This window comes from Anomaloglossus baeobatrachus, chromosome 7 (assembly GCF_048569485.1).
Source record: "Anomaloglossus baeobatrachus isolate aAnoBae1 chromosome 7, aAnoBae1.hap1, whole genome shotgun sequence".
In the NCBI taxonomy this organism is placed as follows: domain Eukaryota; kingdom Metazoa; phylum Chordata; class Amphibia; order Anura; family Aromobatidae; genus Anomaloglossus; species Anomaloglossus baeobatrachus.
Window position 1 is genome coordinate 295,449,705 of NC_134359.1, and position 68,871 is coordinate 295,518,575.

Here is a 68,871-nt window from a genome sequence, read left to right on the forward strand (position 1 = left end):
ACACAGTGACTGCACCAGCAGAATAGTGAGTGCAGCTCTGGGGTATAACTCAGGATCAGTAATGTAATGTATATACACAGTGACTGCACCAGCAGAATAGTGAGTGCAGCTCTGGAGGATAATACAGGATGTAACTCAGGATCAGTAATGTAATGTATGTACACAGTGACTGCACCAGCAGAATAGTGAGTGCAGCTCTGGAGTATAATACAGGAGGTAACTCAGGATCAGTAATGTAATGTATGTACACAGTGACTGCACCAGCAGAATAGCGAGTGCAGCTCTGGAGTATAATACAGGCTGTAGCTCTGGATCAGTGGTGTATGTGCGCATTGACAATAGATGGCGGCGGTTCTGTCCCCCATGCGATCTGTAGCGGGTGAGTGACAGCTCCGGGCTGCATTGTGCTGCCTGTGACTGGCCACATTCTGGTTCTGGCTGATCTCTGCTTGGATATAACAGTACCGCAGCCGTTCTATATAACGTGTCCTTTATTTGCCTATTGTCACCATAACAAACCCTCAGCTGTGACGAGTTTTTCCAGTCTTGTCTTTCCCAGGCCGCTGTGTCCCTCCATCCCGGGGTCCGGAGCCTTCACACCCCCCCCCCCCCCCCCCCTCTCCTCTTCCAGGGCTCGGCCCCTTCTCTGACCTCTAAGAAAGGGGCTGAAGGTTTATTACTGCAGGTCACATTCATTGCCTGGGCTGCATTGCATTGTGGGAGATGTAGTTTTTGGCTTTGAGAATAAGTCGCTGCAGACCGGTCGCTGTTAACCGTCTGTTTGCTGGAGGGATGTTCTGTATTTCTAATTTCAGGCTCGGTGTTGTCTGGGGCTTTGTAGGTCTTGTATCCAGTCCAGACAGCAGCGTTATACCTGCACTGACACACTGTAACAGAATATGCTACTCCGTGTTCTAGGTAGAAGAGCAGCTCCGGAGAACATACTGCGCCTCCGTCCAGTAAGAATCTGAGCCGGACCGTTTGTGACATCACTCATCTTATTATTTTTTTCTTCTTTTCATCACCAGATACATCCGTTTAGCGATGGCGAGTGACCCTCCCCCTCCGTACCCCGGGGGCCCCACCGCTCCGCTGCTGGAGGACAAGCACGCGTCACCCAGCAATGAAGGTACACGCTTCTCTCAGCTGAGGGTTTGTTACAGTTGCATCCTCTCCCCGCAGACTGATACAAACCAGATCAGGAAAGGAGAGAGATCGTCCGGATCCAATTGTACCAAACCCTCAGCTGTGGCGTTAATCAGATCAGATGGTTTCTTTCACTGACAGCAAGCAGAGGAAGTTGCAAATTTCATTAATCATCTGCTGCTTCCTGCACCCGTCACATGGTATGATTTTCTTATTTAGTAGATAACAGACAACCTCCGGGGGCCTACCCTCCCAGCATGCCGTTTGTACCCCCGGATTCAGGACCCCCGCCGTATGATGCCAATCCAGGTTACGTCGCCCCCAATCCAGGTGAGCGGGAGAAGTGACACAGAGGACGGGATGTTGTTAGATCGGTGGGGATCTGGTGATTGTAGCGCCAAACAGTGGCCGTTCTCGGTACTGCAGCTGGGTTTCTATGATCTGAGCTGCAATACCAAGAGCGGCCACTACATGGAGCTGTGGCAGATATTATGTGGTGGCCCCCATCGATCCTGAGGGTGAAGGGGACGCAGCACTGCAAAAAGTGGAGGTCTATTCTTAGGAATTTCCAATGTAACACTGCAGGGGAGGGGGACGCGTTAATCCGAGACCCTTCGTTGTTTGAAAAGGGTTAAAAGAGACCCCCATGGGGCTGCATGCAGGGTTGGCACAGATGCAATTGTTTTCGACCCTGCAAAGGGCATTGACTTTCTCCTCCCCCCAGGTTACTACCCTCCGCCTGGACCGTACGGCCCTATGGGCTACTACCCGCCTAGCACTTGCCAGTATTCTCAGCCGTTCCCGTCACCGGGCGCACACGGCACCACCGTCATTGTGCCTCCCGGCCCCGGCTCAGCCTCCACCACCACCACCACAACGGTCACCGTCCTGCAGGGAGAAATATTTCAGGGATCCCCGGTGCAGACGGTGTGTCCACATTGCCAGCAGCCCATCATCACCAAAATCTCCCACGAGATCGGGCTCATGAACTGTCTGCTGTGCTGCTTCTGCTGCTTCGTGGGGTAAGTGCAGGGGCTAGCCATTGTGTCGGGGGGGGGGGGGGCTAGCCATTGTGTCGGGGGGGGGGGGCTAGCCATTGTGTCGGGGGGGTGGGGGGGTAGCCATTGTGTTGAGGGGGTGGCTAGCCATTGTGTTGGGGGGGGGGGCTAGCCATTGTGTTGGGGGTAGCCATTGTGTCGGGGGGGGGGGGGGCTAGCCATTGTGGGGGGGTAGCCAGCCGTTGTGGGGGGGTAGCCATTGTGTCGGGGGGGGGGGCTAGCCATTGTTGGGGGGGTAGCCATTGTGTCGGGGGGGGGGGGGTAGGTAGCCATTGTGTCGGGGGGGGGGGTAGCCATTGTGTCGGGGGGGGGGGGGGTAGGTAGCCATTGTGTCGGGGGGGGGGGGGTAGCCATTGTGTCGGGGGGGGGGGGGTAGCCATTGTGTCGGGGGGGGGTGGGTAGCCATTGTGTCGGGGGGGTAGCGGGTAGCCATTGTGTCGGGGGGGGGGGGTAGCCATTGTGTCGGGGGGGGTCAGCCATTGTGTCGGGGGGGGATAGCCATTGTGTCGGGGGGGGTAGCGGGTAGCCATTGTGTCGGGGGGGCAGCCATTGTGTTGGGGGTGGGGGGGTAGCCATTGTGTCGGGGGAGAGTTTGCATAACAGCGTCCTCCGTTTCTGTTTCAGGTGTGACCTGGGCTGTTGTCTCATCCCCTTTATGATCAACGACCTTAAAGACGTGACCCACACCTGCCCCAACTGCAAGGCGTACATCTACACGTACAGGAGGATGGGCTAAGGAAGACCCCCGTCCCCGGTGCCACGTCTCCGTCCGTCTCATCTCATCCTCCGTCCGCACATCCACACGAGGAAGCTGTGAACTCTAGGACTGGCCACAATAAAGGAAGGAATCATGACTGACTGCTGCTCTGAGAGTGTCTCCCCCTGGTGGCCGATACGGAAGACCACATGGAAAATGTGTCATGATGTTTCCTGGACCTCCTACGTGTCGCGCCCCGTGGCCTCTCTACCCACGTGTGCCAGGCTTTGCCACGCTCGATAATGAAGTTGTAGATTTTTTTAGTTTATGAATCCGTTAACTCTTTAGGCCCCGTTCTGGCTACCTCAGATATGAAGGAATTCCGGCCTGTGAAGGATGGAAGGGAAGTGCCATAATTTACCCAGTGCCGATCCTCTCAATGCAGTGGTCTTAGGGTTGATTTAGCTGCTATGAATGGATGCTGTCTCTTTAAAAGTTTCATTTTACGCATAAGCGGCCCTGGTTATGCAAAGAGCCAATCAGAGGCTCCATTCTAAAAGGCTCCGCCCTCTGGACTCTTTATGAATAGTGATGGAGTCCGCGCATGCTATGATCAGTCTTGGACTCATGGCTTTGTTCTGGCCTCTCATTGACTTCTTGCAGGGCTGTAAAGTGTAGTCTTGGTCACATTTAAAGGGATTCTCCACTTAAAGGGCTTGTCTCATCTAGACAGACCGCTTTCTTTAAATCAAAACAGGACCAGCAATGAACTGATCGCGGTCTGCTTAGAAAGCGTTACTTGTCCTTAGCGGCTCTCCCTGCTCCGATCAGTAGGAGGAGCCATTTCTCTGATTTTCACGCGATAAGCCCTTTACATCTGCAAAAAGCTGATTAATACAGCAGTAAATGAAGAAAAGGCGGGTTTGATTGTCGCCCCTTGAGCCGCAGACCTGAGTCAGACTGGTTGTTATGCAATCTACTCATAGCAACCAGTGCGGCTTCCAGACGGCCACCTATAGCGACCAGTCTGTTACCAGTAATCCACCCTATTGCTTTATTAATCAGATTTTTTTTCTCTTAAAGTGGATGAAGAACCCCTTTTTTAAAGGGATCCGTCCTGGTGACATCTTACCCTTAAAGGTTGTCATTATCCTAACTGTAAACACTAATATTTATTTTATTTCTTCTTGATAAGACTTTTATAAAAACTAAATCCCCCCCCGTTAACCGCGGTGCATGGTACTTTCCGAATGAGCCACCATTCATCTCCTGCCTTGGTCCGTCCTTCCCTCTTTGGAATGTTCCATTTCGTTGCATCGTACGGGGGTGACATGTGAACCTCATCATGTAGTGTAATCATTGTATATATAATGACCTGTATATTACACCTCGCTTCAGTGGCCTGTTATCCTGTCCGGAGTCTGGTTATGTTTCTCGGGGGTGGGTGGGACTCCGCGTCAGATTCCCCTCATCTCGTCTTTGTGAATTTGTAAGAGCGGACGTCCGGTGTTACGGATCGAATTGTAATTTTCTCAGGTTTGCCGATTTATAGCCGCGTGTAAGGTGTCTGCATACTGATGCTTTCTTTTTTTGCATCCCGAGTTGTAATTTTTGCTGAACGACTCAGAAGACAGAAGTGATAGTGTTTGGTATGGCCTTAAAAGGGATGTCCACTATTTGGAGAACCCACTTGTTGGCCCCCGTAAAAATAAATAAGCCTATACTCCTCTGCAGTGTGGTTGCTGTTCCAGCAATGTCTGAAGTCATGGTCCCGAGACCCACGTGACCAAACAGCACCCAGCGTCTGTCTCCCCTGCCTTTGGGCATTTGAGCAGGATGTGAGTGCAGCGCTGACTTCCTGCTGCAATGTCCGAAGGCAGGGTGAAGGAAGCTGGCGCTGATTGGTCACGTGGGCCCAGAGAACATGAATTCAGACATTGCTGAAATGAATAAATTTAAAGTGTTTTTCTTTAGAATCCTGGCATCAGCGGTGGCCGGTGGCTTTTTCTTCCCCTGGCTGTATTAAGATGCAGCCCCAGGATGGCTACCACATGTACAGGGCTCCTGTGCCTGTTAATGGCTGCCAGTTGGTGCCGTGGGTCTGATATAAAGGGTGGTCCAAAAGTAGGTGGGCAGTATGTGTAAGGGTACTTACACACTTGCGGTTTTTTCCTTCCGCCACAATCCGCCCTTTTGGAAAACAGCGGAATCCGTTAACTGATTCCGCTGTTTCCCATAGACTTGTATGGATGACGGATTGTGCCAAAAGTACCTACGTTGCTTCCGCCGGGCGGAAGGAACGCAGCATGTAACGTTTTTTTGAGCGGCAGAATCCTCTATTTTTCACTGCGCATGCTAATTTTTTTTTATCACAAACTTTATTTTGTCTCTCGGTGGCTGAACGTTCAGATGAGCGCCCGGCCGCCGGCTTTTGAGAGCGATCAGCTGAGCGCCCGGCCGCCAGCATGTGAGAGCGCTCAGCCGCCGGCTTTTGAGAGCGCTCAGCTGCCGGCTATTGAGAGCGATCAGCTGAGTGCCCGGCCGCCGGCATGTGAGAGCTCTCAGCTGAGCGCCCGGCTGCCGGCTATTGAGAGTGATCAGCTGAGTGCCCGGCCGCCGGCATGTGAGAGCTCTCAGCTGAGCGCCCGGCCGCCGGCTATTGAGAGTGATCAGCTAAGCGCCCGGCCGCCGGCATGTGAGAGCTCTCAGCTGAGCGCCCGGCCGCCGGCATGTGAGAGCTCTCAGCTGAGCGCCCGGCCGCCGGCCTGTGAGAGCTCTCAGCTGAGCGCCCGGCCGCCGGCATGTGAGAGCTCTCAGCTGAGCGCCCGGCCGCCGGCATGTGAGAGCTCTCAGCTGAGCGCCCGGCCGCCGGCATGTGAGAGCTCTCAGCTGAGCGCCGGGCCGCCGGCCTGTGAGAGCTCTCAGCTGAGCGCCCGGCCGCCGGCCTGTGAGAGCTCTCAGCTGAGCGCCCGGCCGCCGGCATGTGAGAGCGATCAGCTGAGCGCCCGGCCGCCGGCATGTGAGAGCTCTCAGGTGAGCGCCCGGCCGCTGGCCTGTGAGAGCTCTCAGCTGATCATTCACAATAGTCTGCTGCCGGTAAAACTGTAAAGAAGAAAAAAAAAAAACAACTTTCCGTTGTTTTGTACGATCCGTTGCGCCATTATATGTAATGGATGCCGTTCAACGCAAGTGTGAAACTAGCCTTATAGGGTTATGAAGGGGGAGATTTATCAAACATGGTGTAAAGTGAAACTGACCCAGTCGCCCCTAGCAACCAATCAGATTTCACCTTTCATTCTCCAAAGAGTCTGTGAAGAATAACAAATGGAATCTGATTGGTTGCTAAGGGCAACGGAGTCAGTTTCGCTTTACACCATGTCTGATAACCCTATTACACACACTCTCCACCTACTTTTGGACCACCCTTTATTTCACTTTTTTCCCCCCTTTAAAGTCTGGCATCTGACTTTCCAAGCATTGTATATAAGCACCAGCGTAAAAAAAAACCCCAACTAATTATATTTATATATAAACCCTGAAATGGGATTATAAATATAACACCATTGGTTCCTGCTGCTTCTTGTTTACATTTCTCCAGCGATGACATCACATGTCTCCACATGACCGCTGCAGCCAGTCATGAGTGTCAGCAGTCACATGATGTCATTGTTGCAGGGCAGTAAATAATATCAGTAGGGGATAATGGATGACATTTTGTTTCCCTTTTATTGGGTTACTCATTTTTTAGCTCCTGCTCTTTCCTTTCTAATTTTGCCAACTTAACCCTTGTGTGACTTGCTCAGGCCACGTGCCAGTTGTGGCCACGGATCCTTGTAACTGTGAACTCGATTTATTTAATAGGAGGATAAAGCATTAAACCAGTAATGACCTGAGCCCCCGCACGTTGTGTTTTTTAATGTACGTAATAATTTTTATTTCCATAGCGCCAACATATTCCGCATCGCTGTACAATTCAGGAGGGGACATGGACAGACAATACAAAATAATAAGATACCAAGAGGAGTGAGGGCCTGCTCATAAGCTTACAGTCTGAGGAAATAGGGGGGCACAAAAGGGGGGGGGGTAGAGAATCTTGTTATATATGGTTCAGCCATCGATTTATTAGGGGATTCAAAACCAGCTCCGTGGACCGGTCACCAGCCAGAATTTATACACAGAGTGGAGAGGAAGGACCCAGAAGATGCAGGGGACAGGAATTGGAAGTACATTTTATGAAGGGCAGAAAGGGTCTAGATTAGATCAGGGCAGTGGGGTGATAGGCCGGTCTAAAGAAATGCAGTTTTAGGGCCCGCTTAAAAAGGTGTGGATGTTGGGAATTATTCGTATTGTTCTTGGTTCCGGAGCAAAGGCGCAGCTCATGAGAAATCGAGGACAGGAGTGGGAGTTTCGAATTGTTGAGGATGTCAGTCTTGGGTCATTAGCAGAGCGGAGGGCACGGGTGGGGTGATAGACAGATGAGGGAGGACATGTAGGGGGGTGCAGAACCGTGGAGAGCTTTGTGAGTGAGAGTGATAAGTTTATGTTGGATTCTGTAGTGCAGGGGTGGGCAATTAATTTTCCCATGGGGCCGCATGAGAAGTTGGGATGGTTTTAGAGGGCCGGACTAATATAATTAATTCAGTTCTACTAATTTATACATATATACACACGCATATACACTGTATGTGTATATAATATATACACACACACACACAATACCATATACTACACCTGTATTATACTACACCCCTATATACACCTGTATTATACAGGTGTATATAGGGGTGTAGTATAATACAGGTGTATATAGACCCCTATAAAACTACATTCCCATATACTACACCCCAAATACTTGTCAAGTTAACCCCCGCCCCCCATTGTCCCCGCAGGTTACTAGTAACCACTCACCTCCTATTGTCCCTTCCTCAGGCACCTCCGTACGAGCCCCCCACTGAGCGGCTTCTCTTTCACATGCCCAGGCTGTGCCGATGCTGTATTACTAGGAGCCGCTGCCTCTCCGTAGGGGCCCCGCCGCTGCAGCGTCTTCTGCTGCCAGGCGGGAACTTTTCAATGACACGTGCGCCGTACTGACGATATCAGGGCACACGTGTGTCACAGAAAAAGGTGCCGGACAGGGAACAGAGGAGAGATTTCTGCGTTTCACTGACTGTGCAGAGCTGCAGGATCCGTCCTCTGTTTCCTACCCGGCACGCAGCATGTGATGAGGGCAATCTGACCATGGGCCTCCCGGAGCTTCGGCCAACAGGTCAGATTGCCCTCATCACTGACCGGCCAGCAAGGATGCCCTGAGCCAGGCGGGCCGGTCACAGAGAGTAGGCGGGCCTGATGTGGCCCGCGGGCCGCCCCTTTCCCAGGTCTGCTGTAGTGGATAGGCAACCAGTGCAATGACTGGCCCAGAGCAGAGGCATCAGTGAAGCGGTTGGAAAGGAAGATGATCCTGGCTGCGGCATTAAGAATAGATTGGAGAGGGGAGAGTTTAGTAACAGGGAAACCAATTAGTAAAGAATTACAATAATCCAGGCGAGAATGAATGAGCGACAGTTTTTGCAGAGTCAACGGTAAGAAAAGGTTGAATTCTAGAGATGTTTTTGAGGTGGAATTGACAAGAATGAGCAAATGGGTGTGGGGAGTGAAGGAAAGATCGGAGTCAAATATAACCCCAAGACAGTGGGCGTGCTGCTGGGGAGTGATAATAGAACCACACCCAGAAATGCCAATATTGGGTTTTTGAAGGGGGAGGGGGGGGGGGGGAATGAGTTCAGTTTGACAGGTTCAGCTTTAGATAGATAGAGGGAGGACATGATGTTGGAGACAGCGGACAGACAATCTGTAGTAATGCAGGGGTGATGTTAGGAGAAATGTGTACAGTTGGGTGTCATCAGCATAGAAGGGTCTGAGAACTGAACCCTGAGGAACCTCAACCATAAGGGGAAGAGGAGCCGTCAAGATAGGAGGAGAACCAAGAGAGAACGGTGTCCTTGAGCCCGATAGAGCGGAGCATAGTGAGGAGAAGCTGGTGAGCCACAGTATCGAATGCAGCAGAGATCCAGGAGGATCATCAGGGAGTAGTGACCATTAGATTTAGCTGTTAGATCATTAGAGACTTTAGTAATAGCAGCTTCAGTAGAATGTAAGGAGCAGAAACCGGATTGTAGAGGGTTGAGGAGAGAGTTATCTGACAGATAGCGGATTAGACGGGAGTGGACCAGACGTTCCAGGAGTTTGGAGATGAAGGGGAGATTAGAGACAGGTCTGTAGTTAGCGGCACAGTTTTGTTCCAGGGATGTTAATGTGGATTGTTCCACTGACAATACAGGATGTGGGAGGAGGAGGACATATCACACGTGTGTGAATGGAGTCTTCCTGCACATTAGTGACCACTCCAGTCATTGAGTTGTAGCGCGGCCCTTTATTTCCCGGGCTTTAGTTGGTTTCCCCACCTTCTGTGACGTCCATCAGTGGCTTGTAGAAGAAAAAAAAAAAAAAAAAAAAACCCATCATGAATTGGCCACCATAATTGGCTTTGTTACCCATAGCAACCATTCCTCTCATTTCTAACATTGCTATAGGCAACAGTTGTAGATACGCGGCCTTGTAATTCCCAGTAACCCGTGTTGGTCGTTAGACAAATCCACCACTGTCACCCATAGCAACCAGTTAGATTCAGCTTTCATTTTCCAGCAGTTATTGGATGCTATGGACAACGCTGCCTCAGATGGGATTCTGGGCCTTAGTTATAATTCAGTCAGATTTTAGGAAATTATATATTTTATTGAACACAATATAGAAATAGTCGCCCCCCCACAGGCTCCGGAGCATTTCACAGTAATGGTCCCAAGAACCGGCAGAACCAGAGGAACAGACGGTCTATAGCAGCCAATGAGATTACAGCTTTCATTTTCCATAGGCCAGCTCAAAAATGAGAACTAAATTCTGATTGGTTGCTATGGTAATACTTTTCTGGTCTCCACGCACTAGTTATGCTAAAGCAGCCCCCTATATTCCAGTCTTTTCTCCACCACATGTCATAAATTACTTCACAAGTCTTTAAACTCCTCCTTGTTCTCCTCCATCCATGGCTCAAAGCTCTTGGCCTTGGGGTTGAGCTTCAGGGTCATCGCCACGTCCCTGTCGGGCTTCATGGTGTAAAAGCGGAACATGTTGGCCAGTTCTACCGCTCCGAGGAAGTTAAACTTCTCATAGGCTTCAGGGGTGATCTGTAGGTAAAAATGCACAATTAATGGACATTGCTTCACAGGCCTCAATATAATCTATTGCTCTCTGGTATCAACCATGTTAGGCAGAGGAGTCAGTTGGTTGTCGGGCTGCAGAAGTATAAATGCAGCTCTGGTTACATGACACTCCATGTCCGAGTCAGGTATGAGATGGCTGCCTTGGTAATGGACCTCCAGTCTGCACTATGGCAGCCAGTGTGGAGGTTTCAAATTTGAGGGCAGAGCTTAAATTAAAATATATATTACCCTACTTACCAGTAATGCGTTTTTCAAAACCCACGACAGCACCACGGAGAGCATTACTGAGAAAAAGAAATGTTAGGGAGGGACCGTGGCCTGTATAACCCTTCTACAAAACGTGAAATCAGAGGTGGAAGACCAATCCATTCCGTAGTGTCCATCAAAGGTAGAGGAATGAGACCATGTCGCTGCCTTACAAATCTGTTTGATGATAAATCAGACTTCTCCATCCTGGAGGTGGCCATGGCTCTTGTGGAGCTTTAAAACCTATCTGGAACAGTCTCACCAGATACAGAATAGGCTAAACTAATGGCCTCCCTAATCAGGCAAGTGTACATTTAGAAGCCCTAAGCCCCCTCTGACCATGAAAGTTGACATATGGATTTATCTATTCTCCAAGATCTTAGTACTTTATAAAACACCTCCGAACATCTAGAGTAGGTCATTGCTCCTCCTGATTCCTAGGATTCAAGAAAAATCACCTCCCGAGATCTACAAAGGTTAGATGCTACCTCAGGCCTCAAGAACAGTCTTATCTAGAATGAGTGAAAGAAGGAAGGGTCTACTGATGGGGCCTGAAGATCACTCACCCTACAGCTTAGTTATAGTATCAATGGGTTTGAAAGGAGGCTCAATCAGCGCCGCCAATACAAGTCCAACGAAGGCAACCTTGGTCTAGAAATAGGTGTTGATCTAGAGCAAGGACTGAGACACCCAATGGTTACCTGCCAGGCTATATAGTTATAATGCTGAAACCTGGACTTCTAGAGAGACCTAAATCCAACCAAAATAGAGTGGACTGGAACCTCCCCATACAGCTTAGCTCATGAGGTGGCTAAGAATTTTTTCCAAGTCCTGCCATAAAATATCTGTGGTGACCAATTTCCTACTCTTGAGCAAGGTAGCAATTAGATTAGGAGAAAATCCCTTCTCTAATTCCACTCCATTAAGTGTATGCTGGCTACTCGAGTATGCTGGATTGGTCTGTAAACGAGCAGGTTAGGGATCTCTGGAAGCATTCTTGGGTCAGTGATGGTCATTCACCATGGAAGATAGGGGACCCCCTTACAACATGCTCCAACCCCCTCTTCCCAATCTCTTACCAACCAACCCTGGTCAGGTAAAGGAGCTCCTCAGCCCTTGGGACTTGCATCTGTTCTTGATGGTAACCAGTTTACTCCTCTCCTTAGATTCTCTATTCTTTGCAACCAAAGCAGGGACTGAGTTGTTAATGGAGTTAAGATTAATCTTCCTTCCAAATGACCGACTCCATTTCTTAGGATACCCCACTGCAATTTTCTAGTATTTATCTGGGCCCAGAGCATAGGTGAAGTGGAAGAGGTCAAGGAACCAACTGATGCGTGAGAGGCCCTCTAAATCAGTAGGATTTTTGTCCTTGAAGAGTGGATCCCCTCTCAGTGGTGCTGTCATGGGCGGAAAAAAAAAACAAGAAAAAAAAAACCCCACCAAACATTTCCATCTAAGTTTCTCACGGTGAGATAAGCGTGATCCATCCCCGGAGAGGCCTCTGATCTCACCTTGGCGTCTTTGATGTCCTTGCCGGTGACTCTGGACATTATGGCCGCATACTGCTCCACCGTCAGCTTCTCCGTGCTGAGACCGATGTTCTTTCCTATGTATTCTGATGGAGACTTCAGGATGCTGAGCACCACGCCGCCCAAGTCTCTGACGGACATCCCATCCAGGAGCACGTCACCCATCGGGATGGCTGGAAAGAGAGAAAGTCGTGAAACTGGAGCCAAGACTGTAGACTAGATGCAACTGTAACAATGCCTCAACTGTGGGACATTACAGAGTCAATCATATGCCCACCTAGACAGATCTTGAAAAATATTTAATTATACGCCAATCATTCAGAGCTGCATTCATAATTCTTATGATTTTCAGTTGGAATTTTGTCTAAAATATATCACAGTAGCATTTACTGGGCATTGGGCTATTCCCTTTTGTTCCCGTGTCTCTCCATTCCCAAGGTATAGCCTCTTCTTCCCTGTGTATAAAAATCTAGTCTTGTTATCCAAGTGGGTGTGGTCATGAACTGACCATGCCCACGTGGTTAACAACTAGGGGCCCAATGCATCAAAGCTTCGAAGAGTCACGAAAGTTAAACATCCAGGCATTTTCACACCAGCTCTCACAAATTGTGTGGAGCACCTCAGCCGATCCAATTCGTGACGGACTGCGGTATGCCCCAAGACAGAAATTTCACTATGACTGGAGTAAGACTTGTGGCATAGCACTCACCACTGATTCATTAGTCAGGAGTGTCTGACTGGCATGAAAACCACAGATCTTCGTAAATCAGGCCTTCAACTTATACACATGTAACTGGGGAGGGTATAGCTCAGGACCAAAGACAAAAAACACCCAACACTGGATACGGGAGGACAGTGGACCTTACACTATGAGAGGAACCCACGACCCATTTATGACAATGGCAGGTAATGTAATAGACCCCGCGTCTTCTACCTAGTGAGTAGCCATCACCGTCCTTGTTCTTCTGGGGCTTGAAGAAAGTCAGCAGGTTCTCGTAGTAGCTGGGAAGCCGCACGCTGGTCATGGGGACCCCGATCTCACGGAAATATTCCTCAATTTCTCCTTTCCCATCAATATGAAGCACCTCCAGCTTTCCCTCCGTCAGTTTCTTCACATTCTCCAGGCCGCTGAAGACCACAATCTTCAGGGCGAGACGCTTGGAGATATCTGCGACCAGTTTACCCTGGACAAGAAAATATAAAAAGGAATGAAACCTATAAAACAAACACATTACAGCGCTCCTTACATTAAATACATGAACCAGGAGGCTCAGGATGAGCACCACATCATTCTACATCTCCATGGGGTCGTTACCCGTTGGACCTCTTTGTCCTTGCTGAAATGCTCCCAGAAGTTGGTGACCAGGAACGCCCCATACGCCTTGCTCAGTGCGGCCTCCACGCTCTTCGCATCATCCAGATCCGCGGACACGACCTCCGCTCCGGCCTCCTTTAGCTTCGCAGCTGCTGATTTGTTGGAGTCTCGAGTCACTGCCCTGACCACAAAGGTGCCATCATCCAGGAGAGCGTCAGCGACCGATCTTCCCTGATCTCCTGGGGGGGAGAAAGGACAAGACATGGTGGACATCAGCACCACAGCCAAACTCACCACCCAGGAGTCCAAGAGAGCCGAGTGACAACCTGCAAATATTCACCAGCGGTCCCAATCAAGAGGGGACAACTCTGATCATCAAAACGGGCACCAGAGGGCGCTCCGAGGCCTTTATTTTCTTGGTTCCAACAGTGACTGTAGTATTTGAGCCTCATGTCATTTTTTGCTCTAATTACAGATGTGGTCTACACTAGACGGATTTTTTTGATTTTTTTTTGGGGGGAGGGCATACACATACATAGGTTATACCACTTAAGAGACAAACTGCTTTGAGGATGTTTGATAACCAATCAAGTGCTTCGCAGGAATTAAAGGTTATCTGTCACTAGGTTTTCACCACCTAATCTGAGAGGAGCAAAACATTGGGCAAGAGATTCTGATTTCAGCGGTGTCACTTATTGGGCTGCTTAGTGTAGCTTTGATTAACCAGTGAGTTTATCAGCAGGACATGGTTACAGGACTACTTGGCATGCTGCAGGTAGTCCAGCATATTCATGAGCTCTGTATAACTGCAGCAGAGAAAACATGGATTTTATCAAAATGACAGCAAGCAGCTCAGTAAGTGACATCGCTGGAATCAGGGTCTGTGTCTCTACATTATGCTGCTCTCAGATGGGGGAAGCAAAAACCTGGTGACAGATTCCCTTTAAAACACAATATGGAATAGGGGGGAGAAAAAACAGGGAAAAAAAAAATGTATAAAAATATATATATATATATATATATATATATATATTATATATATATATATATATATATATATATATATATATATATATATATATATATATATATATATATATACACACACACACACACACACATTTTTTTCCCTGTTTTTCTCCCCCTATTCCATATTGTGTTTTAAAGGGAATCTGTCATACATACATACATGCACACAAAATGTCACCATCTTCCAAAAAAAAAAAAAAACCCACACACAAAACACACCACAAAAGAAAGCTCATGACCACTGATTGCATTAAAGAAGGTGCTCCATACCTTTCATGACCATTTAGATGCACCGGTCATTAATGGCTGCAACATCTAAGGGGGTTAGTCACTCACAAGCAATGCTACTATGACTGATCAGCTGTAATCAGCACCTGCTGCATCTTCACCAGTCAGGGGCAGCCACCATTTTCCAAATACACAGGTCAGGACATCTTGAAGGTCATGAATGGGTTAGAGAGCGGGGTTCCCCCACATTACCCTCAGCATCAAACCATGGGGTAGACATCATATTAGAGACAAACCCGGATATGGAGGGAAAGGTTAAGAAAAGTAATGAAATGGCTTTTGGGTTTTCACATCACAGAGGTATATGATGGGGGTTGTAGTCCAGGAGAGCCTTACTGCAGGTATATAGGGGATATATGAGGGAGTATACAGCAGGTGAGGAGACCTCTACAGTCAGATGAGTGGGCCGGGCACAGAATCCCGTCCACATCCAGACACCCCCAAACTTCAGCCCTTCCCCCTCCCTGCACTCACCTGTGGCTCCAAACACTACAATCACTTTCTTGTCAGCCATGGCCACTGCTGTAGACTGGAGGGTTCCTGCAGGTATACAGCCCGGCCCAGTGTAGAGAGGGTTATATACTGAAGCCCCGGACCCTCCCCGCCCCTGGGCTGCGGCCAAGTGGCATTATGACTGGGCATCCTGATTCACAAATGCAATGCAAGAGGGCAGTAAGGACTGACACCGTCATAGGCCTCCTTCACAAGTCCGTGTCTCTGGTACGTGTTTGGTCCGTTTCCTCACGTGTCGGAGACACGGGAACACGTAGACCCATTAAAATCAATGGGTCTGCGTACACGTGTGTGTTTTGCCATGGACCGTGTGTACGTGTGGAGCATACGCGTGCTCTATCCGTAGACATGTTCGTTTTTCTTCGGCATCACGGGCTCTACCCTCACCTACTGTATCCTCACCTATCACTTGTAGACTGTGAACCCACGCGGGCAGTGTCCTCTCTCCTCCTGTATCTGTCTGTGCCTTGTATTGTTTATGATTATTGTACTTGTCCCTATTATGTGTACCCCTTTCACATGTAAAGCGCCATGGAATAAATGACGCAATAATAATAAATAATAATAATGTGATCCATGTGACACACACCGGAGGAAACACACGTGTCTTTGAAATGAAAAGAATGGCTATACTCACCTTCCCCAGCGCTGCTGTCTCTGCCGCTGCTGTCACTTGCTTTTGACCCCCGCTCATTATGCTCATTGCATATTCACTCCACTGCGGGCCAGAAGCAGCAGCAGCGGGGAGTCGCAGGGCCGGAGACTGAAGATCAGCACGACCGGACAGCAACACCAGGGACAGGTGAGAAGAAAGTTCCCGTTCTCCGTGTGTTATCACAGATAACACACGGAGAACACACGTGTGCCATAAACACGGCACACGGAGGACAATACGCACCTTTGACACGTCCGTGATTTTGACGGACGTGTGAAAGAGGCCATAGGAATAGAAGAGACGACCATGAGGGAGCAGAGCAGATTTCTATCATTTATTTCTATTTCTTGGTCCATGAAAAAACCCTTTTAATTCACCTTTTTCAATCCTTTTTAGAATTACAGCAGAAAATACGATGACAGCATAAGAGATCATCCACGTCTCCTCCTAAACGTCCTGTGTCCGGCTGCAAGAGGACTGTCTGCAGCAGGAGCCTCTCCCCTCTGCCCGATCTACAGTAGGAGAATGTGTTATGGCGACTATTGGTGGATTTCACCCAATGTAATTAAGAAATTACAGACTAGGGGATTAAATTTGGGAATCTCTGTGCTACTAAATTGTAAGCTGGTGGATATATATATATATATATATATATATATATAGAACCTTGGAATCGCAATAATGGATTCTTTATTCACTGACAGCAAGCAGAGATCTTGAAATGATGAGAGGCTCTTTTTTCTAGGATTCTCGCCGGTCCATGCTGATTGGCTGCCATAATCATTCAACCAATCAGAGCTCTGCTAGCACACGGCTACTGTGAAGCTCAAAGGACTCCTCTTTCTATGGATAATCCTTGCCCTGAAGGTGCAGAGAATGAGATCACATGACCCGGGTGGCGGTGTAATCCGAGTATTGATGTGCGGTTTATAATCTCACTGTACATAATGGGCCGTGTGGTGCAGTAATCCTCCGCAGCCGCCAGCCTCATACAGGGGAGAAGTCGTCCTAGAAAACCGCCACAGACTCCGTGAGCTTCACTACAAGAATCTGTAATGCAAGGGGGGGGGGGGGGGGGGGGCACTTAGTTTTTCCTACATCACCTGATTGTGTAAACACAGAAGGCAAACCACCATAATAAGCAGGGAATGCTGGTCTCCTGCTCTGATTTCACCTAAACAGAACAAACCTGCTGAGGGATGAAAAGCCTGACATTCTGCTGGCGAGATGCTGGAAATATTGAAAGAGAAAAAAAAAAAATGCAACTGAGCAGAAATTATATAAGAAAATGTGACTGCACGTTCGCAAGTAAGAAGTTGTGATCACCAGAGGTTTTGGTGCAGAGACTACTGGGAGCTGGTATTTTCAGGCTGGGGAGGCCTATGGTCATTGGGCCCTCCCCAGCATAAAAATAGCAGTCCGCAACTGCCCAGAATTTGTGAATATATTAGATGCACTAATTCTGGTGCTTTACCCAGCTCATCCTGATTGCCATGGAGCTGTGGCAATTGAGGTAATATAAGGGGTTAATAACAGCTGTGATTTGTAAAAAAAAAAAAACAACCCATTAAGCCCAAGGTTATTAATGGGGTGGGAGTTTGAGACCACCCCTATTACTAATCGTGTAAGTAAAAAGAAATAAAACCTGCATTATATTGCAATGTACCCATAAGCCAGCCCCCTCCTCAGTCATAGGGCTTTTTTTTTTTGTGACTTGCTTGTGATAATCTGAGGGTGGAAAATGGCTGTCTAGCCCAAACCTCAATGGAAACAGACTCTTCTGATGTAGAGGGAATTGTACGTGGACTGATTGCCATTTCTCAACCAGCGTTTCTCATCCAGATTGCGGAAAGGAGGGGAGCTGCACAACGCCTTAGTGTTTGTCTTTTATTATCAAGTGTTCTGTTTGCTGTCAATGACTAATAAATACAAAAAAAAAAAAAATAAATAAAAATTGTTTTTTCCATTAGAGTCGCGGCACCAGCGGTGATTGCCAACAGCTCCTCGCCCCGGCTGTATTAGGTTGCAGCCCCGAACCAGCTATCACCTGTACAGGGCTCCTAGGTCTCTGGTTATGGCGCCAGTTGGTGCTGTGGGTCTGATGAATTTCACTTTTTCCTTTAAAGTTGGGCATCTGATTTTCCAAGCATTTAACCCTTGTATGACTCTCAGGCCACAGATCCTCGTAACTGTGAACATGATTTAATAGGCAGTTAACCCAGTAATGACCTGAAGCCCCCAGATGTTGGGTTTATTAATGAGTCTTAATGGGGTTGTTCCACTGACAATACAGGATGTGGGAGGAGGACATATTGCACTTGTGTTAATGGCGTCTTACTGCACATTAGTGACCGCCGCTCCAGTCACTGAGCTGCAGCCCTTTATTTAGCTGACATTAATGAGTTTCGCCACCATCTGTGACCTCCATCAGGAGCTTGTAGAAAAATGATGATGAATTGGTCACCATAACAGACTTTGTTACCCATGGCAACTATTCCTCTCATTTCTAACATTGCTATAGGCAACAGTTGGGTTACTGGGAATCACAAGGCCGCGTATCCACGTGTTGGTCATTATGGACACCTCCACCACTGTCGGCCGATAGCAACCAGTTAGATTGTGGCTTTCATTTCCCAGCAGGCATTGAAAGTGGAAAGAAATCTGTTGCTATTGACAACACCACGTCAGATGGGATTCTGGGCCTTCGTTATAATTCAGACAGAATTTAGGAAAAAAAAATTTTTTTATTGAACACACAATGTAGAAGACATTGTCCGCACAGGTTCTACAGCAGAACTAGAGTAACAGATGTTGTCTATAGCAGCCAATCAGGTTACAGCTTTCATTTTCCATAGGCCAGCTCAGAAGTGAGAGGTGAATTCTGACTGGTTGCTATGGTAATGCTTTCCTGGTCTCCATGCACTAGTTTTGCTAAAGCAGCCCCTTATATGTCAGACTTTTCTCCACCACACGTCATAAGTTACTTCATGAGTCCATAAACGCCTCCTTGTTCTCCTCCATCCATGCCTCAAAGCTCTTGGCCTTGGGGTTGAGCTTCAAGGTCAGTGCCTCGTCCCTGTCAGGCTTCATCATGTTGTAAAAGCGGAACATGTTGGCCAGTTCTGCCGCTCCGGGGAAGTCGAGCTTCTCATAGGCTTCAGGGGTGATCTGCGGGTAAAATACACAATTAAGACATTGCACCATAGGCCTCAATATAACCTATTGCTCTCTGGTATCATCCATGTTAAGCAGAGGAGGTAGTTGGCTCTTGGGCTGCAGGTCAGTCAGCAGAACTATAAATGCAGCTCTGGTTTTCAGTTGGCATAGGACACCCCATCCCCCTCCATGTGTAGTGTCAGGTACAAGATGGCTGCCTTTGTAATTAACACCCAGTCTGCACTGTGGCAGCCATTAGGAGCTTTCTCATTTGAGGGCAGAGCCTAAATGTAAAAATTTACATCTACGTTTGCCTCGGTGAGATAAGTGTGATCCATCCCCGGAGAGGCCTCTGATCTCACCTTGGCGTCTTTGATGTCCTTGCCGGTGACTCTGGACATTATGGCCGCATACTGCTCCACCGTCAGCTTCTCCGTGCTGAGACCGATGTTCTTTCCTATGTATTCTGATGGAGCCTTCAGGATGGTGACCACCACGCCACCCAAGTCTTTGACGGACATCCCATCCCAGAGCACATCACCCATCGGGATGGCTGGAAAGAGAGAAAGTCGTGAAACTGGAGCCAACTGATCGTCTGGAGTCAAACCTGTAGACTGGACACAACTGTATTCGGCATTTGAGAAGAGGGTCTTGTATCCCTTTTACGAGAGCATCAGCCACTGGGGAGACAATACTGGAGAAGGAAGACTAAGGGCCCCAGTAGTAATAAAGCCATTTAAAGGGGTTGTTTAAGACCTGACAAGTCTGCAGTCATTCTGCGTGAAAATCATAAGTCTGCAGTCAGTGAGAAGTCTCCTGTGTCGGGAGGGTGACCGGAAGTATGACAATCGCATACATGCAGCCACATTCCAACTAGACTGTTTCTGGCCTCGGCCAATACACTTGCATTGTGAGAGGCCGCAGGACGTCTAGTTGGCACATGACTGCATATATGCAAATCACATGCTCACTGCTCCTGCCAACAAAACATCATGAGGCGTCGCAAGTCTACAGTCACAGGGCTTGTACTGGCCAAGTTCAGCTGTAGTGCTGACAATGGCAGACCTGGGAAGGGAGAGGAAGACGGACATTTTACCAGACAGTTTGGGGTGGACTAGGGGTAACCTCTCCCCCCCGAAGCGTAACTGCATGTATGAGAGTTCCATATTTCCAGCGACATGCCAACTAGACCTCGCTCAATACAGTTGCATTGCGAGAGGCGGCACAGTCTAGTTGGCACAGGACTGCATGTATGCAAACCACAGACGTGTTCAGCGCTTAGTCATGCTAGGGGTGAAAACCCATTTATGGCAGGTTCTGTAAAATCCCCGTTTCTTGTACCTAGTGAGTAGCCATCACCGTCCTTGTTCTTCTGGGGCTTGTAGAAGGTCAGCAGGTTCTCGAAGTAACTGGGAAGCCGCACGCTGGTCATGGGGACCCCGATCTCACGGAAATATTCCTCAATTTCACCTTTCCCATCAAAGTGCAGCACCTCCAGCTTTCCCTCCGTCAGTTTCTTCACATTCTCCAGGCCACTGAAGACCACGATCTCCAGGGCGAGACGCTTGGAAATAATTGCAGTCACTTTACCCTGGAGAGGAGGGGAAAAAAAAAAAAAAAAAAAAAAATACGAACTCCTTTCATTAAATACATGAACCAGGAGGCTCAGGATGAACACCAGATTTTATAAAACTAAACACATCTAGTGCTGCGATCTCTCCATGGGGTTATTACCTGTTGGACCTCTTTCTCTTTGCTGCAATGTTCCCATGAGTTGGTGACCAGGAACGCCCCATACGCTCCGCTCAGTGCGGCCTCCAGGCTCTTCTCATCGTCCAGATCCGCGGACACGACCTCCGCTCCGGCCTCCTTTAGCTTCGCAGCTGCCGGTTTGCTGGGGTCTCGAGTCACTGCCCTGACCTCAAAGCTGCCATCATCCAGGAGAGCGGCAGCGACCGACCCACCCTGAGCTCCTGAAGAGAGAAAGGACCAGACATGGCGGACATCAGCACCGCAGCCAAACTCACCACCACAGCTGGCAGACCCAGACAAAAATCCATCACGATCGATGGCATTAAAGAGGGCGCTCGCTTCCTTTTATAACCATATAGAGGCTACGGTCATTAATGGTTGCAGCATTTAAGGGGGTTAATCAGCCACAAACAATGGCGATATGGCTGATCAGCTGTAGTCAGCACCTGCTGAAGCTTCACTAGTCAGGTGCAGCCATCACTTTCCAAATACCCAGCTCAGGACATATTGATGGTCATGAAGGGGGTTATGGGTTCCCCCTCCCCCCATATGTTACATAAGACGCCGGTTGCAGACCTGTTTATATAATGGAAATATGATGCTGAAATGACACTATGAAACTCCACTATGTGGATCATCATCTTAACGAGACACGAATTGTCCTCAGCATTAAAATCATGGGACAGCGGCCATATTAATGAAACCCAGACCCGGCCCCACAGAACAGAACTTGTAGGAAAGTTTCAGGGAAATAATGAAATTGCTTTACACATGACAGGGCTAGATGTATATGCTGGGGGTTGTAGTGCAGCAGAGCATTACTGCATGTATATAGGGGGATATATGAGGGAGTATACAGCAGGTGAGGAGACCTCTACAGTCAGATGAGGGGGACGGGCACAGAATCCCCCCCCCACATCCAGACACCCCCAAACTTCAGCCCTTCCCCTCCCTGCACTCACCTGTGGCTCCAAACACTACAATCACTTTCCTGTCAGCCATGGCCACTGCTGTAGACTGGAGGGTTCCTGCAGGTATACAGCCCGGCCCAGTGTAGAGAGGGTTATATACTGAAGCCCCGGACCCTCCCCGCCCCTGGGCTGCGGCCAAGTGTCATTATGACTCAGAACTGGGAATTTATGTGCTGCTTAATTAGGGTACTTTCACACTTGCGTTGTTTTCCTTCAGTTGCAATCCGCCATTTTGGAAAACAGCGGAATCCATTTACGGATTCCGCTGTTTCCCATAGACTTGTATGGATGACGGATTGTGCCAAAAGTACGTGCGTTGCTTCCGCTGGCCGACGCTGCGTTGCTTCCGCCAAGCGGTAGGAACGCAGCATGTAACGATAATTGCTTGTGTTAAAATGACGCCGAGCGGCAGATTCCGTTACATCCGTCAATAGTTATAATGGATCCCTATGGTGGCGGATTCCGTTGCAAAGTGCTTTACAACGGAATCCGCCGCTGGATTCCTCTAATTTCTACTGAGCCTGCCCAGAATGAAAAAAATTGAAAAAACAAAACAAAAACGGAGCCGACGCATTCCGTTAGACGGACGCCTAACGGACGCCAAATGGATGCAACGGATCTAACTGGTCCGTTATTTCACAGGAATCAGCTAACGGATTCCTGTGAAATAACGGACCCGTTGCATCTGTTGACAACACAAAAATAACAGATGCGTCAAAACGACGCAGCAACGGACCCAGCGGATTCAACCCAACGCAAGTCTGAAACTAGCCTTATGAGGCCTCTGGTATCAGCTGATGGATATATATGTACCGCCCCGCGCTCGGCTGCGGCCGAGCAGCTCGGATCCGGGCTTGCTGGTGGGTGGCTCGAGCGTCTCCGGACCCGGGGGCCCTGCAGTAACTTCGATCTGAAAGGGGCTGGCGGTTTAGGGGACGTAGGTGTGTAACGGGGTGCCAGGGGTGCCTCCGGCCTTGTAGTCGTGCCCCTTGCTGACAGGCTTACACCTGGCTCTGCCGTCACTATCGGGACGGGAGATGTCTTAGTGGGGCAGAGTGTGGTGGTGCAGGTGTTGTCCGGCGCACAAATACTCTTCAGGCATGGTTCAATGCAAATAACAAACATGTTTTATTCTTCGCAAGTCTCCACACGTGGCAGTAATAAAACACAGTGCTGTGGCGCTTCCTTTAGCTGAGGGAAAGCCTGCCCTAGCGTCCCCTCAAGTGGGTGACTTGCCTGACTACTCCTCTTCGCCCGGCTCCCACTTCTGGCTACCCACAGCCCGGACCCACACCGGGACTGCTTCGCACTATGAGGTTCCGCCCGCTCCTTTTCTCTCCGGCTTCCCTGTTCTTCCAGCTCCCTTCTTTCTTTCTTTCTGCCCACTCAGCTCCACACTCTGCCCCTGGCTGTTTCTTCTCTCCCGTCCCGGACACAACTGCCTTCAGCACACACTTCCTTTCCCCCTAAGCTGCCGGCTCCTCCTCCCTCCTGTACAGTTTCTATGGGGACAGCATTAACCACTTCAGAGAAAACCTGTGCTTCCTTGTAAGGGGTCTGCCCACCCCTTACATACCTCCCCTCTTTAAGCCTAAGCCTCCCGGCAAGGCACAAATCTAAAATCACATTTTAAAACTAAACAAAGTCATTTTAATGAAACTGCGAACATGTTCACCTGAGGGCACCCGCAAGGGCACACCAGTCCAGCGCCCGGAGTTCCTCCTGGAAGCTCCCGGTCTTAGACGTTAGCTGGCAGGAACACAACTCGGCAAAAATCTTCTTAACGACGCGGAGGGAGCCCCTGGCTCAGTCCAGCATCAGGCTCTCTTCCGGGCTCAGCAACTTGAACGGTTACAAACAACACACCTTCTTCCGGCTCAAAACAACGCCGGTGTTGAACAAAAACAGGCCCGCCATCTTCCGGTCTTGAAAAGTCACTCCGGATGATATGCACGTTGCCATTCGGCTCGTTGGGCCTGCACGTACTCCGACAGGGACTGTCCGGGCAACCGGCGCAGCCTCCGGAAGGGCTCGTAGTTGGCGGGTTGCTCCAACGTCTCGGGTGGGAGAGTTCAGCTAGCACCGGTCTTTGCTGCGACCGCCGCCGGTATTGGCATTTCTCCCACTCGATTTCCTGGTGCCACTGTGCGGCCTCTTGTGTAGTGGGCCGCTCCGGTCCTCCTGGCACAGCCGGTAGGTTAAGGGTGGGTCCTTCCGCAGCCGCAGTCTGCTTCGGGCGTCCTCTACCCAGGCTAGTCGCTACTAGTGCGGCTACCGCAGCTTGCTGTCTTCCTGGAGTCTCCATCTTGCTCGGAGTCAGCGTTTCTGGTAATGGCGTCGGGGTCAGTGGAGATGCTGGAGGAAGTGGAGGCGGGCTTACTTTTCCCGCTCTTGGGTATACTCCACCCCTAGTCTCACACATCAGGTCGACCCCTACGCGGCGGTTCTTCTTTTTCTCTGGAACACCGCCCACTTCACATATCTTCCTTCGTGCCCTGGGACCGGCACCTCCCCTCTTTGGGCAGAGTACTCCGAACTTCTTTTTCGGCACCGGCCAGCCCCAGGCTCTTCTTTTGGCGCCAATTTTTCGCGCGCTTTCTGTTTCTTCACAGACAACGGCCACCTTGCCGCCATCTTGTGCCCGGTCCAACGCCTCAGGCACTGTTTCTTCTTCCCACCATGGGACTGGAAATCTTCGCTGAAAGTCCGGATCAGGGGCCCTGGGCACCACTTGGTCTCCATCTTCTTGGAGCGGGTCCCCTTGCATACGATCCGGATCCTGCCGACTACGCCAAATGTAACGGGGTGCCAGGGGTGCCTCCGGCCTTGTAGTCGTGGCCCTTGCTGACAGGCTTACACCTGGCTCCGCCGTCACTATCGGGACGGGAGATGTCTTGGTGGGGCAGAGTGTGGTGGTGCAGGTGTTGTCCGGCGCACAAATACTCTTCAGGCATGGTTCAATGCAAATAACAAACATGTTTTATTCTTCGCAAGTCTCCACACGTGGCAGTAATAAAACACAGTGCTGTGGCGCTTCCTTTAGCTGAGGGAAAGCCTGCCCTAGCGTCCCCTCAAGTGGGTGACTTGCCTGACTACTCCTCTTCGCCCGGCTCCCACTTCTGGCTACCCACAGCCCGGACCCACACCGGGACTGCTTTGCACTATGAGGTTCCGCCCGCTCCTTTTCTCTCCGGCTTCCCTGTTCTTCCAGCTCCCTTCTTTCTTTCTTTCTTTCTGCCCACTCAGCTCCACACTCTGCCCCTGGCTGTTTCTTCTCTCCCGTCCCGGACAGTGACACAACTGCCTTCAGCACACACTTCCTTTCCCCCTAAGCTGCCGGCTCCTCCTCCCTCCTGTACAGTTTCTATGGGGACAGCATTAACCACTTCAGAGAAAACCTGTGCTTCCTTGTAAGGGGTCTGCCCACCCCTTACAGGTGTACGGCCGGAGCCGTGGTTAAGTTCGTGACGCCACCCACGGGATGTGGTAAAGGTGGACTCCACCGCTGCGGTTTACAGGGCACCCGGAGGAGATGTTACGCAGCAAGTTGTTAACCCCTCCGTGGGTAGGGATGGTGGCCCCGGGACCCATTGGGGGGTGTTGTTTGGTGGTGAAGGGAGATGGGCAGCCGGAGGGCACTGGTGTACTCATTAGAAACACACACAAGTCTCTGGTAAACCAAGGTGATGGTGGTCGGTGCCCGCAGCCGGCTGCAGTCTGGTCCCCCACCCGGTTGGTGGTCTTTGCCTTTTTCCTGCACCTGTTTGTGATGATGGACTACCTGAACTTGCAATACAGGAGTCCGCTCCCCGGCTTGTAGATGTCGGAAGAGCCCTTTGCCCGTAGACGCTGGCCCATGGGATCTCTCTGCCGTGCCGGTGGCTTTCTATCCCCCTTGTTGGGCTGTTGTCTTCAGTCGGGACTTTGGGTGGGAAAGGACCTATAGTCCTGGCCGCAATCAGTTAATTAGCTAGCCCCCAGGTAGCTTCTGGACCTAGCTTCAGGGACTGAGTACCCCCCTTTGTGCTCCGGTTTCCAGTCGGTTCCCCGGGTCGGTACCGGCGGGCCACTACCTTGTCCAGGTCCACCACGGTTCCACCGAGCCGTCTTCCCGGCTCCTGCAGGCAGAGGCCTCCATATGCCTCCTAGCCAAAGGTGCCCGGGCTCCAACCCTGGCACCTGTCAGTCTGCTGCAGACCTCGGCACAGGCCTGACCTCCTCCACTCAACTCTCAAACTAGACTCCTCAACTCAACTGTTTTCTTTTTCCTGCCTCAGGCTCTCTGAACTCCTCGGTGGGCGCGCCAACCGCCTGGCTTCGCCCCCTGGTGTGTCCATCCAGCACTGAGAGAGGTGACTAGGGTTTTAATGGTTTGGCTGCTGACACCTTGTTAGGGGACTGGTGTTGTGCGGGGCTCTATCTGTGACTACCTGGCTAGTCCAGGGCGTCACATATACACTGCTCAAAAATATAAAGGGAACACTTAAAACAACACAATGTAACTCCAAGTCAATCATGTGAGCAAAATATGCCATTGGAACTCCAAATTAGTAAGATTCGTTTTATGAGCAACCGGGAAATCAATGCAGCACACATGCTTTGTGGTGTACTGAAAGGTTCTGCTTTATTACATCATGTGACCAGTTTATATAGTACCCCAAACAAAGAAATAAGAGCTGCGTGGGTGTATAGAAATGTGAAACTTCACCGCCCATCAGTGTTAGGCTATGTTCACACTTCCATTGTTTTGCTTCCGTTGCAATCCGTCGCCTTGAGAAAATACGGTATCCTGCAAAATATTTTACGGGACTCCGTTTTTTCCCCATAGACTTCTATTAGCGTCGGATGGCCCTGTGTTGCATCCGCCGCGTGACGGATCAGTCGTTTAGTGACTGACCGTCAGGCGGGAGCAACGCTGAATGTAAAGATTTTTGGAGCGGCAAAAAAACGCACTCCGCAGGTGTCCATCGCCATCTGTCACAAGCTATAATGGATATCTATGGTGCTGGATTCCGTCATGCTCTACTGAGCATGCCCAGTATGTTTGGCACTCCCACTTGGATGTCCCAAACACAAACGGATCACGACGAATCCGTAAAAGAAAAACGGACGCACAACGGATGTAACGGACGCGACGGAACGTTTTTTTTTCACAGGATTCCTGTGAATGGAATCCTGTGAAATAACATATCCGTTGCGTCAGTTGACATCTCAAAAACGACGGATCCGTTGTTGCATCGGAACAGACAACAGGTAGAAATGATCGGCAATTAGCAAGATCCCTATGAAGGAGCTGTCCAGCAGATGGTGATCACAGACAATTTCTCATTCTCTCATCCTTTTTGGCTGTTGTTTTGGTCACTTTTGCATTTTGTCATTGCTCTAACCCCTAGAGGTAGCATGAGGCGGTGTCTACAACCCACAGAAGTTGCTCATCCAGGATGGCACTTCTGTGCGAGCTGTGGAAAGCAGGTTAGCACAGTGGCCAGAGCATCAAGAAGATACCAGGAGACAGGCCAGTACACCAGGAGACGAGGAGGGGGCCGTAGGAGGACAACAACCCAGCAGCAGGGCCGCTACCTTCTTCTTTGTGCAAGGAGGAGCAGTGCCAGAGCCCTGCAAAATGACCTCCAGCAGGCCACTATATATATATATATACTTTATGTCTGCTCAAACTGTCAGAAACAGACTCCATGAGGGTGGTATGAGGGCCCGACGTCCTCAAGTGGGTGTTATGCTTACAGTCCAACATCATGCAGGGCGATTGGCATTTGCCAGAGAACACCAATACAGGCAGATTCGCCACTGGCCCCTGTACTCTTTACGGATGACAGCAGATTCACACTGAGCACATGTGACAGGTATGATGAAGTCTGGAGATGCCGTGGAGAACGTTCTGCTGCCTGCAACGTCCTCCAGCATGACCAGTTTGGAAGTGAGTCAGTAATTGTGTGGGCAGGCATTTCGTTGGAGGGCTGCACAGCCCTCCATGTCCTAGTTAGAGGTACCTTGACTGCCATTAGGTAGCGGGATGGGAACCTCAGACCCATTGTGAGACCATATGCAGTGGCCCTGGATTCCTTCTGAAGTACAACAATTCTAGGCTTCATATGAGTCAAGTGTGCCAGCAGATCCTCAATGATAAAGGCATTGAAGCTATGGACTGGCCCGCCCGTTCCCCAGACCTGAATCCAATTGATCACATCTGGGACATCATGCCTCGTTCCATCCAGCAATGTCACGTTGCAACACAGACTGTCCAGGAGTTGACTAATGCTTTGGTCCAGGTATGGGAGGAGATCCCTCAGGAGAACATCCGCCGCCTCATCAGGAGCATGTTCATGCTCATTTGGTTGCAGAGACAGCTGGGGGCTGGTATTTTCAGGCTGGGGAGGCCCATGGGTATTGAGCCCTCCCCAGCCTAAAAATAGCAGCTGTCCAGAATTAGTGAATCCGTTAGATTAGAAATGGAATAAAATGAAAAAGGTAATCTTACACTGACACCATTGGTTCCTGCTGCTTCTTGTTTACATCCCTGCAGTGATGACATCACATGTTTGCACATGACCACTGCATCCAGTCATGAGTGTCAGCAGCCAGATGAGGTCATTGTTGCAGGGCAGTAAATAATGGATGGGAAAGGGGGTAATAGATGACATTTTGTTTCCTCTTTTAATCATGTTACTCTTTTATTTTTAGCTCGTGTTATATCTCTTCTAAATTTTGCCAACTTAACCCTTGTGTGACTTGCTCTCAGGCCATGGATCCTCGTAACTGAACATGATTTATTTATTAGGAGGTTAAAGCATTAAACCAGTAATGACCTGAGCCCCCGCTTATTATTAAACACAAAGTCTTAATGGGGTTGTTCCACTGACCATACAGGATGTGGGAGGAGGACATATTGCACGTGTGTGAATGGCGTCTTACTGCACATTAGTGACCACCGCTCCAGTCACTTGTCCCTTTATTTCCCCGACATTAGTGGGTTTCACCCCATCTGTAACATCCGTGCATCAGGGGCTTGTAAAAAAGTGATGAATTGGCCACCATAACTGGCTTTGTTACCCATGGCAACCAATCCTCTCATTTCTAATGTTGCTATGGGCAACAGTTGTGGATACTCGGCCTTGTAATTCCCAGTAACCCGTGTTGGTAGTTATGGACAAATCCACAACTGTCGGCCCATAGCAACCAGTTAGATTCGGCGTTCACTTTCCAGCAGCCATTGAAAACGTATTGAATCTGTTGCTATGGACAACGCCACCTCTCACAGATGGGATTTTGGGCCTTTGTTAGAATTTAGGAATTTTTTTTTTAATTGAAATATATATATATATATATATATATATATATTTCATTCGATATACAGTATATATATATATATACATACACACACACACACACACACACACACACACATACATACACACACTGTATTTGAGATATATATATATATATATATATATATATATATATATATATATAAATTAATGTCCCCCCCCCACAGGCTCCAGAGCTTTTCACAGTAATGGTCCCAAGAACTAGAGTAACAGACGTCATCTATAAAAGCCAATCAGGTTACAGCTTTCATTTTCCATAGGCTAGCTCAGAAATAAGAGCAGAATTCTGATTTGTTGCTATGGTAGCAGTGTTTTCTTGTCTCCATGCACTAGTTTTGCTAAAGCAGCCCTTATATTTCACAGTCTTTTGTCCACCACATCTCATAAGTTCCTTCACAAGTCCTTAAACGCCTCCTTGTTCTCCTCCATCCATGGCTCAAAGGTCTTGGCCTTGGGGTTGAGCTTCTTGGTCAGCGCCACGTCCCTGTCGGGCTTCATGATGTAAAAGCGGAACATGTTGGCCAGTTCTGCCGCTCCGGGGAAGCCGAGCTTCTCATAGGCTTCAGGGGTGATCTGCGGGTAAAATGCACACAATTAAGGGACATTGCACCACAGGCCTCAATATAATCTACTGCTCTCTGGTATCATCCATGTTGGGCAGAGGAGGTAGTTGGCTCTTGGGCTGCAGGACAGTCAGCAGAACTATAAATGCAGCTCTGGTTTTCAGTGGGCATACAACGACCCTCCCCCCCCCCCCCCGCCCCTTCTAGTATCAGGTACAAGATGGCTGCCTTGGTCATTAACATCCAGTCGGCACTGTGGCAGCCATTGTGGGTTTCTCATTTGAGGACAGAGCGTTAGTGTAGAAATTTACATCTACGTTTGCCTCAGTGAGATAAGTGTGATCCACCCCCGGAGAGGCCTCTGATCTCACCTTGGCGTCTTTGATGTCCTTGCCGGTGACTCTGGACATTATGGCCGCATACTGCTCCACCGTCAGCTTCTCCGTGCTGAGACCGATGTTCTTTCCTATGTATTCTGATGGAGACTTCAGGATGCTGAGCACCACGCCGCCCAAGTCCTTGACGGACATCCCATCCCAGAGCACATCACCCATCGGGATGGCTGGAAAGAGAGTTGTGAAACTGGAGCCAAGACTGTAGACTAGATGCAACTGTAACAATGCCTCAACTGTGGGACATTACAGAGTCAATCATATGCCCACCTAGACAGATCTTGAAAAATATTTAATTATACGCCAATCATTCAGAGCTGCATTCATAATTCTTACGATTTTCGGTTGGAATTTTGGCTAAAATATATCACAGCAGCATTTACTGGGCATTGGGCTATTCCCTTTTGTTCCCGTGTCTCTCCATTCCCAAGGTATAGTCTCCTCTTCCCTGTGTATAAAAATCTAGTCTTGTTATCCAAGTGGGTGTGGTCATGAACTGACCATGCTCCCGTGGTTAACAACTAGGGGCCCAATGCATCAAAGCTTCGAAGAGTCACGAAAGTTAGACATCCAGGCATTTTCACACCAGCTCTCACAAATTGTGTGGAGCACCTCAGCCGATCCAATTCGTGACGGACTGCGGTATGCCCCAAGACAGAAATTTCACTATGACTGGAGTTAAGACTTGTGGCATAGCACTCACCACTGATTCATTAGTCAGGAGTGTCTGACTGGCATGAAAACCACAGATCTTCATAAATCAAGCCTTCAACTTATACACGGGTAACTGGGGAGGGTATACAGTCAGGGCCAGAAATATTTGGACACTGACTCAAGTTTTGTTATTTTAGCTGTTTACAAAAACATGTTCAGAAATACAATTATATATATAAAATGGGCTGAAAGTGCACACTCCCAGCTGCAATATGAGAGTTTTCACATCCAAATCGGAGAAAGGGTTTAGGAATCATAGCTCTGTAATGCATAGCCTCCTCTTTTTCAAGGGACCAAAAGTAATTGGACAAAGGACTCTAAGGGCTGCAATTAACTCTGAAGGCGTCTCCCTCGTTAACCTGTAATCAATGAAGTAGTTAAAAGGTCTGGGGTTGATTACAGGTGTGTGGTTTTGCATTTGGAAGCTGTTGCTGTGACCAGACAACATGCGGTCTAAGGAACTCTCAATTGAGGTGAAGCAGAACATCCTGAGGCTGAAAAAAAAAGAAAAAAATCCATCAGAGAGATAGCAGACATGCTTGGAGTAGCAAAATCAACAGTCGGGTACATTCTGAGAAAAAAGGAATTGACTGGTGAGCTTGGGAACTCAAAAAGGCCTGGGCGTCCACAGATGACAGCAGTGGTGGATGATCGCAGCATACTTTCTTTGGTGAAATAGAACCCGTTCACAACATCAACTGAGGTCCAGAACACTCTCAGTGAAGTAGGTGTATCTTTCCCTAAGTCAACAGTAAAGAGAAGACTCCATGAAAGTAAATACAAAGGGTTCACATCTAGATGCAAACCATTCATCAATTCCAAAAATAGACAGGCCAGAGTTACATTTGCTGAAAAACACCTCATGAAGCCAGCTCAGTTCTGGAAAAGTATTCTATGGACAGATGAGACCAAGATCAACCTGTACCAGAATGATGGCAAGAAAAAAGTTTGGAGAAGAAAGGGAACGGCACATGATCCAAGGCACACCACATCCTCTGTAAAACATGGTGGAGGCAACGTGATGGCATGGGCATGCATGGCTTTCAATGGCACTGGGTCACTTGTGTTTATTGATGACATAACAGCAGACAAGAGTAGCCGGATGAATTCTGAAGTGTACCGGGATATACTTTCAGCCCAGATTCAGCCAAATGCCGCAAAGTTGATCGGACGGCGCTTCATAGTACAGATGGACCATGACCCCAAGCATACAGCCAAAGCTACCCAGGAGTTCATGAGTGCAAAAAAGTGGAACATTCTGCAATGGCCAAGTCAATCACCAGATCTTAACCCAATTGAGCATGCATTTCACTTGCTCAAATCCAGACTTAAGACGGAAAGACCCACAAACAAGCAAGACCTGAAGGCTGCGGCTGTAAAGGCCTGGCAAAGCATTAAGAAGGAGGAAACCCAGCGTTTGGTGATGTCCATGGGTTCCAGACTTAAGGCAGTGATTGCCTCCAAAGGATTCGCAACAAAATATTGAAAATAAAAAATATTTTGTTTGGGTTTGGTTTATTTGTCCAATTACTTTTGACCTCCTAAAATGTGGAGTGTTTGTAAAGAAATGTGACAATTCCTACAATTTCTATCAGATATTTTTGTTCAAACCTTCAAATTAAACGTTACAATCTGCACTTGAATTCTGTTGTGGAGGTTTCATTTCAAATCCAATGTGGTGGCATGCAGAGCCCAACTCGCCAAAATTGTGTCACTGTCCAAATATTTCTGGACCTAACTGTATCAGGTACAAAGAGTTCTAAAAAATGAATGAGGGGAAAAAAACCCCAAAACAAAACACATGATCTGCCGTATATCGCGAACAAAGGGCTTCAAAAAAGAAATGGGCAATGTTCTGCAGGACTTATACTTCAGAGCTGCATTCATAATTCTGCAGACTTCAGAGCTGAAATCTCCCTGCATACCCTTCATATCCAGATGTTGTCGTTACATATTCATGTGATGTAGGAAAAACTAAAGCCGGATCCCGAGCCACATTCACAATGGCCGCCTGCAAGACGAGCGCTTATTGGTTGAATGATTATGGCAGCCAATCAGCATCCACCGGAGAGAGTCCTAGAAAAAGGAGCTGGAGTTCCCCTTTAGGCCCCTTCACACGTCAGTGATTCTGGGACGTTTGTGCTTTTTTTTAAACATACCAGAATCACTGACATACGCAGTCACATTATAATGAATGGGTCTGCTCACACGTCAGTGATTTTTCACTGCACGTGTCTCCGTGTGGCGTACCCGCGTGTGCATGATTGCTGCACGGAGACATGTGCATTTTTTTCTGGCATCACTGATGTTCCACGGACCACGCAGTGATGTGGTCCGTGAAACTCGTGCCAGAAAAAAACGTGCTTTTAAATTAATAAACATTTTAACTCACCCGGCGTCCAGCGATGTCCTCTGCAGCCCGTTCTCCCTGCTGCTTCTGTGCCGGCTGATTACTGTCGCGCATATTCATTATGCGCGACACACCCGACCCGGAAGCAGCTCCTGCAGGAGTCACCGCCGGCCGGATGCTGCGTCGCGGGAGCGATCAGCACCATGGAGAGCGGGAGCGGGCGCAGGTGAGTTGATTTCTAAGTGCAATCACGGGCCACGGAGAAGGGAGCCCGGATTGCACTTAGATAACCCACGTGTGCCGTGATTCACAGCACACGCAGTGACATGTGCGTGTTTTACACGCCAGTGAAAAACGTCACTGTTTTTCACTGACGTGTGAAACGGGCCTTAAATGTATAAAATAAAACGCTCTGCAATTGTCACTGCTTTGTTTTTCAATCTCATCGTCTCAACACGTCTGCTTGCTGTCAGTGACTGAAAGACTCTTCATTGCTAATCCATGTTTGCATCTATCTATCTATATATATATATATCTATATATATATATAGATATATATATATATACACACACACTGCTCAAAAAAATAAAGAGAATAGTAAATCACCACATCCTAGATCTCAATGAATGAAATATTCCAGTTGCAAATCTTTATTCATTACATAGTGGACCGCTCCCTGCTGCCCGTCTCTTCTATTCATGAATCAGGAGGCTCAGGATGAACAGTTGGGAGATGGAATTTCCTTTTTGGCTGATAATCTGAGTGATGACAGAAGCCGCAGAGACTTCATGCCTGTCTGCTGACTGCCCGGCGGACATGGCGGGGGGTGATATAGGGTCTTGGGATAAGGGGCTGACTTTCTGAGGGTCCCCGGCCTCCTGGTTGCCTATTGTGAGCAGCTGAGTGATGACACTTGGCCGCAGCCCAGGGGCGGGGAGGGTCCGGGGCTTCAGTATATAACCCTCTCTACACTGGGCCGGGCTGTATACCTGCAGGAACCCTCCAGTCTACAGCAGTGGCCATGGCTGACAGGAAAGTGATTGTAGTGTTTGGAGCCACAGGTGAGTGCAGGGAGGGGAAGGGCTGAAGTTTGGGGGTGTCTGGATGTGGAGGGGATTCTGTGCTTGTCCCCCTCATCTGACTGTAGAGGTCTCACCTGCTGTATATGTGAAGCCCCACAGGTGGTGTGTCGGTGTCGGTGCGTTACCTTCAGGGACTCCACGTTGCTGGATCTCCGTCACTGGTAGGAAATCTTCTGTTTTGATCGTGACGCCACTCTCAGTATTGCGGTCAGTGGGGACCGCCACTGCAGGTTAGGGGACGCCTGGGGCTGATGGTGTGTGCAGTTAGTTGGAATAGCCTCCTGAGAGTGAGGCAAGCCCCAGGGCCCAGTGTAGGTTTGTAGTACCACAAGTCGCAGAATGACCACACAGGCAGGAATGTCTTTCAAGGGCTTTACTCACATTTGATGGCAGGGTGAGTAGCCCGGGAGTAGCTGAGATGAACCAGGTGGGAACCAGGTATCCTTCAGGCTGACTTTATGAGGGTGACTACTGACTCGCCTTCCTTAGCCCTTGGTGGTTTGGGGTGACCCCGACTTTGAGTCCCTATGGGGGTCACCCAGGGAAGATGCTGCAGCCTCTCTCCCCTTCGTTCGCCGTATGCTTGTTCCCCGGACCAGGCCACTCCAGCTTCTTGCCTCCTATGACCTATGGGCCCTAACTTGTGGTTACGTGGCAGCGGCTTTTGTAGTGTTGTGGTGTGGGCTTTAAGAGCCCCACACCGGCAGGTTTAGCAGAAGAAAGTTGAATCTATCCCCGCTTCGGGATCTGCCGCCCGGTTGGGCCTGGTGCTCTCTAGCAGTCTCCTTACTTCCCACTCCGTTGCACTCCCTAGCTGAAGCTGGCTTTCAGGTAGCACTCCTAGTTGACCGTTCTCCCCCGTCTGTAGCCACTGCGCGGGCGCTGTTAGACAGCAACAGCCCCACAGGTCTGCTCCTCACTGAGCCCTATGGAGTTCTGCTCTAACTGACTCACTGCCCCTCCTCTCCTGTTCTTGCCTACGCCACCTAGCAACCAGACTCTCCACCACACCCCTTGAGAGGAGATGGAGGCTCTACCCCCTCCACTATTCCAGTGAAGGTGAAGGCTTGCCCCCTCCTGGGATCCCCAGGGGTCCTCTCATGGGTACATGTGTGAGACCTGATCACTATGCGCCTGTGTTCCACACCCCTGTCAGCCTTCTGGATTACCTGTATTGTACTGTCCCCAGCATGGGTGCAGTACTCAGTGGTGCCTGACCAGGTCAGGGGCGCCACATTCCCCCTTAGTTATCACCAGCACGTCCTCGGGCTGCAAGACAACATTTTAAAATGCATAAAACATTAAAACATGTAAAACATTTTTAAAACCACCAGGTATCAGACATCACCACCCTCCACCCACAAGTCCGTTAACCCACCCAAAACCCTCTCAGGAGGCAGGTCACCGGTCCTGTTGGTAACCAGATCTGGGCCATCCGTTTCCTCAGACCTTTCCTCCAATCTTCCTCTCCCGTTGGCCGCGACTTCAGCCACTTCTGGCAGGATGTAGAGGCGGCTTTCATGGGCTGGTGGTTTCAGGGTCTACCTGGCCTGGTGGATCCGCGCCGTCAGCCTCTTCTGGCAGGATGCAGAGGCGGCCTCCACAGTTGGTGCTGACCAGGTACCCTCTTTGTGGTGGTGAGCCAAGGCCCCATAAACAGGCGTGCTCTCTGGTCGCAGGTGAGCCAAGGCCCTATATACGGACGGGCCCCTCCTGGTTGCAGACGAGCCAAGCCCCTAAACAGGCTGGCCCTGGTGGTGGTGCCACTGGTGTAACTATTTACACTGCGAGAGTTTGTGGCTATAGCAAGTTCATAGCCTTAAAGTTTATTTCTCACAATAGTTTTTGTGGGCACATTCTTAAACAATAACGTTGCAAACTTTTCAACTTGTCAAAACTTCAACTGGTAACTTGCTGTATTTCTTGACTTCTCTCTACTCTACTCCTCCATTTCACCAGGGCGTGGGCATGTAGGGCACCGGCACCTGTGACTTTCTTGCTCTCCGTCGTCGTCCGTGGTTGTTTCATCTGTAGGATCTTTGTCTGTGGTTGTTTCATCTGTAGGTTCTTTGTCTTTCCTTTCTTGGTCTTCGTCTGTTTCTACATCTGGTTCTTTATCTCTGTCTTTTCTTTCTTGTCTTTCTTGTCTTTCTTGTCTTTCTTGTCTTTCTTGTCTTTCTTGTCTTTCTTGTCTTTCTTGTCTTTCTTGTCTGTCTTGTCTTTCTTGTCTTTCTTGTAGCATGGGATGGCTGTAAGGTTTGCTGGGACATAGCGCTACGTCCAGGGCATACAATCCCCTTTCGCCTTGATGCATGGTGAACTGAACTGAGTCTCCCATCTTTAGATTTCTGCCAGGGTGTCCTCTAGGCAGATGAGCGCTTACATCTCTCCTGTTAACAAATATCCCCTCCTTGATGCCAGGGGCTACAATGAATCCATAACCACTTCTCAGATTGAAATCTTCCACTACGCCATGACACAGGGGTCCTCTGGCCTGGGCTTTGGACCTTCTTAGGCACCTTTTCTCCTCCAGGTCTCTGACCGTGACTTCTCTCTGCTCTGGGGATTGTGGTGCTGGAGCAACCTGTGTTCTGCTGCGCCGTGTCTTGCGGGCTGGATTCATGCCTGTGGGCTTCCAGGTGAGGTCTTTGGGTTGATCTTCATCTGCTGACGGTGTCAAGTCTTCCTCCTCCCAGCGGGAATAGGGCAGCATCTCCGGCTCTGGGTAGGGGTCTGCTGCGGTTGGCGTCGGAGTCAGCCCTTCTGCTTCCTGGCCTCCTCTCCCCCTTAGTTCTTCGCTGCACTCTGGTTGTGGCAGTGCTGGGGATGGGCTTTCTTCAGCTGGTCTGGGCGGTGGACTCTCTGGCGCGGCTGCAGGGGTTACCTGAATCTCCTTGGGGGTATGCGGTGGGAGCAGATACCGATCCACCATCTCCTGTGGGAACTGGGCCTCCAGGTCAGCCTTCAGCTTCCAGTATTCAGGGTCCTCTCCTATCAGGGTCTTCCTAGCAGGGACCTCTCTGGACTGGGGAGCGGTGTCTGCTCTGGCCTTGCAGGCCGGGGAAAATAGTGATGCAATCTCTTGGCGGGCCGCGCCCTGTATGGCGGCGGCCTGGTCTTGGCGGGCCGCGCCTGGCATGGCGGCGGCCTGGTCTTGGCGGGCCGCGCCTGGCATGGCGGCGGCCTGGTCTTGGTGGGCCGCGCCTGGCATGGCGGCGGCCTGGTCTTGGCGGGCCGCGCCTGGCATGGCGGCGGCCTGGTCTTGGCGGGCCGCGCCTGGCATGGCGGCGGCCTGGTCTTGGCGGGCCGCGCCCGGCATGGCGGCGGCCTGGATCAGTGTCGCTGTTGCAGGGGGCTCTGTGCAGGCTGGGCTGGACGTCGCTGCAGCGATCGGAGCTTGGCGGGCCGCACCCGGCGGGGCTGCGGCCTGGTTCAGCATATCACTTGCGGCGCGGACGAGCGTCACTGCTGCGTTGGGGTCTTGGCGGACCGGGTTCAGCAGGGTGGCAGCCTGGGTCAGCGTCACACCTGCAGCACGGATGAGCACTGCCGTGGTGGTCGGAGCCCTGCGGGACAGGCGGGGCATCGCTGCAGCGGCCTGGGCTTGGCGGGCCGCACCTAGCGTGGCTGCGGCCTCACTCAGCGTCGCCGCACCGGGCGCCTCCTCTGGGACCGCGGTCGCAGCAGCCAGGGTCGGGGCTCTTGTTCTAGCCGGGGCAACACCGGACTCACCCATCGGGGTCTGAATCGTCGTCGCCGCTCGATCCGGCAGGCTCCGCGCGGCTCTCTCCTCATAGGTCCGGACCGCTGCAGCCTTCTCTAGAAGCTCCTTGCGTTCCTCATAGAGCCGTCGCATAATCCTGGCCTCCAGCTGATCACAGAAGAGGGCAAGCTCCCGGCACCACCAGGCAGCAGAGCCTGGCTCGGGGTATCCGTGTCTGGACTCCATTTCTGCTCTCCGCAGCAGCAGGTTTGTGGCTTCCCTTCTCTCTCGCCGTTTCTGGACGCTTCCGCTTTCTTCATCAGCAAGGTCAGAACTCTGCAGGGGATCTCTGGGTAGCCACACCTCTTCGTGGGCGGTAACTTCTTCCAGCGCGGGCTGCTGTTGTTTTTCAGCGCGCTTTTCATGGTGGCAATATGGCGGCGCTTCCAATTTTTCAAGCGGACCGCCCAGGCACATGGTCACCTGTCTGGACAGGTCTAGTCCTTATCCTGTTCGTGACGCCAGATGTGAAGCCCCACAGGTGGTGTGTCGGTGTCGGTGCGTTACCTTCAGGGACTCCACGTTGCTGGATCTCCGTCACTGGTAGGAAATCTTCTGTTTTGATCGTGACGCCACTCTCAGTATTGCGGTGGGGACCGCCACTGCAGGTTAGGGGACGCCTGGGGCTGATGGTGTGTGCAGTTAGTTGGAATAGCCTCCTGAGAGTGAGGCAAGCCCCAGGGCCCAGTGTAGGTTTGTAGTACCACAAGTCGCAGAATGACCACACAGGCAGGAATGTCTTTCAAGGGCTTTACTCACATTTGATGGCAGGGTGAGTAGCCCGGGAGTAGCTGAGATGAACCAGGTGGGAACCAGGTATCCTTCAGGCTGACTTTATGAGGGTGACTACTGACTCGCCTTCCTTAGCCCTTGGTGGTTTGGGGTGACCCCGACTTTGAGTCCCTATGGGGGTCACCCAGGGAAGATGCTGCAGCCTCTCTCCCCTTCGTTCGCCGTATGCTTGTTCCCCGGACCAGGCCACTCCAGCTTCTTGCCTCCTATGACCTATGGGCCCTAACTTGTGGTTACGTGGCTGCGGCTTTTGTAGTGTTGTGGTGTGGGCTTTAAGAGCCCCACACCGGCAGGTTTAGCAGAAGAAAGTTGAATCTATCCCCGCTTCGGGATCTGCCGCCCGGTTGGGCCTGGTGCTCTCTAGCAGTCTCCTTACTTCCCACTCCGTTGCACTCCCTAGCTGAAGCTGGCTTTCAGGTAGCACTCCTAGTTGACCGTTCTCCCCCGTCTGTAGCCACTGCGCGGGCGCTGTTAGACAGCAACAGCCCCACAGGTCTGCTCCTCACTGAGCCCTATGGAGTTCTGCTCTAACTGACTCACTGCCCCTCCTCTCCTGTTCTTGCCTACGCCACCTAGCAACCAGACTCTCCACCACACCCCTTGAGAGGAGATGGAGGCTCTACCCCCTCCACTATTCCAGTGAAGGTGAAGGCTTGCCCCCTCCTGGGTTCCCCAGGGGTCCTCTCATGGGTACATGTGTGAGACCTGATCACTATGCGCCTGTGTTCCACACCCCGGTCAGCCTTCTGGATTACCTGTATTGTACTGTCCCCAGCATGGGTGCAGTACTCAGTGGTGCCTGACCAGGTCAGGGGCGCCACATATACTCCCTCATATATCCCCTATATACCTGCAGTAAGGCTCTGCTGCACTACAACCCCCATCTATATCTAGTCCTTTTATGTGTAAACTACAAGCAATTGCATTCTTTTCCTGATGCTTTCCCCAGTTTCTCTGCTCCGCTGTGGGGCCAGGTCTGGGTTTGTCATTATATGGCAGCCGTCCCACAGGTTTAATGCTGGAGGCAATGTGTGTATCCTGGTGGAATTTCATAATGGAAATATCTGCAGAAATTACCCCTGATCCTCTAAATGGGGCAGGGGGTCTGCAACTTGTGGCTTATATAACATACGGGAGGACCCCTGCTGTTTAACCACTTAAAGGGATAGCCATAGTAATGCGCTTCCACTGTAAATAAATGAACTGTACTACATTAGTGACGGATTCCGTTTGCGTCAAAATAGCGCAAGTGTGAAACTAGCCTTATCTCAAAAGAGCATGATGTAGGCAGAGACGCTGAATCCAATGATGTATCACTGAGATTACTGGGTGCAACTGTTCTGACTTTTTAGATGTAGCAGAGCTGCCCACACCAGGTTCTCCATAGAGTGCATTGACAGTGAGGTGTCAGGGCAGGGGGCATGCTGGATTTGCTTTTTGCAGTCCTGCAATAAGGGTCTTGCTGATTTAAATAAAATGGCCCTTGACAATACAGGCATCCCTGGACAGTTTTAACCCTTGCAGTATGTCTTCAGATAACAGCATAGCAAAAACCTGTTGACAGGTCATGATATTTTGATTGTCAAGGCAATTTAAGTGTTAGAAACCATGTTAGTTGTATAATTTAGTGACACCCCCCCCCCCCCCCCTTCCCCATATGTAACCCCTGACTGGTAAAGCAGGCGTGGACTACAGCTGATCAGCCATAGCAGCATGGGTTGTAGCTGATTAACCCCCTTAGATGTTGCAGGATTAATGACTGTAGCATCTGGATGGTTATAAAAGGCAGCGCACTCTTTAACCCCGCTGGTTGTGATGAGCTTTCTTTGTGGTCTGCCAGCTGTGGTGGTCTTAGATGTTAGTAACCTCTTGATGGTTGGTGTTCATTCTATCCTACTCCATGTTGTGTTAATTCCTGTGCAGCACTTGAATGGTTAACCCCCCCCAAAAAAAAAAATCCTCAAAGCTGTGTTGCATATACTGTGGGTGTGTAACATGGTAATGCCCATGTGTCCTCCACTCCCTCCCTCCCAAAGAGACATTGTAAATCTTCTAGCCAAAACCTTTCTTCTCTCCGCTCTGATCCTGCAGTATTATGGCACAAATAACATTTTGAAAATGTGTAAGTCATGAATTGGCTAAAAGTCTTCAGGCCCTGTGCACACTGCGGATTTGTTTAAGCAGAAACGCACCTCTGGCTGAAATAATGCATAAAAAAAATGTAATTTCAGTTTTGGTGCATTTGTCCCTGCACTTTTTTAATTTTACTTTTTTAAACTATCAATGGTAAAACGCAGGGATCTGCAGAAAAGTCACACACTTGTTTCTGCTACAGAAAATCTGCAGCAAAATCTGTAAGGAAAGAAGCAATGTGCGCACAGCACTTCAGATTTCTCCGATTTTTCTGGGGAAAGACTGCATGAAGATTATGAACAAAAACTGCACTCAAATCTGCACCCAAAAGCTCAGTGTGCACAGGGCCTTAATAAGCAAAATAATTCATGAGGCACAAATAATAAAGTCGCTGTTAGAACCATTATCCCTTGGAGCGCCCTCTGGTGGTGTTTTGGTGGTCAGTGTTGTCCCTGCTAGATCGGGGCCACTGGGGAATATTTGCAGGTGGTCACTCGGCTTTCCCGGACTCCTGGGTGGTGAGTTTGGCTGCGGTGCTGATGTCCGCCATGTCTGGTCCTTTCTCTCTCCAGGAGCTCAGGGTGGGTCGGTCGCTGCCGCTCTCCTGGATGATGGCAGCTTTGAGGTCAGGGCAGTGACTCGAGACCCCAGTAAACCGGCAGCTGCGAAGCTAAAGGAGGCCGGAGCGGAGGTCGTGTCCGCGGATCTGGACGATGAGAAGAGCCTGGAGGCCGCACTGAGCGGAGCGTATGGGGCGTTCCTGGTCACCAACTCCTGGGAGCATTTCAACAAAGAGAAAGAGGTCACACAGGTAACGACCCCATGGATGGATAGAATGATGTGGTGCTCATCCTGAGCCTCCTGGTTCATGTAAGGGCTGTTATGTATATTATCTTTTTCTCCAGGGTAAACTGATTGCAGATATCTCCAAGCGTCTCGCCCTGGAGATCGTGGTCTTCAGTGGCCTGGAGAATGTGAAGAAACTGACGGAGGGAAAGCTGGAGGTGCTGCACTTTGATGGGAAAGGAGAAATTGAGGAATATTTCCGTGAGATCGGGGTCCCCATGACCAGCGTGCGGCTTCCCAGCTACTACGAGAACCTGCTGACCTTCTTCAAACCCCAGAAGAACAAGGACGGTGATGGCTACTCACTAGGTACAAGAAGCAGGGTCTTTTACAGGACCTGCCATTGTGTCATAAATGGGCTTTCTTCTAGAAGATGACTAAGGTCCCCCCCCCCCCCCCCCCGTTACCTGTATCTAAACTGCGCATGTGATTTGCATATATGCAGTCCTGTGCCAACTAGCCTGTGCGGCCTCACAATGCAAGTGTATTGAGCGAGGTCTAGTTGGAATGTGGCCGGAAGTATGGAAATCCCACATGAATTCTCGCATGTCGCACTGAGTGACTGAAGACTTGTGGTCTGGTCTAAATTAACCCTTTTAAATAGTTTTGACTGCTGGGGCCCTTCCTCTTCTGGAGGAGGAAGACTATTGTATCCTCTGGACTGATGCTCTAGTTAAAGGGATACAGGACCCTCTTACACCCAGAAGGTCATCCGGATTTGTCTATTATAGAATACTCCAGTCACAAGTGCAGCATTCAGACTTGTACAGGGAGTAACCCAATGCCTGGACACTGAATACTTTAGTACCAGTAGAGGGCAGTAGTGTGATTTATTGTAGCCAAATTTCCAACTTAAAACTATAGGATTATGAATGCAGCTCTGGAGTATAATGGATCTTAAAATTATCTGAATAGTCATATGCTTGTCAACATCCAAAGCTTTACAGCCTACAGCTGAGGATGTTACAGTTGTGTCCAGTCTGCAGTCATCTCCTGTTTAATTACATTTTTTAATTTTCTCCCCCACCCCTTTCTTCCTTCCAGCGGTCCCGATGGGTGATGTGCTCCTGGATGGGATGTCCGTCAAGGACTTGGGCGGCGTGGTGGTCAGCATCCTGAAGTCTCCATCAGAATACATAGGAAAGAACATCGGTCTCAGCACGGAGAAGCTGACGGTGGAGCAGTATGCGGCCATAATGTCCAGAGTCACCGGCAAGGACATCAAAGACGCCAAGGTGAGATCAGAGGCCTCTCCGGGGGTGGATCACGCTTATGTGGCCGTAGAAAGTGTAGATATAAGGGTGCGGTTCCACTTGCGCATAGCATCAGAAGCGATATGCTACTGATCCTCTGCTGCGAGCATCAGCCGAGGGCCATGCGATCGTATCACAGCTGCGGAGAAGAGGGAGCGCTTTCTCCCATCTGTGTACATTGCACTGCGGTCAGATGTGAGTGCAGTGCAATGTTTCACATGCTCCCATAGACTTGTATGGGGGTGCATGAACCAAGAATCGCTGCCATACAAAGCATGCTGCTATTAATTTCTCGGGCCGCTATGGCAGGAGAAATCAATCGCAGATGACACTGCCCCATAGTTTTGCCCTGGTGAGAGTGTAGTCTGATTTATGGGCAAAACTGCCCCCTCACTTCTACACTTGTGCTCTGCCCTCAAATGAGACACCTCCACCATGAAGACTGGGTGATTAACAAGGCAGCCATCTTGTACCTGACACTAGACATGGAGGGGAAAGGGGTGTCCTATGCTGACTGAAAACCAGAGCTGCATTTATAGTTCTGCTGACTGTTCTGCAGCCCAAGAACCAACTACCTCATCTGCATAAGATGGATGATACCAGAGAGCAATATGTTATATTGAGGCCTGTGGTGCAATGTCCCTTAACTGTGCATTTTACCCGCAGATCACCCCTGAAGCTTATGAGGGGCTCTCCTTCCCCGGAGCGGCAGAACTGGCCAACATGTTCCGCTTTTACACCAAGAAGCCCGACAGGGACGTGGCGATGACCAAGAAGCTCAACCCCAAGGCCAAGACCTTTGAGCCATGGATGGAGGAGAACAAGGAGGCGTTTAAGGACTTGTGAAGGAACTTATGACGTGTGGTGGAGAAAAGACTGTGAAATACTGAAATATAGGGGCTGATTTAGAAAAACTAGTGTGGAGACTACTAAAGATACTGGTTGCTATGGTAACAATCAGAATTCAGCTCCCTCTTCTGAGCTGGGCTATAGAAAATGAAAGCTGTAACCTGATTGGCTGCTATAGACCGTCTGTTCCTCTGGTTCTGCCAGTTCTTGGGACCATTACTGTGAAACACTCCGGAGCCTGTGGGGGGGCGACTATTTCTATATGGTGTTCAATAAAAAATATTTTTTCCTAAATTCTGACTCCATTATTATAACTAAGGCCGAGAATCCCCATCTGTTAGGTGTTGTCAATAGCAACCGTCGCAATCCTTTCCACTTCAATGGCGGCTGGAAAATGAAAGCTGCAATCTAACTGGTTGCTATGGGCCGCCAGTGGTGGAGTTGTCCATAATGACCAACACGGGTTACTGGGAATCACAAGGCCGCGTGTCCACAACTGTTACCTATGGAAACATTAGAAATGAGGATTGGTTGCCATGGGTAATAAAGCTGGTCGTGGTGGCCAAGTCATGATTTTTCTACAAACCCCTAATGGATGTCACAGAGGAGGGGGGGTGTAAAACCCACTAATGGCGGGGAAAATAAAGGGCCGCGCTGCAGCTCAGTGACTGGAGCGGTGGTCACTAATGTGCAGTAAGACGCCATTCACACACGTGCAATATGTCCTCCTCCCACATCCTGTATGGTCAGTGGAACAACCCCATTATGACTGTTTAATAGTGTGCGGGGGCTTCAGGTCGTTACTGGTTTAATGCTCTAACCTCCTATGACATCACGTTCACAATTACAAGGATCCGTGGCCACAACTGGGACGTGGCCTGAGCAAGTCACAAGGGTTAAGCTGGCAAAATTTAGAAGGGAAATAGCAGGAGCTTAAATGAGTAACCTGATAAAAGGGGAAACAAAAAATGTCATCCATAATAGTAATTTACTGCCCTGCAGCAATGGCCTCTCACCTCCGGCTGTTCACAGCTCTTGTCCCAGCTCCTCAGGGAATAAATACCGCCATTCCGAACTCATGAACTCATTGTCCATAGGCAGCAGCTCCAAAGGCCCAGTCACACTAAACAACTTACCAGCGATCCCAACAACAATACAACCTGATAGGGATCGCTGGTAAGTTACTAGGAGGTCGCTGGTGAGATGTAACACTAAGCGACGCTCCAGTGGTTCCCACCAGCAACCTGACCTGGCAGGGATCGCTGGAGCATCACTACATGTAGTAGTATGCTGTGCTTGGTAACTAAGGTAAATATCGGGTAACCAACACAATATTTACCTTGGTTACCAGCGCACACCGCTAGCTCCCTGCACACCTAGCCACAGTACACATCGGGTTAATTACCGGATGTGTACTCCAGCTACGTGTGCAGGGAGCTAGCACTGACAGCTGAGAGCGGCGGACGCTGGTAACAAAGGTAAGGGCTTCTTGGTTACCCACGGTTTACCGTGGTTACCAGCGTCTGCAGAAGCCGGCTCCTGCTCCCTGCACATTTAGTTGTTGCTCTGTCGCTGTCACACACAGCGATGTGTGCTTCACAGCGGGGGAGTAACAACTAAAAAATGGCCCAGGACATTCAGCAACGACCTCACAGCAGGGGCCAGGTTGTTGCTGAATGTCACACACAGCGACATCGCTAGCAAGTTGTGCCTCAGCAGCGATGTTGCTTAGTGTGACAGTACCTTAACACTGAGCCACTACCTGTACTGAGAGGCATAGGAGGATTGGTAATTGACCTGTATTGTAAGCATAGAAGCAAACTATTCGGCTACAGAAATACTGTGTCTCTATTTAGCTAAAGTCATTCCCCCCCCATAAAACTACTAAAGAAATGAGGAAAAAAAAATGCAAATGCATAAATAATAATTTCCCCTGCCCCTAGAGTCAAACCAGCAAGTTTCAAACATGTTCTAGCTGTTCAGCCACAGGACGTGGTGATGTCAGAGGAAGGATTTGGTATAGTTCAAGGTGCAATGCAGCAGATTACACAGATCCATTGTACAGAGCAGCATCTATGTCCTGGATTCTAGGAGAGGAAGACAGATCTATATATATATATATATATATAAATTTTCCCTGCCGCCCATGACAGCACCACATGAGAGATGGGTTCCGCCCACATCAGGACAGGAAACCCACTGATAAAAAGGCGGTACCTCTCCTCCACATCAGTTTGGTTTCCTGTCCTGGTATGGACAACCCATTGCTGTCCCAGGTCCGACCCGGTGTGGAAGCCTGGTACTTACCTGAAGCCAGTGCTCGGGCCTGGCTGCACCCCCCCTCGGTCTCAGACCTCTGCGGCGGTGAGGCATGGGCCTGGAGCGGGAGCTCGGCCCGGCGTCGCTCCAGGGATGTGCGCACTCACGGCGGCCGCTGGAAGGCTTGTCCCTGCTGTGCAGCACGCTGGAGTGAAGCTGGACGCTCCGGCCGGAAGTGACGCGATTCCATGGTGACGTGCGCAATGCGACCAGGAAGTGACTGGTGTGCGCATGCGCACTAGGATCCAAGATGGCGGCGCCCATGTAACGAGACAAATGTGACCGGCGCTTGGGACTGGTGAGTTTTTTCTCCTCCATTGTTACCATTATGGCAGGAGATTCACCCCGCAGCAAGGAGCAGCGCAAGGAGTCGCCACAGCGTGGCTCGGAACGCGGCTCTGCGGATCGTTCCCGAAAGGCTGTATCCAGTCCGGGCAGCGTTCGGTCGGTGGGTCCCAAGAGGTCCAAGGGAGATAAGAATCCGCCTCCTGATCCGGTATTGCCTGGAGTCGTGGGGGTGAGTGGACTCCGTGGTCTTCCATGTTTCTAAGTCCCCGTTTCCGTGTCCCCTCTCTTGTTAGGTACCGACAAAATGTGCCTCCAAGCAGCGTCACAAGGAATGTGCCATATGCCAATCCTCCCTGTCTTCGGATTACACCAAGGCCCTGTGTGCAGGCTGTATCCAACAGACCCTACTCAAAGAGGGGCCGGGGTTCTCATCTGAATTACGTTCCATTATCAGAGCGGAAGTACAGGAGTCCCTTAAATCCCTTAAGGGGGGCAAGAGGCGCAAGAAGTTCCGTCATCATAAGCTGTCTACTCCCGATACCTCGGCGGGTTCGGCTCAGGGCTCTCGATCCTCGGGATCCTCCCCCTCCGATTCTGGCTCCTCTTCCGATGAAGGTGGTCGTCCTTGTTTCCCTACAGCAGACGTAGGACCTTTGGTGAAGGCAGTACGTTCGACCATGGGCATAGTGGACCCCAGGGGGCCCGAATCTACCCAGGATGTCATGTTTGGGGGCTTGGATTCCAGGAAGCGTAAGGGGTTTCCCATTCCCCAGAAGGTTCAAAGTCTCATTGCTGACCAGTGGAAAAAAGTGGACAAAAGGTTGAATCTTAGCTCTTCCCTTAAACGGAAGTACCCTGTGGATGAGGAAGCGTCTACCTCTTGGGATAGAACCCCGAAAATTGATGTCGCTATTGCCAAGGCGTCTCGTTCCACTACCTTGCCGTTTGAGGACTTGGGGTCCCTTAAGGATCAGCTGGATAGGAAGGCTGATGGTTTTCTGAGAGGTACATGGGAGTCTACGGCATGTGGCTTGCGCCCTGCCGTGACCAGCGCCTGTGTTGCCCGGTCTTTAATGGTGTGGCTTCAGCAGTTAGAAGACCAGTTGCGCAATGACACTCCTAGGAAAGATATTATCTCGTCCTTGCCCTTAATACAGGGTGCTGCTGCCTTTATGGCTGATGCCTCGGTTGATTCTTTAAGACTATTTGCCAGGTCGGCGGCGCTTTCCAATTCCGCGCGTCGGGCCCTCAGGCTGAAAACTTGGAAGGGTGATGTCCATTCCAAGGGGCGACTATGCAGCATGCCTTGTGAAGGTGCCTATCTTTTTGGCTCTGGCCTGGACGACCTCCTCACTAAGGCATCCGATAAGAAACAGGGGTTTCCAGTTTTTCCGGTGGCGTCCTCTCGCAGCCGGCCCTTTCGGAGACGTCAGTTTTTCGCAAAGAAGTCTCAAAAACCGCAAGATCAGTGGAAGGACCGTAGAAAGACTACCTCGGGCTTTCTCTTTGGCAAGCACTCCGATAATAAGCCCAAGCCCTCTCAATGACGCCTGTCATCAGGTAGGGGGTCGGCTGTCCCTCTTCCTCCATGCATGGCAGGCAATCTCCTCCAACAGGTGGCTCCTTCAGATTGTGGAGGAAGGGTTAAAATTGGACTTCCGTTCACCCCCTCGGGGGTCTCTCATAATAACATCCTTGCGGTCCCCAGAGCGGCAGATGGCCTTGGAAGTGGAAGTGCTAACTCTCCTCTCGAGGAAAGTCGTTCAGGAGGTCCCCATGGAACAAGAAGGGGACGGCTTTTACTCCACTCTGTTTCTGGTTCGGAAGCTGGACTCCACCTTCCGCACCATCTTCAACCTGAGGAACTTGAATTTGCATCTGGTGCAGCGAGCCTTCAAAATGGAGACCATGAAGTCAACTGTCAGGCTGTTGTATCCAGAGTGTTTTATGGCGGTCCTCGACTTAAAGGACGCCTATTATCACATCCCTATTTTTCCGTCTCACCGGCGGTTTCTCAGGTTCGCACTACACGTCTCCGGGAGGCTGAGACACTTCCAATTCGCAGCGCTGCCATTCGGGCTTTCCATGGCCCCACGGATCTTCACCAAAGTCCTCGCGGAGGTCATGGCACATGTCAGGGAACAGGACATATTGATCATTCCGTATCTGGACGACCTCCTGATAGTGGGTCAGTCGGAGTCTCTATGTGCGGCTCACGTGACCAGGGTCATCAACATCCTGGAAAGCCTGGGGTAGGTGGTGAATCAGCAGAAGTCCAGACTCCAGCCTCTCCAGTGTCAAGTCTTCCTGGGTCTCGTCTTGGACTCCACCAGCCAGTTGTGCCACCTGCCAGAGGACAAGGTCGCCAGGATCTTGTCCTTTCTCTCTTCCGTAAGGAGTTGCCCAAGCATGTCCTTACGGCAGGCTATGTCGCTGGTCGGGACTCTTACCTCTTGCATCCCAGGAGTGTGGTGGGCCCAACTGCGTTCCAGAATCCTCCAGATGGAGGTCCTTCAGTTTCAGAGACTGTTTGGAGGCTGTTTGGAGAAACAATTGACCCTGTCTGCAGACACCTTGCACTCCCTGGGTTGGACCCCTCTCACCTCCGGATGGGGGTTCCTTGGCTTTCCCCGGTCACGGACACAATAGTCACAGATGCCAGCCATTGGGGGTGGGGTGCCCATCTGCGCCAACAGGTGCTTCAGGGTCCTGGGACGCTCAGTTGGTCAGGCAGTCCTCCAACTACAGGGAGCTCATGGCGGTTCTCAAGGCACTAGAGGGGTTCCTCCCCTTCTTGAGAGGTCGCCATGTTCGGATCCTTTCGGACAACAGGGTGACGGGGGCGTACGTCAACCATCAGGGCGGCACCAGATCCCCTTCTCTTCTGACTCTGACTATGCACATCTTCCAGCTGGCCGAACAACATCTCTCCTCCTTGACAGCTCTTCATATCAAGGGGACGGACAACGAGGAGGCAGACTTCCTCAGCCGGCACTGTCTCCGTCAGGGGGAGTGGTCCTTGGACCCGGAGGTCTTTCGCAAGATCACGCTTCTATGGGGTGTCCCTGTTCTAGACCTGTTCGCTACCAAGGCGAATCGGAAAGTGGACAGGTTCTGCTCTCTCAACCCCCGAGACGATCCTGTTGCCCTCGATGCCTTCCAGATGTCTTGGTCTCACGGCCTCCTGTACGCGTTTCCTCCCCTGATCCTGTTGCCTTCGGTTCTTCGGAAAATCCGGACCGACAGAGCAGAGGTTATTCTCATCGCCCCCTTCTGGCCGAAACGGGCGTGGTTTTACTGGCTGCGGACACTGTCTCTGGTGGATCCTTGGGTTCTCCCGGACGCCCCTCATCTCCTGTCCCAGGGCCCAGTCCGTCACCCCCCCCTACCCGGCTCTCCATTTGACGGCCTGGCGTTTGAGCGGCGGCTGCTAGCTCGACGGGGGTTTTCCTCTTGCTTAATCGATACTCTTCTTCGCAGTAGGAAAGCGGTCACCACGGCCATTTACGGTAGGGTCTGGAAGCGCTTTCTCCTTCAGTCGGGGGCTCGGGCGGAGGGCCCCCCTCCTATCTCGGCTATTCTAGAATTCCTCCAGAGGGGGTTGGAATTGGGGCTCTCCACCAGTACGCTCAAGGTGCAGGTATCGGCCTTAGGGGCACTGTTTCATTGTAGTCTGGCGCAGAATGAATGGATTTGCCGGTTCATTAAATCTAAGTCCAGGTCTGTACCTGTTCAGGCTCCCAGGGTTCCCCCATGGGACCTTAATTTAGTGTTGGATGCCCTCACAGGGCCTCCGTTTGAGCCCTTAGGGGAAGTCCCTCTCAAACTGCTGTCCCTTAAGGTTTTTCTCCTCATCGCACTCACCTCGGCCAGGCGGGTGGGGGATCTCCAAGCCTTGTCTGTGGTTCACCCTTATACCCAGATTCTGGATGATAGGGTAGTGTTGCGGACTGATCCCTTCTACTTGCCCAAGGTTTCTACACCTTTTCATAGGTCCCAAGAGATCGTGCTCCCTTCCCTCTGTGACCCCCCTCGGAACGAGAAGGAGGCTAGGTTACACACGTTGGATGTCCGGAGGGCCTTAGTCACGTACCTAGATAGGACTAGGGAATGGAGGAAGTCTCAGGTCCTGTTTGTCACTTTTCAGGGGCAGTCCAGGGGGCATGGGGCTTCTAAGGCTACCTTGGCCAGATGGGTCAGGGATGCCATCGGTTTGGCGTACTCGGCTAAAGACGCCACTCCTCCTCCGGGCATAAGGGCGCACTCCACTAGAGCAGTGTCTACGTCTTGGGCAGAGAGGGCGGATGCCTCTCTTGACCAGATCTGTCGGGCGGCTACTTGGTCGTCTCCTGGGACTTTCTTTCGGCACTATAGGCTGGACTTGTCCTCCACAACTGACCTTTCCTTTGGGAGACGGGTCTTGCAGGCGGTGGTCCCTCCCTAAGGTGGATGGTCTATATAAATCTCTCATGTGGTGCTGTCATGGGCGGCAGGGAAAAATCTTAATTACTCACAGGTAATGGGATTTTCAATAGCCCATGACAGCACCCTTAGTTCCCCACCTATTCACTGGTTGTGGGCACCCTTCAGGGAGTGTTAGTTATGGGTGTTTTTCCTTGGGTGGTGGTATGATTAATCTGTTTCTTGTGTTTTGTTGGTCCTCTCTGGCTCTGAAAACCTACTGATGTGGAGGAGAGGTACCGCCTTTTTATCAGTGGGTTTCCTGTCCTGATGTGGGCGGAACCTATCTCTCATGTGGTGCTGTCATGGGCTATTGAAAATCCCATTACCGGTGAGTAATTAAGATTATTTCTAATAATTACTAAAAAAATAAGAACAATTTTGAATAAGCTTTATTTTCTAAAAATCAGCAAATAACATGGACATATTGTCTCTGTAATCGGAATAACATAGTGGCAATCAGATTATTTATGGGATCACTAAATGGCACAATTATTTTCTTTTCTATTAAGCCCATAAAAAAAATGAGGTTGTGTTCACAGTGTAAAGGCTGTGGGGTTATTTATTTTTTTTTTGGCAGGTATCCACACCACAAGCACATTAACAATCCTGTTTGCAGAGGGGATTTTTTTTTTTATGCATTTATGCACTTTTATGACATTTGATACTTGTTGCAAATGCGAAGCTGGGTTTTTAACTTTTATTTTTAAACTAATTCAGCCATTTAACTGTCCAAGCAAAGTGGATGTGATTTCAAGAAAATGCAGCTGAAATTTTTTTTTTTTTCCTTCCCCTTCAGTCTAGAGACTTCTATGTGGAGCGTCAAAAAACAAACGCATGGAGACAAGTGCAGAATCAAAGATTCTGTACTAAAAATGCATGAAATAATGGAAAAGGCGAAACATGCAGCAAATGGAATAATCAGACGATTGTTGTGTAGTTTGGTGCAGAAACAAAAAACCCCACAGGATTCATGCAACGTGTGAACACTGCCTTATGGACACAAAGCAGCATGTGTGAAGTGATGATTATATAACTGACAACGTTCAGGCTGCTATGAATGAACAGTCTGGGGATCTGCTGAATGCCCCTTACTGCCAAATGGGTGTGGCTTAGGGCATGGTCAAAACTTGACTGTGTGCGCCGCAGAATTTGTCCCTCTATTCTTCAAAAGTTAGGAAGTATGACATCATCTGGCTGCTGACACTCGTGACTGGCTGCAGCGGTCATGTGGATACATGTGATGTCATTGTTGCAGAGATGTAAACAAGAAGCTGCAGGAACCAATGGTGTCAGTGTAAGATTGCCTTTAATTTTATCAAATTTCGGATAGGGTCCCCCCCTCCCCCCCAGTCTGAGCTGTGAACTTTATTTTAATTTTTCTTTGCGGGATGATGATGATTTTATTAGTAACATTTTGGGGTAAATTTTAGACTTTTTGATCACTTTGTACTTTTGGGTGGAGATGTGACATTTTAGGATACAGAATAATTGACATTTTGGTAAATCTCACCCTTACACACAATGCTATACGGGGGGGGGGCATTTTTTTATTTTCTTTTTTTTTACATTTGAACCTTTCAATTGACACTACTCTATCGTAGGGAGGGTATGGATATAGCATTATGTCCTGGGGCATTAGAGGGATAAGCCCTATGGGTGGAGGACATGATTACGATGAGTTTTTATTCACTGACAGCAAACAGAAAACTTGGCAATAATGAAGGACGGAAACACTAAGACGTTGCGCAGCTCCTCTCCTTTCCACATCCGGGGTGAGAAACGCTGGTTAGGAAATGGCCAGTCCATGTACAATTCCCTCCACATCTGCAGATTAAGGCTAGGGCTAGACAGACATTTTCCATCCTCAAATACCACAAGCAAATCACACACACAAAAAAATGCCCCATCTCTGCGGAGGGGGGCAGAGGGGGCTGGCTTTTGGCTACATCGCACCATAATGCAGTTTTCTTTTTACTTCAACGATTAGTAAAGGGAGGATCTCAAAGACCTTTCCCCATTACTAACCACAGTCTTGAGGGCAGCTTTTTTTTTGTTTTTGTTTTGGGACAAATCACAGCTGTCATTAACTCCTTATTACGCCGATTGCCACCGCTCCAGGGCAATCGGAATGAACTGGGTAAAGCGCACAAATTGGCGCATTTAATGGATGCATCAATTCTGAGTGACTGCAGGCTGCTATTTTTAGGCTGGGTAGGGTCCAATAACCATGGCCCTCTCCAGCCTGAGAATAGAAGCCCCCCAAACTCTGTTCCCGAACCTCTGCTGATCACAACTTATTTGCAAACGGGCAGTCAGATGATATATCATTTCTGCTTCTCTGCATTTTTTTTTCTATATTTCCGGCTTCTCCTCAGAATGTGTCAGGTTTTTCTCCCCTCAGCAGGTTTGTTCTGTTTAGGTGAAATTAGTGCAGGACACCAGCATTACTGACATTACAGGGTGTCCCCAGTACTGCGACCAGGAGGAGGGTGATACCACCGCGACTGCAGGGAGTCCTGTACACGGCCCGTCTGATACTGTGCTGCCTGTTTAGGAATGGGGGTATGGGCGATATTCTGCAGCATCATGTGTAACACCACATAACGTACATTGTCCTATATCAAAAGAAAACAGAATTCACAACTCAGATATGAGCTCAAACTTATACTTCAGAGCTGCATTCATAATTCTGCAGACTTCAGAGCTGAAATCTCCCAGCACGCCCTTTATATCCAGATGCTGTCTTTACACAATCATATGATGTAGGGAAAAACTAAGTGCCCCCCTGCATTACGGGCCCTTGTAGTGGAGCTCACACAGTCTGTGGGCGGTTTTCTTGGATGATGTCTCGCCTGTATGAGGCTGGCGGCTGCGGAGGATTACTGCACTACACGGCCCATTATATACAGTGAGATTATAAACCGCATATCAATACTCGGATTACACCGCCACCGCCGCCCGGGTCATGTGATCTCATTCTCTGCACCTTCAGGGCAAGGATTGTCCATAGAAAGAGGAGTCTTGCGAAATTCACAATGGCCGCCTGAAAGCCGAGCGCTGATTGGCTGCTGGAAACCTTCAACCAATCAGCATCCGCCGCTGACAGTCCTAGAAAAAGGAGCCGCTGCTTTCTATTAATTCTGCTGGAGTTGCCCTTTAAATGTATAAAATAAAACGCTGTGCAATTGTCAATGTTTTGTTTTTCAATCTCTCATCGTTTCAACACCTCTGCTTGCTGTCAGTGACTGAAAGACTCTTCATCGCTAATCCAAGATCGCATATATATAGATATATATTCTCCACCAGCTCATAATTTAGCAGCGCATAAATTTCCAAATTTAATCCCTTAGTCTGTAGTTTCTGACTTTTATTGAGTGAGAACGACCAAGAGTCGCCATCACACATGTTCTCCTGCTGTAGATGGGGCAGAGGGGAGAGGCTCCTGCTGCAGACAGTCCTCTTACAGCCGGACACAGGACGTTTAGGAGGAGACATGGACGATCTTTTATGTTTTAATCGTATTTTCAGCTGCAACTCAGGACTCTGTGATTGAAAAGGAGGTGAATTAAAAGGGATTGTCCATGGACCAAGAAAGAATAGAAATAGATCACATCTGTAAGAGGCTGTGGAATTAATAGAGCTATATAAGTAACATAAAACATATAGAAATAGATGATAGAAATCTTCCCTGCTCCGCTCCCGGCTGCCCGTCTCTTCTATCCCTATGACGGTGTCAGTCCTTACTGCCGCCCTGCATTCTATTCATGAATCAGGAGGCTCAGGATGAACAGTTGGGAGATGGAATTTCCTTTTTGGCTGATAATCTGAGTGATGACAGAAGCCGCAGAGACTTCATGCCTGTCTGCTGACTGCCCGGCGGACATGTCGGGGGGCGTTATAGGGTCTTGGGATAAGGGGCTGACTTTCTGAGGGTCCCCGGCCTCCTGGTTGCCTATTGTGAGCAGCTGAGTGATAATGCCACTTGGCCGCAGCCCAGGGGCGGGGAGGGTCCGGGGCTTCAGTATATAACCCTCTCTACACTGGGCCGGGCTGTATACCTGCAGGAACCCTCCAGTCTACAGCAGTGGCCATGGCTGACAGGAAAGTGATTGTAGTGTTTGGAGCCACAGGTGAGTGCAGGGAGGGGAAGGGCTGAAGTTTGGGGGTGTCTGGATGTGGAGGGGATTCTGTGCTCGTCCCTCTCCTCTGACTGTATTCCATTATTTTCCCTTTGGTTCTCCTCATTTCTGTGGGGCCAGGTTGTGGCTTATGTAACATGTGGGGGACCCCCCCCCCCTGCTTAACCCTTTAAAAGGAATCTGTCAGCAGAGTTTTGCTACCTCATCTCGAGCAGTATGCTGTAGGACAGATCCTGAATCCAGTGATGTATCACTTAGATTACTGTGTGGTGTCTGTACAGATTGATCCTTGATAAGGAAGACATCCATGAATTCTATGTTTTAACCCTTGCATTGAGGTGTTCAGCTTGCATAGCAAAAGAAACCTGCGGAAAGGTCAAATGCTTTTGTGGCTTTTGTGGACAAGGAAATCTGAAAATTAAAAAAACATTGATTTATAAATGACTTGTTGACAAAATGTATACACTTTTTTTTTTTTCTCCTTTGGTCTTTTGAAAGACTGTAACATGTATGTATATGTATATAATATCTATCTCTCCCCCCCCCCTTCCATATTGTGCTAATTCCTGTGCAGCACTTGAATAAAAAAAAAAAAATCTTCAAAGCTTTTTTACATATAGTGGGGCCTGTAAAATGGTGTTGCCTTTGTGTGTGTACTCTACCCCATCCCCCTCCAGAAAGAGAAATCATAAGAAGGGGGAGGGGAGGACGGACATGAGGTACAAATAGTCGCTGTTAGAACCATTTTTTATGACAAGAAAATCAATCCCTTGGAGCGTCCTCTGGTGCATGTTTGGCCATGGCCATTGTGTCTGGGGGGGGGGCTGGCTGGCCATTGTGTCTGAGGGGGGGGGGGCTGGCTGGCCATTGTGTCTGAGGGGGGGGGGGGCTGGCTGGCCATTGTGTCTGAGGGGGGGGGGGGGGCTGGCTGGCCATTGTGTCTGAGGGGGGGGGGGGGGGCTGGCTGGCCATTGTGTCTGAGGGGGGGGGGCTGGCTGGCCATTGTGTCTGAGGGGGGGGGGGGCTGGCTGGCCATTGTGTCTGGGGGGGCTGGCCATTGTGTCTGGGGGGGGAGGGGCTGGCTGGCCATTGTGTCTGGGGGGGCTGGCCATTGTGTCTGGGGGGGAGGGGCTGGCTGGCCATTGTGTCTGAGGGGGGGGGGGGCTGGCTGGCCATTGTGTCTGGGGGGGGGGGCTGGCTGGCCATTGTGTCTGAGGGGGGGGGGGCTGGCTGGCCATTGTGTCTGGGGGGGGGGGGCTGGCTGGCCATTGTGTCTGGGGGGGGGGCTGGCTGGCCATTGTGTCTGGGGGGGGGGGCTGGCTGGCCATTGTGTCTGGGGGGGGGGGCTGGCCATTGTGTCTGGGGGGGGAGGGGCTGGCTGGCCATTGTGTCTGGGGGGGCTGGCCATTGTGTCTGGGGGGGGAGGGGCTGGCTGGCCATTGTGTCTGGGGGGGCTGGCCATTGTGTCTGGGGGGGGAGGGGCTGGCTGGCCATTGTGTCTGGGGGGCTGGCCATTGTGTCTGGGGGGGGAGGGGCTGGCTGGCCATTGTGTCTGGGGGGGCTGGCCATTGTGTCTGGGGGGGAGGAGGGGCTGGCTGGCCATTGTGTCTGGGGGGGCTGGCCATTGTGTCTGGGGGGGCTGGCCATTGTGTCTGGGGGGGCTGGCCATTGTGTCTGGGGGGAGGGGCGGGCTGGCCATTGTGTCTGGGGGGAGGGGCGGGCTGGCCATTGTGTCTGGGGGGAGGGGCTGGCTGGCCATTGTGTCTGGGGGGAGGGGCTGGCTGGCTGGCCATTGTGTCTGGGGGGAGGGGCTGGCTGGCTGGCCATTGTGTCTGGGGGGAGGGGCTGGCTGGCCATTGTGTCTGGGGGGAGGGGCTGGCTGGCCATTGTGTCTGGGGGGAGGGGCTGGCTGGCCATTGTGTCTGGGGGGGGGGCTGGCTGGCCATTGTGTCTGGGGGGGGGGCTGGCTGGCCATTGTGTCTGGGGGGGGGGCTGGCTGGCCATTGTGTCTGGGGGCTGGCCATTGTGTCTGGGGGCTGGCCATTGTGTCTGGGGGGGGTAGCCATTGTGTCTGGGGGGGGTAGCCATTGAGTCTGGGAGGGGGGGGGGGGCCATTGTGTCGGGGGAGAGTTTGCATAACAGCGTCCTCCGTTTCTGTTTCAGGTGTGACCTGGGCTGTTGTCTCATCCCCTTTATGATCAACGACCTTAAAGACGTGACCCACACCTGCCCCAACTGCAAGGCGTACATCTACACGTACAGGAGGATGGGCTAAGGAAGACCCCCGTCCCCGGTGCCACGTCTCCGTCCGTCTCATCTCATCCTCCGTCCGCACATCCACACGAGGAAGCTGTGAACTCTAGGACTGGCCACAATAAAGGAAGGAATCATGTCTGACTGCTGCTCTGAGAGTGTCTCCCCCTGGTGGCCGATACTGAACACCACATGGAAAATGTGTCATGATGTTTCCTGGACCTCCTACGTGTCGCGCCTCGTGGCCTCTCTACCCACGTGTGCCAGGCTTTGCCACGCTCGATAAAGAAGTTGTAGATTTTTAGTTTATGAATCCGTTAACTCTTTAGGCCCCGTTCTGGCTACCTCAGATATGAAGGAATTCCGGCCTGTGAAGGATGGAAGGGAAGCGCCATAATTTACCCAGTGCCGATTCTGTCAATGCAGTGGTCTTAGGGTTGATTTAGCTGCTATGAATGGATGCTGTCTCTTTAAAAGTTTCATTTTACGCATAAGCGGCCCTTATGAAAAGAGCCAATCAGAGGCTCTGTTCTAAAAGGCTCCGCCCTCTGGACTCTTTCTGAATAGTTAAGAAGTCCGCGCATGCTATGACTCTTGGACTCATGGCTTCGTTCTGGCCTCTCACTGACTTCTTGCAGGGCTGTAAAGTGTAGTCTTGGTCACATTTAAAGGGATTCTCCACTTAAAGGGCTTGTCTCATCTAGACAGACCGCTTTCTTTAAATCAAAACAGGACCAGCAATGAACTGATCGCGGTCTGCTTAGAAAGCGTTACTTGTCCTTAGCGGCTCTCCCTGCTCTGAGCAGTAGGAGGAGCCATTTCTCTGATTTTCACGCGATAAGCCCTTTACATCTGCAAAAAGCTGATTAATACAGCAGTAAATGAAGAAAAGGCGGGTTTGATTGTCACCCCTTGAGCCGCAGACCTGAGACAGACTGGTTGTTATGCAGTCTACTCATAGCAACCAGTGCGGCTTCCAGCCGGCCACCCATAGCGACCAGTCTGTTACCAGTAAGGCTTCCAGCCGTCCACCCTATTGCTTTATTAATCAGATTTTTTTTCTCTTAAAGTGGATGAAGAACCCTTTTTTAAAGGGATTCGTCCTGGTGACATCTTACCCTTAAAGGTTGTCATTATCTTAACTGTAAACACTAATATTTATTTTATTTTTTCTTGCTAAGACTTTTATAAAAACTAAATCCCCCCCCCCGTTAACCACGGTGCATGGTACTTTCCGAATGAGCCACCATTCATCTCCTGCCTTGGTCCGTCCTTCCCTCTTTGGAATGTTCCATTTCGTTGCATCGTACGGGGGTGACATGTGAACCTCATCATGTAGTGTAATCATTGTATATATAATGACCTGTATATTACACCTCGCTTCAGTGGCCTGTTATCCTGTACAGAGTCTTGTTATGTTTCTCAGGGGTGTTTGGGGGGAAACGACTCCGCGTCAGATTCCCCTCATCTCGTCTTTGTGAATTTGTAAGAGCGGACGTCCGGTGTTACGGATTAAATTGTAATTTTCTCAGGTTTGCCGATCTACAGCCGCGTGTAAGGTGTCTGCATATTGATGCTTTCTTTTTTGCATCCCGAGTTGTAATTTTTGCTGAACGACTCAGAAGACAGAAGTGATAGTGTTTGTTATGGCCTTAAAGGGGATGTCCACTATTTGGAGAACCCACTTGTTGGCCCCCGTAAAAATAAATAAGCCTATACTCCTCTGCAGTGCGGTTGCTGTTCCAGCAATGTCTGAAGTCATGGTCCCGAGACCCACGTGACCAAACAGCACCCAGCGTCTGTCTCCCCTGCCTTTGGGCATTTGAGCAGGATGTGAGTGCAGCGCTGGCTTCCTGCTGCAATGTCCGAAGGCAGGGTGAAGGAAGCTGGCGCTGATTGGTCACGTGTGCCCTGGGAACGTGACTTCAGACATTGCGGAAATGAATAAATTTAAAGTGTTTTTCTTTAGAATCCTGGCATCAGCGGTGGCCGGTGGCTTTTTCTTCCCCTGGCTGTATTAAGATGCAGCCCCAGGATGGCTACCACATGTACAGGGCTCCTGTGCCTGTTAATGGCTGCCAGTTGGTGCTGTGGGTTTGATATAAAGGGTGTCCAAAAGTAGGTGGGCAGTATGTGTAAGGGTACTTTCACACTTGCGTTTTTTTCCTTCCGTCACAATTCGCCTTTTTGGAAAACAGCGGAATCCGTTAACTGATTCCGCTGTTTCCCATAGACTTGTATGGATGACGGATTGTGCCAAAAGTACCTACGTTGCTTCCGCTGGCCGACGCTGCGTTGTCTGCCGGGCGGAAGGAACGCAGCCTGTAACGTTTTTTGAGCTGCGGAATCCTCTATTTTTCACTGCGCATGCTAATCTTTTTTTATTTTTTTTTATCACAAACTTTTTGTCTCTCGGTGGCTGAACGTTCAGCTGAGCGCCCGGCCGCCGGCATGTGAGAGCTCTCAGCTGAGCGCCCGGCCGCCGGCTATTGAGAGCTCTCAGCTGAGCGCCCGGCCGCCGGCATGTGAGAGCTCTCAGCTGATCATTTACAATAGTCTGCTGCCGGTAAAACTGTAAAGAAGGGGAAAAAAAAACTTTCCGTTTTGTACGATCCGTTGCGCCATTATATGTAATGGATGCCGTTCAACGCAAGTGTGAAACTAGCCTTATAGGGTTATGAAGGGGGAGATTTATCAAACATGGTGTAAAGTGAAACTGACTCAGTTGCCCCTAGCAACCAATCAGATTTCACCTTTCATTCTCCAGAGTCTGTGAAGAATGACAAATGGAATCTGATTGGTTGCTAAGGGCAACTGAGTCAGTTTCGCTTTACACCATGTTTGATAACCCTATTACACACACTCTCCACCTACTTTTGGACCACCCTTTATTTCACTTTTTTCCCCCCTTTAAAGTCTGGCATCTGACTTTCCAAGCATTGTATATAAGCACCAGCGTAAAAAAAACCCCAACTAATTATATTTATATATAAACCCTGAAATGGGATTATAAACATAACACCATTAGTGATGAGCGAGCATGCTTGTTACTACTCGGTACTCGCACGAGTATCACTGTACTCGGTCTACTCGGCGGGTACCGAGTAATTTCGCGATACTCGTGCTTTACTCGTGGTCTTCATTTCTGCATGTTAGCGCTCTTTTGAGAGCCAGCCCTCATGCAGGGATAGGCTGGCAGACCACTGCAATGCCACAGCCCTGTTAGTTGTGGAATTGCAGTGATTGGCCGGCCTGCACAGCGTGACCGAGCCTTTATACCGGCCGGCGCGCTGTGCTCTGTACACAGCCATCTCATATTCCCTGCTTTCCACGCCCACAGGCGCCTATGATTGGTTACAGTGAGACACGCCCCCACGCTGAGTGACAGGTGTCACACTGCACCCAATCACAGCAGCCGGTGGGCGTGTCTATACTGTGCAGTAAAATAAATAAATAAATAATTAAAAAATCCGGCGTGAGGTCCCCCCAATTTTAATACCAGCCAGATAAAGCCATACGGCTGAAGGCTGGTATTCTCAGGATGGGGAGCTCCACGTTATGGGGAGCCCCCCACCCTAACAATAACAGTCAGCAGCCGCCCAGAATTGCCGCATACATTATATGCGACAGTTCTGGGGCTGTACCCGGCTCTTCCCGATTTACCCTGGTGCGTTGGCAAATCGGGGTAATAAGGAGTTATTGGCAGCCCATAGCTGCCAATAAGTCCTAGATTAATCATGTCAGGCGTCTATGAGACACCCTCCATGATTAATCTGTAAGTTACAGTAAATAAACACACGCCCGAAAAAATCCTTTATTAGAAATAAAAAACAATAACAAAGTCCCTCATCACCAATTTATTACCCACAACAAAGCCCTCCATGTCCGGTGTAATCCACGGTCTTCCAGCGTCACGTCCAGCTCTGCTACATGCAGGTGACAGGAGCTGCAGCAGACACCGCCGCTCCGGTCACCTCCACGCAGCTAATGAGGTGAGTATAGCGATCAGCTGCTGTCACTGAGGTTACCTGGATGCAGCGGTGGCCGCGGGTAACCTCAGTGACAGCAGCTGATCGCGCTACTCACCGCCGCTCCGGTCAGCTTCACACAGCAACTGAGGTGAGAAGCGCGATCAGCTGCTGTCAGTCAGGTAACTCCCGGCCACCGCTGGATCCAGCGGTGGCCGCGATTAACCTCAGTGGCAGCGCAGCTGATCGCTATACTCTCCTCAGTTGGTGCATGGAGCTGACCGGAGCGGCGGTGAGTAGCGCGATCAGCTGCTGTCACTGAGGTTACCCGCGGCCACCGCTGCATCCACCGCTGGATCCAGGTAACCTCAGTGACACCTCAGCAGATCGCGCTACTCACCTCATTAGCTGCGTGGAGGTGACCGGAGCGGCGGTGTATTCTGCAGCTCCTGTCACCTGCATGCAGCAGAGCTGGACGCGACGCTGGAGGACCGTGGATTACACCGGACATGGAGGGTTTGTCGGGGTTAATAAATTGGTAATGAGGGACTTTGTTATTGTTTTTTATTTCTAATAAAGGATTTTTCGTGTGTGTGTGTGTGTGTGTGTGTTTTTTAACTGTAATTTACAGATTAATCATGGAAGGAATCTCATAGACGCCTGACATGATTAATCTAGGATTTAGTGGCAGCTATGGGCTGCCAATAACTCCTTATTACCCCGATTTGCCAACGCACCAGGGTAAATCGGGAAGAGCCGGGTACAGCCCCAGAACTGTCGCATATAATGTATGCGGCAATTCTGGGCGGCTGCTGACTGATATTGTTAGGGTGGGGGGCCCCCCCATAACGTGGCGCTCCCCATCCTGAGAATACCAGCCTTCAGCCGTATGGCTTTATCTGGCTGGTATTAAAATTGGGGGGGACCGCACGCCGTTTTTTTTAATTATTTATTTCACTGCACAGTATACACACACACCGGCTGCTGTGATTGGGTGCAGTGTGACACCTGTCACTCAGCGTGGGGGCGTGTCTCACTGCAACCAATCATAGGCGCCGAAAAGCAGGAAAGCAGAGAATACGAGATTGATTAATGAGCGGCCGGCTTTTTCAAAAGAGGAAAAGCCGCAGGAGCAGTGTGAATGCCGTGCAGCGCCGCAGCAGTGATCGGCGAACGGTGAGTAAGAGAGAGGGGGGAGAATGACCGACAGACTGTGAGAGGGGGACAGACAAGACAGAGAGAGACCGACAGAGCGAGACCGACCGACGGGAGATAGAATGAAAAAAAACATGACCGACATCACTAGTAAAAACCACAAAACATGCGTTTTGGACACCGGAGTGCCACACAATGTTTATGTAAAATCTTTCATGTATTAATCTCAAAAAGTAACATACACCAGCTCTATCTCACTATTGGGTATGTGCCCTTAACATTTCCGCCATGAAAATTCATTTTGGGGTCATTTTGCAAGGTTTTCTGGTGAGTCCGTAAAAATGGCATAAAACGCGGACAAAATTGTTCACAGCTGTGACTTTTGAGTGATAAATGCTTCAAGGGGTCTTCCCCATGCTGTTGCCATGTCATTTGAGCACTCTTCTGAGACTTTTGGGACATTTTTAGGGTTTCTACATGCTGCCGGGGGGTCATTTCACAAAAATACTCGGGTCTCCCATAGGATAACATTGGGCTCGTTGCTCGGGCCGAGTACACGAGTATCTTGGGATGCTCGGCCCGAGCCTCGAGCACCCGAGCTTTTTAGTACTCGCTCATCACTAAACATCATTGGTTCCTGCTGCTTCTTGTTTACATTTCTCCAGCGCTGACATCACATGTCTCCACATGACCGCTGCAGCCAGTCATGAGTGTCAGCAGTCACATGATGTCATTGTTGCAGGGCAGTAAATAATATCAGTAGGGGATAATGGATGACATTTTGTTTCCCTTTTATTGGGTTACTCATTTTTTAGCTCCTGCTCTTTCCTTTCTAATTTTGCTAACTTAACCCTTGTGTGACTTGCTCAGGCCACGTGCCAGTTGTGGCCACGGATCCTTGTAACTGTGAACTCAATTTATTTAATAGGAGGATAAAGCATTAAACCAGTAATGACCTGAGCCCCCGCACGTTGTGTTTATTAATGTACGTAATAATTTTTATTTCCATAGTGCCAACATATTCCGCATCGCTGTACAATTCAGGAGGGGACATGGACAGACAATACAAAATAATAAGATACCAAGAGGAGTGAGGGCCTGCTTATAAGCTTACAGTCTGAGGAAAGACGGGGCACAAAAGGGGGGGGGGGGGGGTAGAGAATCTTGTTATATATGGTTCAGCCATCGATTTATTAGGGGATTCAAAACCAGCTCCGTGGACCGGTCACCAGCCAGAATTTATACACAGAGTGGAGAGGAAGGACCCAGAAGATGCAGGGGACAGGAATTGGAAGTACATTTTATGAAGGGCAGAAAGGGTCTAGATTAGATCAGGGCAGTGGGGTGATAGGCCGGTCTAAAGAAATGCAGTTTTAGGGCCCGCTTAAAAAGGTGTGGCTGTTGGGAATTATTCGTATTGTTCTTGGTTCCAGAGCATAGGCGCAGCTCATGAGAAATCGAGGACAGGAGTGGGAGTTTCGAATTGTTGAGGATGTCAGTCTTGGGTCATTAGCAGAGCGGAGGGCACGGGTGGGGTGATAGACAGATGAGGGAGGACATGTAGGGGGGTGCAGAACCGTGGAGAGCTTTGTGAGTGAGAGTGATAAGTTTATGTTGGATTCTGTAGTGCAGGGGTGGGCAATTACTTTTCCCATGGGGCCGCATGAGAAGTTGGGATGGTTTTAGAGGGCCGAACTAATATAATTAACTCAGTTCTACTAATTTATACATATATACACACACGCACGCATATACACTGTATGTGTATATAATATGTATACATACACACAATCCCATATACTACATCACTACACCCGACACATAATACACCTGTAATATAAACTACACCTCTATATACTATACCACTATATACTACATCACTACACCCCTACATACACCTGTAATATACTACACCCCTATATACTACACCTGTATTATACTACACCCCTATATACACCTGTATTATACAGGTGTATATAGGGGTGTAGTATAATACAGGTGTATATAGACCCCTATAAAACTACACCACTATATACTATACCCCCCATATACCACACCTGTAAAACTACATTCCCATATACTACACCCCAAATATTTGTCAAGTTAACCCCCGCCCCCCATTGTCCCCGCAGGTTACTAGTAACCACTCACCTCTTATTGTCCCCTCCTCAGGCACCTCCGTACGAGCCCCCCACTGAGCGGCTTCTCTTTCACATGCCCAGGCTGTGCCGATGCTGTATTACTAGGAGCCGCTGCCTCTCCGTAGGGGTCCCGCCGCTGCAGCGTCTTCTGCTGCCAGGCGGGAACTTTTCAATGACACTCGCGCGCCGTACTGACGATATCAGGGCGCACGTGTGTCACAGAAAAAAGGTGCCAGACAGGGAACAGAGGAGAGATTTCTGCGTTTCACTGACTGTGCGGAGCTGCAGGATCCGTCCTCTGTTTCCTACCCGGCACGCAGCGTGTGATGAGGGCAATCTGACCATGGGCCTCCCGGAGCTTCATCCAACAGGTCAGATTGCCCTCATCACTGACCGGCCAGCAAGGATGCCCTGAGCCAGGCGGGCCGGTCACAGAGAGTAGGCGGGCCTGATGTGGCCCGCGGGCCGCCCCTTTCCCAGGTCTGCTGTAGTGGATAGGCAACCAGTGCAATGACTGGCCCAGAGCAGAGGCATCAGTGAAGCGGTTGGAAAGGAAGATGATCCTGGCTGCGGCATTAAGAATAGATTGGAGAGGGGAGAGTTTAGTAACAGGGAAACCAATTAGTAAAGAATTACAATAATCCAGGCGAGAATGAATGAGCGACAGTTTTTGCAGAGTCAACGGTAAGAAAAGGTTGAATTCTAGAGATGTTTTTGAGGTGGAATTGACAAGAATGAGCAAATGGGTGTGGGGAGTGAAGGAAAGATCGGAGTCAAATATAACCCCAAGACAGTGGGCGTGCTGCTGGGGAGTGATAATAGAACCACGCCCAGAAATGGCAATATTGGGTTTTTGAAGGGGGGGGGGGGGTGAAATGAGTTCAGTTTGACAGGTTCAGCTTTAGATAGATAGAGGGAGGACATGATGTTGGAGACAGCGGACAGACAATCTGTAGTAATGCAGGGGTGATGTTAGGAGAAATGTGTACAGTTGGGTGTCATCAGCATAGAAGGGTCTGAGAACTGAACCCTGAGGAACCTCAACCATAAGGGGAAGAGGAGCCGTCAAGATAGGAGGAGAACCAAGAGAGAACGGTGTCCTTGAGCCCGATAGAGCGGAGCATAGTGAGGAGAAGCTGGTGATCCACAGTATCGAATGCAGCAGAGATCCAGGAGGATCATCAGGGAGTAGTGACCATTAGATTTAGCTGTTAGATCATTAGAGACTTTAGTAATAGCAGCTTCAGTAGAGTGTAAGGAGCAGAAACCGGATTGTAGAGGGTTGAGGAGAGAGTTATCTGACAGATAGCGGATTAGACGGGAGTGGACCAGACGTTCCAGGAGTTTGGAGATGAAGGGGAGATTAGAGACAGGTCTGTAGTGAGCGGCACAGTTTTTTCCAGGGATGTTAATGTTGATTGTTCCACTGACAATACAGGATGTGGGAGGAGGACATATCACACGTGTGTGAATGGCGTCTTCCTGCACATTAGTGACCACTCCAGTCACTGAGCTGTGGCCCTTTATTTCCCGGGCTTTAGTGGGTTTCCCCACCTTCTGTGACGTCCATCAGTGGCTTGTAGAAAAAAAACAAAACAAAAAAAACCCATCATGAATTGGCCACCATAATTGGCTTTGTTACCCATAGCAACCATTCCTCTCATTTCTAACATTGCTATAGGCAACAGTTGTAGATACGCGGCCTTGTAATTCCCAGTAACCCGTGTTGGTCGTCAGACAAATCCACCACTGTCGGCCCATAGCAACCAGTTAGATTCAGCTTTCATTTTCCAGCAGTTATTGGATGCTATGGACAACGCTGCCTCAGATGGGATTCTGGGCCTTAGTTATAATTCAGTCAGATTTTAGGAAATTATATATTTTATTGAACACAATATAGAAATAGTCGCCCCCACAGGCTCCGGAGCATTTCACAGTAATGGTCCCAAGAACCGGCAGAACCAGAGGAACAGACGGTCTATAGCAGCCAATGAGATTACAGCTTTCATTTTCCATAGGCCAGCTCAAAAATGAGAACTAAATTCTGATTGGTTGCTATGGTAATACTTTTCTGGTCTCCACGCACTAGTTATGCTAAAGCAGCCCCCTATATTCCAGTCTTTTCTCCACCACATGTCATAAATTACTTCACAAGTCTTTAAACTCCTCCTTGTTCTCCTCCATCCATGGCTCAAAGCTCTTGGCCTTGGGGTTGAGCTTCAGGGTCAGTGCCACGTCCCTGTCGGGCTTCATGGTGTAAAAGCGGAACATGTTGGCCAGTTCTACCGCTCCGAGGAAGTTAAACTTCTCATAGGCTTCAGGGGTGATCTGTAGGTAAAAATGCACAATTAATGGACATTGCTTCACAGGCCTCAATATAATCTATTGCTCTCTGGTATCAACCATGTTAGGCAGAGGAGTCAGTTGGCTGTCGGGCTGCAGAAGTATAAATGCAGCTCTGGTTACATGACACTCCATGTCCGAGTCAGGTATTAGATGGCTGCCTTGGTAATGGACCTCCAGTCTGCACTATGGCAGCCAGTGTGGAGGTTTCAAATTTGAGGGCAGAGCTTAAAATTAAAATATATATTACCCTACTTACCAGTAATGCGTTTTTCAAAACCCACGACAGCACCATGGAGAGCATTACTGAGAAAAAGAAATGTTAGGGAGGGACCATGGCCTGTATAACCCTTCTACAAAACGTGAAATCAGAGGTGGAAGACCAATCCATTCCGTAGTGTCCATCAAAGGTAGAGGAATGAGACCATGTCGCTGCCTTACAAATCTGATGGATAAATCAGACTTCTCCATCCTGGAGGTGGCCATGGCTCTTGTGGAGCTTTAAAACCTATCTGGAACAGTCTCACTAGATACAGAATAGGCTAAACTAATGGCCTCCCTAATCAGGCAAGTGTACATTTAGAAGCCCTAAGCCCCCTCCTCTGACCATGAAAGTTGACAAATATGGATTTATCTATTCTCCAAGATCTTAGTACTTTATAAAACACCTCCGAACATCTAGAGTAGGTCATTGCTCCTCCTGATTCCTAGGATTCAAGAAGTATCACCTCCCGAGATCTACAAAGGTTAGATGCTACCTCAGGCCTCAAGAACAGTCTTATCTAGAATGAGTGAAAGGAGGGTCTACTGATGGGGCCTGAAGATCACTCACCCTACAGCTTAGTTATAGTATCAATGGGTTTGAAAGGAGGCTCAATCAGCGCTGCCACTACAAGTCCAACGAAGGCAACCTTGGTCTAGAAATAGGTGTTGATCTAGAGCAAGGACCGAGACACCCAATGGTTACCTGCCAGACTATATAGTTATAATGCTGAAACCTAGACTTCTAGAGAGACCTAAATCCAACCAAAATAGAGTGGACTGTAACCTCCCCATACAGCTTAGCTCATGAGAAGGCTAAGAATTTTTTTCCAAGTCCTGCCATAAAATATCTGTGGTGACCAATTTCCTACTCTGGAGCAAGGTAGCAATTAGATTAGGAGAAAATCCCTTCTCTAATTCCACTCCATTAAGTGTATGCTGGCTACTCGAGTATGCTGGATTGGTCTGTAAACGAGCAGGTTAGGGATCCCTGGAAGCATTCTTGGGTCAGTGATGGCCGTTCACCACAGAAGGTAGGAGACCCCATACAGCATGCTCCAACCCCCTCTTCCCAATCTCTTACCAACCAACCCTGGTAAGGTAGAGGAGCTCCTCAGCCCTTGGGACTTGCATCTGTTCTTGAGGCAACCAGTTTACTCCTCTCCTTAGATTCTCTATTCTTTGCAACCAAAGCAGGGACTGAGTTGTTAATGGAGTTAAGATTAATCTTCCTTCCAAATGACAGACTCCATTTCTTAGGATACCCCACTGCAATTTTCTAGTATTTATCTGGGCCCAGAGCATAGGTGAAGTGGAAGAGGTCAAGGAACCAACTGATGCATGAGAGGCCCTCTATATCAGTAGGATTCCTGTCCTTGAAGAGTGGATCCCCTCTCAGTGGTGCTGTCATGGGCGGAAAAAAAAACAAGAAAAAAAAAACCCCACCAAACATTTCCATCTAAGTTTCTCACGGTGAGATAAGTGTGAGTCAATTCCCGGAAAGGCCTCTGATCTCACCTTGGCGTCTTTGATGTCCTTGCCGGTGACTCTGGACATTATGGCCGCATACTGCTCCACCGTCAGCTTCTCCGTGCTGAGACCGATGTTCTTTCCTATGTATTCTGATGGAGACTTCAGGATGCTGAGCACCACGCCGCCCAAGTCTCTGACGGACATCCCATCCAGGAGCACGTCACCCATCGGGATGGCTGGAAAGAGAGAAAGTCATGAAACTGGAGCCAAGACTGTAGACTAGATGCAACTAACAATGCTTCAACTGTGGGACATTACAGAGTCAATCATGCCCACCTAGACAGATCTTGAAAA

General features: G+C 49.8%; 7 protein-coding genes across 9 annotated transcripts in view; 2 read left to right on the forward strand and 5 right to left on the reverse strand.

Annotated features, from left to right (window-relative positions):
* C7H16orf96 (chromosome 7 C16orf96 homolog) overlaps positions 1-560 on the reverse strand; it is a 24,958-nt gene extending 24,398 nt beyond the window's left edge. Inside the window, exon 1 of the mRNA XM_075318456.1 lies at positions 520-560. The gene's annotated coding sequence lies outside the window, so the exon portion shown is untranslated. The remainder of the gene's footprint in view (positions 1-519) is intronic.
* Positions 1-6,794, forward strand: part of CDIP1 (cell death inducing p53 target 1) — a 7,791-nt gene extending 997 nt beyond the window's left edge. The window contains exons 2-5 of one of the 2 annotated variants that reach the window (XM_075318459.1): positions 1,029-1,129; positions 1,366-1,476; positions 1,871-2,168; positions 2,829-6,794. In XM_075318459.1, the coding sequence (XP_075174574.1) occupies positions 1,045-1,129; positions 1,366-1,476; positions 1,871-2,168; positions 2,829-2,940 (606 nt within the window). In that variant the 5' untranslated portion in view covers positions 1,029-1,044 and the 3' untranslated portion in view covers positions 2,941-6,794. The remainder of the gene's footprint in view (positions 1-1,028; positions 1,130-1,365; positions 1,477-1,870; positions 2,169-2,828) is intronic. The other variant, XM_075318460.1, reaches the window with a different exon arrangement.
* Positions 6,795-9,787: 2,993 nt separating this feature from the next.
* Positions 9,788-15,099, reverse strand: LOC142246768 (nmrA-like family domain-containing protein 1). The gene is made up of 5 exons (XM_075319819.1): positions 15,060-15,099; positions 13,269-13,507; positions 12,888-13,137; positions 11,936-12,126; positions 9,788-10,139 (listed from the first exon to the last, which is right to left on the reverse strand). The coding sequence occupies exons 1-5, from the start codon at positions 15,097-15,099 to the stop codon at positions 9,960-9,962; spliced, it is 900 nt and encodes a 299-aa protein (XP_075175934.1). The 3' UTR covers positions 9,788-9,959.
* Positions 15,100-18,738: 3,639 nt separating this feature from the next.
* On the reverse strand, positions 18,739-21,723 carry LOC142246769 (nmrA-like family domain-containing protein 1). The gene is made up of 5 exons (XM_075319820.1): positions 21,624-21,723; positions 20,644-20,882; positions 20,251-20,500; positions 19,272-19,462; positions 18,739-18,921 (listed from the first exon to the last, which is right to left on the reverse strand). Exons 1-5 carry the CDS (start codon positions 21,661-21,663, stop codon positions 18,739-18,741), a joined length of 903 nt encoding a protein of 300 aa, XP_075175935.1. The 5' UTR covers positions 21,664-21,723.
* Positions 21,724-29,360: 7,637 nt separating this feature from the next.
* LOC142246452 (nmrA-like family domain-containing protein 1) lies at positions 29,361-30,094 on the reverse strand. Its single transcript, XM_075319508.1, has 2 exons — positions 29,910-30,094; positions 29,361-29,548 (listed from the first exon to the last, which is right to left on the reverse strand). The coding sequence occupies exons 1-2, from the start codon at positions 30,090-30,092 to the stop codon at positions 29,369-29,371; spliced, it is 363 nt and encodes a 120-aa protein (XP_075175623.1). The 5' UTR covers positions 30,093-30,094; the 3' UTR covers positions 29,361-29,368.
* A 3,922-nt stretch (positions 30,095-34,016) lies between these two features.
* Positions 34,017-43,900, forward strand: LOC142246450 (nmrA-like family domain-containing protein 1). The gene is made up of 5 exons (XM_075319505.1): positions 34,017-34,056; positions 41,338-41,576; positions 41,671-41,920; positions 42,656-42,846; positions 43,531-43,900. The coding sequence occupies exons 1-5, from the start codon at positions 34,017-34,019 to the stop codon at positions 43,708-43,710; spliced, it is 900 nt and encodes a 299-aa protein (XP_075175620.1). The 3' UTR covers positions 43,711-43,900.
* Positions 43,901-66,417: 22,517 nt separating this feature from the next.
* Positions 66,418-68,871, reverse strand: part of LOC142246451 (nmrA-like family domain-containing protein 1) — a 5,260-nt gene continuing 2,806 nt past the window's right edge. For both annotated transcript variants that reach the window (XM_075319507.1, XM_075319506.1), the window contains exons 4-5: positions 68,563-68,753; positions 66,418-66,768 (exon numbers count right to left, since the gene is read on the reverse strand). In XM_075319507.1, coding sequence (XP_075175622.1) covers positions 66,589-66,768; positions 68,563-68,753 — 371 coding nt within the window. In that variant the 3' untranslated portion in view covers positions 66,418-66,588. The remainder of the gene's footprint in view (positions 66,769-68,562; positions 68,754-68,871) is intronic.

What these genes read in the sequence shown, in the direction of transcription:
- LOC142246768 (XM_075319819.1), bottom strand. Translation starts at nt 15,099, where the DNA reads ATGGCTGACAAGAAAGTGATTGTAGTGTTTGGAGCCACAG. An exon ending in AGGACAAAGAGGTCCAACGG is followed by an intron (nt 13,138 to 13,268) that starts GTAACGACCCCA and finishes TTTCTTGTCCAG; the next exon opens with GGTAAACTGGTCGCAGATAT. An exon ending in CGGTGATGGCTACTCACTAG is followed by an intron (nt 12,127 to 12,887) that starts GTAGAAGACGCG and finishes CTCTCTTTCCAG; the next exon opens with CCATCCCGATGGGTGACGTG.
- LOC142246450 (XM_075319505.1), top strand. Translation starts at nt 34,017, where the DNA reads ATGGCTGACAGGAAAGTGATTGTAGTGTTTGGAGCCACAG. An exon ending in TGTAGTGTTTGGAGCCACAG is followed by an intron (nt 34,057 to 41,337) that starts GTGAGTGCAGGG and finishes TTCTCTCTCCAG; the next exon opens with GAGCTCAGGGTGGGTCGGTC. An exon ending in AAGAGAAAGAGGTCACACAG is followed by an intron (nt 41,577 to 41,670) that starts GTAACGACCCCA and finishes CTTTTTCTCCAG; the next exon opens with GGTAAACTGATTGCAGATAT.
- LOC142246769 (XM_075319820.1), bottom strand. Translation starts at nt 21,663, where the DNA reads ATGGCTGACAGGAAAGTGATTGTAGTGTTTGGAGCCACAG. An exon ending in CGGTGATGGCTACTCACTAG is followed by an intron (nt 19,463 to 20,250) that starts GTACAAGAAACG and finishes CTCTCTTTCCAG; the next exon opens with CCATCCCGATGGGTGATGTG. An exon ending in AGGACATCAAAGACGCCAAG is followed by an intron (nt 18,922 to 19,271) that starts GTGAGATCAGAG and finishes TTTTACCCGCAG; the next exon opens with ATCACCCCTGAAGCCTATGA.
- LOC142246452 (XM_075319508.1), bottom strand. Translation starts at nt 30,092, where the DNA reads ATGGGTGATGTGCTCTGGGATGGGATGTCCGTCAAGGACTTGGGCGGC. An exon ending in AGGACATCAAAGACGCCAAG is followed by an intron (nt 29,549 to 29,909) that starts GTGAGATCAGAG and finishes TTTTACCCGCAG; the next exon opens with ATCACCCCTGAAGCCTATGA.